Source organism: Rattus rattus, chromosome X, assembly GCF_011064425.1.
Source record: "Rattus rattus isolate New Zealand chromosome X, Rrattus_CSIRO_v1, whole genome shotgun sequence".
NCBI lineage: Eukaryota > Metazoa > Chordata > Mammalia > Rodentia > Muridae > Rattus > Rattus rattus.
The window spans coordinates 65112254-65184342 of NC_046172.1; the positions used below are offsets into that span (position 1 = coordinate 65112254).

Sequence of the window (72089 nt, forward strand, 5' to 3'; positions counted from 1 at the left end):
TTTTTAGACTATAAGCTTTCCAAGTATACCCTAATGTCCCTCTGGATTTCATAAGAGCCTTTCTTTCATAATAGCTTTCTTTTCATTTGTATTTTTAATTTGGATACTATCTATTTTTCTTTAAGATTTGCTCCACCTTTTCAAATAACTAACTTTTTGTTTGATTTCCTATGTTTTATTATCTCTACTTCTTGTCATTCATGTCCTGTGAGTTTTCCTTCTAGTTTTTTTAGAACCTTAAGGTGTATAATTAGGTTTTTTGAAGTATATATTGGGTTATTGTGGTCCCATTGATTTTTTTAATGTAAGCACTTATAATTATAATCCTTCTTATGAATGACTTTTTTGTACACCATAGCTTTGGTATGTCATACTTTTCATTTATTTATAAGATTTCAAGAACTTTCTTCCTTGATTTCCTCAATGACCCACTGTTCACTCAAAAATATATTTTATACTATTTATGTTGCTTCCTTTATTCTACTATTATCTGCTGAAATGTCATTACTTTGATTTTGCTTTGTGTCCCATAATATAAATAGCTCTAAACAAGGACCCATGTGCTGGTGGGAATAATTGCATTCCCTGTTTACTGGACGGAATATTCTGCATCTGTTAAATGGTATTTCTCTTTCATATTATTTACTTATGCTGCTGCTTTGCTAACTTTTAGTTTGAAATAAGTGCCTAAAGATGAGAGTACTGAAATCTCCTACCAATTGTACCTGATATTTGGTACATAAATGTTAACAATATTTTCCTTCCATTAGGTTATTTATTCACTTTATATCCCAACAGTAGACCCCTCCTCCTCTCAGTTCCCCCTCTCCTCCTCTCAGTTCCCCCTCATATGACCCTAGACCCCCTTCCCCTTCTTCTCTGAGAAGAGGGAGGACCCCCTGGGTACCAACCCAGGCACATCGAGTCACTACAGGACTAGAGGGAGGACCCCTGGGTACCAACCCAGGCACATCGAGTCACCGCAGGACTAGAGGGAGGACCCCTGGGTACCAACCCAGGCACATCGAGTCACTGCAGGACTATGTATAATCTCTTCCACTGAGGCCAGACAAGGCAGCCCAGTTAGGGGAGCAGGATCCACAGGCAAGCAGCAAAGTCAGGGAAAGACCCTGCTGTAGTTGTGAGGGGACCACATGAAGACCACATCTGTTAAATATGTTCAGGAGGCCCAAGTCTAACCCGTGTATGCTCTTTGGGTAGTGGTTCAGTCTCTGGAAGCCACCAAGAGTCTAAGTTAGTTGACACTGTTGGTCTTCTTGTGGAGTATCTATCCCCTCCGGATTTGTCCATCCTTCCCTCAACTCTTCCCCAAGACTTCCTGAGCTTAGTCTAATGTTTGGCTGTGGGTCTTTGCATCTGTTTCAGTCAGCCTCTCAGAGGACAGTTATGCTAGGCGTGTGTCTGTGAATTCAGGCCGACAGATTCAAACAGCCTGAGGATCCAAAGTTGCTGAAGGAGGAAGGCAGGCCTACAATGTGTCCCTATTGATCTTTCATCCTAGAACACAGCCCCATTGTGATAAGGACTGGAAGCACACCCATTTTGATCTGTCTCACAGAACCTTCCAGCATATCCAGCAGAGCAGTGTTCCCTTTATTAATATGTAGTGATCTTCAACCTCATGTTTTCCAATCACATTTCTGCTACTCACTCTAACACGTACAATGCTGCAACCTGTTCTGTGTATAGATTCTTAACCATCATCCAGTTGTATTTACACAGTCCAGAACGGCTGTCTTGGGCTCTCATGGTGTAACTTGTGAGAATACACTGCTGGCAGCTACAGATGATGCCAGTCAGCAGGAATAATACTACAACTGATTTCTTGTGGGCCTAGTTCATTGTGGAGAAATGCTGACTTTGCTTTTATTTTTTCTTTTACTTCTCTTTAGTTTCTCTTATCTATAAATAGGATTTATCATGTTTTTATCTTCACATTTTTTTATCCACTGGCCCACATGCAGCATCTAATCCACCATCTTATCTATAAATTCCAATCTACCAATCCTACATTACTTAGGGAAAAATGTAAAAATTATGTAATACACCATCATTATACTACAAATAACAGTATCAGTCTAAAATGCCATAAATACTACCTAATCATGTGTGTGCATACAAGTACCTCACCCATTCCAAAAGATCAGCCAAGAAAGTGTGTTGTTCAGAATGAATATTTTTTGTGGCTTAAATAACGAAATAGCATCAATTTAAAATATTAATGGCATTATCCCTTAACAGTTAACAATAAAAACTGTTTTCTCAGCAAGATCACTAGAAAGTCTGTGGATTTATCTCCTGATGTTTTGTTGGGTTGAGATAGGGTCACATTATGTTGTTCAGGATGGTCAACTCAGTTCTTTGATTTAAGTACTTCTCCCACCTCAGCCTCCCAAATAGTGTGGATTACAAGTACAGCTAAACTAGCATTTACAGAAATATGAGGAGGTGATTCTTTGTGTCCAGGTGATCTTGGAACTTTGGTTTGTGGTCAGTTCCTAGGTAAGTTGCTGGAATGTGGTGGCACGTTGACTGGCTGCTCCTCTTGACAGAACTACCAGGTGACAGTTCTGGTTAGAAACATCTGACAGAAACAAGACAAGTGTTAGGAGATGGCAGCTGGAAGTCATAAATAATTATTGCACTGCGACTGAGCAAATATCCTCCCACATACTAGGTAATAAACAGGACCATCTCTCTTAACCAGCAGTTCCTTCAGTAGTCAAACTTCTAGAAATACCAGTCTTTCAGATGCATGATTTACATATTCAGGGTTTTTACTAGTTCTTTGAGACTTTTTCATAACATTTACCCCTCCTCCCCCAACTCTTCCCATCCACTCCTTTTCTATCCACCTAACTTTGTATCTTTTCAAAAAGCCCCTCAAGACCAGTTTATGCTGCTCCAATGGTTTTGGATCTGAGGTCTTCCACTGTACTATGCTCAACTTACCCGTGGCTCCAATCTTAAAGAAAACTATCCTTTCTCCCAGCAGCTAATTGCCAATAGCTCCAAGTAGACTGTGGCTAACATTTCACATGTTTTAGAGTGCATACTATTTGGAGTACTAGTGAAAATGCCCATCCTTGGAACCCACTACCCATTCCCTTTTCTGAGAGCTAGAGCTAGACTGGCATTGAAAATGTTGCAGTGGGAATACGAGAAGAAGCTAATGGAGCACATGGGTTTGTTCTAGTTCTCTTTGACCTGGCAGTTAGCTTGTATTTTCACATCAAGATTAGTATTCTCCCTGATTTGTGCAGTATATCCAAGCTTTTATGGAAGGAAGTTTAGACAAAAGACATATCAGACAATTTGGTAGAAGTCACGAAAGCCACTTACCTGTAATTACAGTATGGAGGTCTACATAATGAATACCAAAAAACAAGCTTGAGGGCAATCCAGGTACAAATGTCCAAAGGTGTTCCTCAGTTGAGTTTAGGACATGATGTTGAGCCAAATGGGATTCAGAGGTCCGGGGATATTCCGAAGAAAGAACAGCAAATATAAGTAAAAGTTATATATATCAGCCATTTTTTAGACAGGTTCTTATCATGCAACCCAGGCTGCGCTGTAATCCTACTGCTTTGCTCCTTTCAGTTGTAGGATTATAGGAGTATACCACCAAGGCCAGCACTCATGGTGTTTTTATGGAAAGAATACTTCACCCACAGGTGACGTTTTCCAAGTTCTAAGCCTGAATTTTCTTGCTACGTTTAGTCTGATGAAGGGGATGAGCTGAGACAGACATACATCCCCACGTCATCTACCCCAGGCAGATATTGGCTTTTCCCATAGAAAGCCTCATTGTCCTCTAGGGAATTGTTGACATTTTAGGGAGGGTTTTCATGCTTGCTTCCGAGATCTATTCACCTTTTAGAGAAGTAGCTGCTGAATTGGCCATTGTCATAGCATGATTACAATATGTTCCCTGTGCTACACTCAGAGTCTCCTTCTTAGGTTGGATGCAGTCAGGATACAGAGTAAAAACAAAACACACAGCATGAAAATGAAACACATACATACAAATAGGCATATATAGAAATGCAAAACTGTACAAAAGAGAACAAACTGGGCTCATCTACCTGGCTGTCCTTGGCTAGAACTTTGTACTAATTAACATATCCTTTATGTTTCTCTACTGTCTAAGACATGAGTGAAGCTAGAAATGTGAGAGAATGGAATCACACTTGCTCTGCTAAAGACCATTCACTGTGATGAAGTTGAGAGAACTCTTCTAAGGGAATCTTGAAGTAGTACATGTGTAGGAGGAGAAAGTGTAGAGACTTAATGTATGGCAACATGACTACTATAGTTAATAAGACCCTATTGTATCTAGCATTTTTTAAAGAAGTAGCAAAAGGATTGATGGAGCTGAAGGGGCTTGCAACCCCATAAGAACAACAATACCAACCAACCAGAGCTCCCAGGGACTAAACCATTACCCAAAGGGTACACATGGACAGACCCATGGCTCCAGCTGCATATGTAGCAGAGGATGGCCTTGTTGGACAACAATGCTAGGAGAAGCCCTTGGTCTTCCCCCTCCCCACAGTGTAAGGGAATGTCAGGTAGGGAGGTGGGAAGGGGTGGGTGATTGGGAAGGGGGAACACCCTCATAGAAGAAGGGGGGGATGGGATAGGGAGTTTATGGACAGGAACTGGGAAAGGGATAATATTTGAAATATGAATAAAAATATCCAATTAAAAAAAGAAGTAGCTTTTATTGTTTTTGTTACAAATAATTAGGTTATGAAGTAATACATTTCTTAATAATATGTGGGTTCTTTAGAGCTAAGCTACATATATCAAAGCCCTGTTAGCTAGCACTGTAGGAAAATGTAGTAAGTTCAGGTCTTCCTGGCAGATGAGACATTCATTATCTCAATAGAAACACACAAAGAGCTGCTCTTCTCATATAAAATGCACAACCAGAAAAATCTTCAGTGCTCAGAGCAGAAATGGCCAGAGAGGAAAGAGGAAATTTCCTGTGTGCCACTAGAACAGATTTCATTCACATTGACAACAATTGGAGCAGTAGTCCTAGACTTCTTTACTCGTCCCTTTACTACTTGGATGACGAGGAAACCAAAACTAGAATGTGACAGAAATAGACATGGCTGGACAGATGTGGAGTTAGAAGAATTTATAAATCCTAAACGGCAAGGAGAAAACTGCCATGACTTGAGAAGCCATGATAATGGAAAAATAATTCTATGAGAAAGACAGCTATAGTTGGCAGAAACAGAAAGGTATTTTTCTAGAAGGAGCCCCAACATACAATGTTTAATCAAGTTAATAAGCAGAGCAGAGAGACTTTGAAAGATACAAGGTAGGAATGGTTCCTTGCGTTATCAAACCAGATGTGCCTGAAAAGCATGAAGGGGAAGAACTTCATTCTTGGCCAGTGGTGGAAACTTTTTTTCTGACCAACTTTGTTGAGCCTATGGGAGAGGAGAGGCTGGAGAATTTCCTTAAGTGGAGTGGATATAGGATGGGAAGACATGGTAATGGAAAACTTGTTGCTTTACCAAGCAACTTTAGCTCCTGAGAAAAATGGATTTGGAAGGTATTTCACAGCTATGACCCTGCACCAAGTGAGAGCACATAGAAGTTGAGCATCACTTTCTTGTCAACCACATCTATATCAGGGAAAATGCATGGTGATGGATGACTTATTCCAGTACTAAACCAGCAACAGGGAGGATATGACTGCAGAGAATTCAATTTATTGCTAAAGTAGTTGTGAGTTAAACATATATAGGCATGGAAAAATTATATCATGATTTAAAAAAACTCTTATGAGTGAATAAGTCATACTAGATATTCTTCTTGAAACCAAAGTCCCTAATGATCATACAAGACTTAGAACTGGATTATATCTCTTATGGGTATTCATTTTCAGTAATAAGTTAATATGGAAAACTCCTTCAATGCCCTGAGAAGCTGTGGTTAGGAAAAACATGAGATAGAAGGCTTATTTTCTAATAATATTATCCATGGTAGAAAATATAGCATGCAGAATATATTTCATGAAGTAAACAGGAAGATGTTATCCATTTTTATCATCACACATGTATTGCTGTGGAGGGGAGCGCTCAAAATAATTATGGCTTTGAAAGATGTGAAAATTGATAGGGTGTTTATTGATGGGAAACCAGGAAAGGGGATAACAGTTGAAATGTAAATTAAAAATATCAATAAAAAAGAGTAAAAAAGTTCCATGATAAAGAAAAAGGATGTGAAAATTGAAGATTTCAGTAACTATTAAAGTAATATATGTGGGAAGGACAAGAATATGAAGTAGATATTAGGATTTGAAGGCAGCTATAACTTGAGAGGACATAGAGATTGATGACTCCTGTGTGACCAAAACAAATCCAGCTATGGAAGGCATGCATGCAGTAAGTCCTCTCTGAATAGAATAAATAATGACAGTAAAGATACAAAAGTGGTAACCTTCCTTTGAAAGCTACATGACATGACCTTTTTGGAAATGGTTGATTTAAAAGACTTATTTCCTGGCCAGAACATAGGCAACTAGATAAACTAGATATGGAAGACTTAATGATCAAAGCAGAAAGAGCAGGAATAGTAAAATGCAGAAGCTATCTTTCATGATTCATGCTACTCTTAATTTGGAAAACATCTCATGGAAAGCTTCTTTTGATACAGGGTAAGAAGAGATGAGGGGGCCATAGAGCTCATAGCACAAGGCCAATAAAAGACAGAGAAGGAACCATAAAATACCCAAAAGATAATTGTTATGCGTAAGAAGATTTGTGATAGCAAAACCACACAGCTGAAATGTTGGACCAGACAATGCAGAAAAAAAAAACGTGTTTACACAAAAGACATCCCTTAGTCACACTTGATAGTTCAAAAACACGCAAGCTGGAACAATGAGAAAAAACCCTACTCCTAAACAGGAGTATCATGGGAAAAAGAAAACCCTGGAAACTACAAGGCAGATACAGGGAAAATAATATCAGAGAAACCAAGCAAATGGTAATCAGTGAAAAAGACTTGTGATTGACACCCCCAAAGTGACCTAACACCTTTGCCCACACACATCAAATACCAGTTTCTGCATGTATCCTGCATATCCAGGCATACTATAAGAGGATAATCCACCATATTCTTAGCCCAAGCAAGGGTTATAATTCATGTGTACCAGAACAGAGGTGACTGCCTCAGCTCCTCAGTTCCTCAGGCAATATCAAACATAGAGGTACAGTACAAACCCTGTGCCTCTGCTCTATTTGAAAAATGTCAAAAACTAGAGCAATCATCAAAGGGGAGGTTCACAGACACTCAGGTCTAGATGGATTTGGACACCGTGTACAATAGACCAGCCAGGGAGTGTTCCAGTTTCCCCAGTGGCCTAGCCCTAACTTCACAATGCCTGGCCAGGCTAGGACACAAATATTCTGTGCTAGTCCAATCTAGTTGGAACAAGACATGTATGTGCAGCCCATTGCCACAGCCTGAGGCTGGCTGAAGACCCACATATGCAGCATGCCGACCAGCTTGGAGTCCCACATGCTCTCATGCTCATGCAGACTCTATTACCCAGCATCAGATGGGGCTCCACAACGACATCCCCCATCCAAACTATGGAGGGACCCCAGTCCTCCCTCCTTGGCTCTGTCTGTTGCATCCTGGACTTACTGGTGTTGCTTGGTTTTGTGCTCCTGGTCAGTCAGTTGATTCACTTGTCTCTGCATTTCACCCATTTTTCATCATTCCAGAATCAACTGGGATCCCATTGCTCAAGGTCATCCACCCTAGGAGATGGGCTTGACTTTCATTCACTCATGTGATTCCCATATCCTATGAAGGCCTGACTAGGCTCCAGGAGACTGTGCAACTCCAAAGCATAGTGAGTGACACAGCACATACCCAACGACATTGTATCTACTCACCAAACACAGGTTTTCCTGGGACACAGAACCTTACATCTGCCAAGCTTACAGCTTGCGCCAGACCTCTCTACCCTACATTCTCCATAAGCCTAAGACAGTGATTCTCAACATTCTCAATGCCTCCACCCTGTACAATACAATTCCTGACATTTTGGTGACCTGCAACAGCAACATTATTTCTATTGCTACTGCATGACTGTAATTCTGCTACTGTTATGAATTGCCATGGAAAAGATCGTGTATTTTCAGAGCCTGTTATGACCTACAGTTTGAGAGCCATTGCCATAATCCATGGACTCTGTGGACGTTCACAGCAGTCAGCCAATTGTATGCCCTAACCCATTGTTCCCTCTACCAGGCCCATACCTACACCTAGTCAATGTAGTCTGGACAGCTCCACAGGCCAGAGAAGTATAAATAACACCATGGGGCTCATGAGACCACATACTGCTAGGCCTTGCTGGTATCTTGAAGATTGCATAATAGTCTATCAGGAAGAATCACCCCTATCCTGAATGCCCTGGTTCCCACATTTGAGGCCTTATTTGGGTATAGATGGCCATACAATGTTCCTTGCATGGCATAGCCTTCCTTAGATCACAATCCACCCAGTATCTACCTGTCCAAAGATTGCTGAGGTGATGCAGCCTACAAACTAGCAAGACCTTGTCCGTGTCCAGCACATAACACACCTACACTGTCCCACATTCTTAGACTTAGAGTAAGATACCATGTACAACATACCAGCTATAGACACAACTATAGACACAGTCCCATAATCCCAGGCAGAGGGAGGGGGTCCACAGCCTGTGCTCAAATCCTGCAATGTGAAGACCACAGACATGCCGTTACAGGATTATGTTCAGACATCCAGGTCTTGATGAATTTGCACCCCTTGTGCACAAGACCTGTGAGGGAGGCCCAGTTTGCCACATGCCTGGTCCTTTCTTCACAATGCATGACCCAGATAATGGACAGAGATTCTGTGTGCCCAGGACAAACATTTGCAACAGATCACCAAGGTCAGAGCCCTAGGGTGGGTGGTCCCTCATCTTTATCAGATCTTTATCTTTGAGTCCCACATCTGTTCCTGTTCATGTAGTCCTCACTACCCAGGATCATAGGGGGCCCAGTGACCCTGATCTACCCTCCTTGACTTTGTCTACTGCTCCCTGGACTTGCTGCTGTTGCTCGGTTTTGTGCTCCTGCCCAGCCATCTGAGGTTTTTATAACTGTATTTTACTCCATTTTAATCATCCCAGAATGAAATGGGATCCCATTGCTCATGGTCGGACCAGCCTGGGAGGTAGGCTGTGCCTTCCATTCACCCATACTGTATGAAGTATTTCCCATACTTTATGAAGACCTGCTTACGGTCCACGAGCCTGTGCAACACTAAAGCTTAGTCAGTGGCACAGGTAAATACTGACTACCATTATTAGAATACACCTAGATCACAGGGTTTGCTGGGATGTTGAACCTTACATCTGCCAAGCCAGGGACTTGACCCAGCTCTCTCTACCATGCATATTCTATCACCATAAGACAGCAGATCTCAAAATTCCCAATGCTTCAACAACCCTGAATGATACATTTCTTCACCTTGTGGTGACCTCCAATCATAATATTATCTTTTATTCATGACTCTAACTTTCCTCCTGTTGTGAGTGGTCATGTCACAGGTCTGTGTTTTCAGACAATTCATCTGGGCTGTGACCCACAGCTTGGGAACTACTGCCATAATCCATGTGCTCTGTAAACTCAATCCCTTTAATGGCCTAGTCATATTGCTACCTCAATCAGGCCCACATCAAGACCTTGTTGGCACTCTACTCTCATGTTTAGATATATTTATATCTATTGCATATTAAGCTAGCAAAGGGAGAACTCCAATTCCTTACATGCCTACCCCTAATTTCATAATTCATACTCTTGCTGAAAATCTGTGTTGTAGACCAATCTAGTGAAACCAACACACACATTTCCAAGCCTTGGGCATAGTCATGGCCCTAGGTTGTATACTATAGCTTGTGCATGAGTCCATGCAGTCTGATATTTCAAAGGGTCCTTTGTGTGCCCCGTCCCAGAATTGGCTGTGATCTCACCAGCACCCACCTTAGCAGACCCCATTAATTACCTGTAGTCTGTACACTGACTTTTCTTAGAAACCAACTCAATTTCCAGCCTGGAAGCATGGTGCCCTTATTCCACACCTATCTTGGTCTCAAAACCTGTGCAATGCAACGCCCGGCTACACCCTGTTGAGTGCTTATGATTTCCACATACCCTGTTTGTTTTAGCCTTTCTGAGTGCTGCTGCGCTTACCAGCACAACCTTATACATATCCTAGAACTTCCCACACACTCACTGTCCTAAACTTTGGCGTGCTCAGGGTCATGCAGCATATACACCAGCTCAAGGTGAATGACATAGATTCTTAAGTACTCATGTAATCACCATAGTGCCATGCCTAGGTGCAGGTCCTGCAGCCTGCTTATCCTGCTGGGTATTTTGTCATTGTTCCTCATCATTTTCATACACTTGTCATTTTCATACTCCCAGAAGTCCTATTTCTGTCCAGCAGACTGTTCTATAGCCAAGCCTAGTGAGTCAACTAGATCCTCAGTCACCTCCTCCGTCCACATCTTTGTATGCATAGGTGTGGTCAATTGCCTTGTTCCTAAATTCAGGCATGTTAGTGCTACAAAGATCCCGATGAGCTCACGTAATCCCCACACTCCCAGGCCTAGCTGGATTTCCATAGCAAATATCCCAACTCTGCCTAATGAGTAATCCAGACTCTCCCTCTCAATTTATGTCACCTCATTCGCCAGTCTAGATGTGGTCACAAAAGCTGTTGTACCAGTCTGGCTTGTTGAGTTTCCTGGGTCCCTGTATGCTTCCCAGTCCTCATATGCTTACACTCTTAGTTGCTTCCCAGTCCTATCTTTGGTTCCACAGCCAGTGCACCAGCCCAGTGGAATGAGTGATACTGACATTCCCAGTTCTAGCTGGGGTCACAAAGCTTGCACAGTGGCATAATAAGACAAGTGCCCTGGATTCCCCCAAATGCTCATGTGACCTCCATTCTTCTTAGATATCTTGGGTCCCCTATCCTCTGTTTCAACAAACTGTAGAATTTCTCCAGATCCCTGTATGCCATGCCAGCCTCATCTATCCAGTGTGCTCAGCTCAGGTTCTAGAGCCCATGAACCAGTTCAGCTTACGATTGCTCTAGAACCTAGCCTGCCTGTACTGACCCCATTCTCCCAAGCCTAGCTATGGTCTCAGTCTGTATATAAGCCCTCTTCTATGTCTTTAAGGCATGTTTCTTGTATGGACTCAAGAATTTACAACTGAGGAGGCTTTTATGCTGGGGATCAACTCCAGGCAAGTGCAGGTCTTTGCATACACTGGGTAAGTGCTCTACCACTGAGTTGTTGCTCTACCACTGAGTTGTAGCTCCAACCACTTTAAAATTACATCTTGAGGCAAAGCCTTGCTAAATTACTCTCCATTTGACTATGGATGTGATGAGACTAGCTTCCTGACTTCCTTGAAATGATGGAGTTGGAACTGTAAGGCAAGTAGACCCTCTCTCACCAAAGATGCTTTTGGTCAGGTTATTTTCACAGAATCTTGTCTGAATGTGACTGATACAATTTAATTCACTTATTCCTAGCCTGATGATTAAGAATGCTACCACTCTGGAATAAAAGGGCTCATGGTACCTATTCTGACCTTACAGATACTTTAAAGCTTCTAACTGGCTTGACAACTACTCTATAAAAATGGGTTATCTAGACTACCGATAAGAACAAGGTGTCACTGTTGTGGAAAGAAGTGTTGAAGGTTATCATTAGCTCGATTTTACTGAATAAATGAGGACCTAAGAGTTGCAGTGACTAGCCTATACCTAGTGGAGCATAGGAAAGCTGAAATAGAAACCCAGCCTTTTCTTCTAGTTGAGTTCCCTCTCTTTACCACATAGTATGTGGCATGCCATCTTTCCTCACTATTACAAGAATATATTTAGCCTCAAGAGATTTTTTTAAAAATATCCAATCTCTTTTAAAGATTTATTTATTATATATAAGTACACTGTAGCTGTCTTCAGACACACCAGAAGAGGGCATCAGATCTCATTACAGATGGTTGTGAGCCACCATGTGGTTGCTGGGAATTGAACTCAGCACCTCTGGAAGAGCAGTCAGTGCTCTTATCCACTGAGCCATCTCTCCAGCCCCCGCCTCAAGAGATTTTTAAATCTCTTATAACTGATAGAATCTCTAGTATATGAAGTTCTATAATTTATTCATCATTCATTTCAAGAAACACAAAATGAAAATGTGCTGTCATAGAACCTAGACTAGATGCAGAACTATTTTATGTATTCAAGGAAACTCACCAATAAATAATTCTTTCCTTTTCTATTTCCCCCTTTTTCTGTTCGTGTGCACGTTCGAGAATGAGTGTGTGTGTGTGTGTGTGTGTGTGTGTGTGTGTGTGTGTAAATATATGTTGGGGGTTACTGAGGGCCTTGGCCTTGTGAATACCAGGCAAGTTTTGTAGTACAGAGTTATATATACTCAGCCCTGAATAATTCTTTTAAATAAATATCTAGAAGCAATACCCAAATTTTCTATTTAAAAAAGTCATTACATTTTTACATTTTACTTATTTTTTTGGGGGAGGAGACACTTGTGTGGAGGTCAAAGGACATCATGCAGCAGTTGGTTCTTTCCTTCTACCTTATGGGTTCTAAGGATTTCACTCAGGTTATCATGCTTAGTTAGTGTCAAGCAAAGTTACCTAACCGAGCCATCTTGTCAGTCCCAACCTGAATTTTCTTTTAAAAGACCCAGAATTCTTCATTTGAAAGGGGCTGCAAGAAACCACTTTTATCAATTTTCTCTCCCCCACACCTAACAAGAACAAAACATTTAAGCATTAATTCTATTTTTATGTCTATCTATAAAGGAACAAGACATTTTAATCAACCCAATAACTCCAAAAGATAGGACTTATCTTTACAATCAAGGAGATTGGTAGCTGTAAGAAAACTAAGTAGGTTATCTATGACCACAGATCTTATAAGTATTTGAGCTAACATTTGAGCTCCCAATTGATTGTCAATATATTTCTTCTTTATTAATTAAATTTTTGTTTTGTTTTCAGCTTCAGAAATTGTTTATTTATTGGAAATATTCTTTTTATTTTATTTTTATTTTATTTATTTTGCATCCTGACCAGTTTCCCCTCTCTTCTCTCCTCCCAGTCCTTCCCTCCCATCCCACCGTCAATCTACCCCTCCTCAATTTCTCCTCAGAAAAGGGCTAGCCTCAGTGGATATGAACCAACCATGGCATATCAAGTTGCAGTAAGATTAGCCACCTTCTCTTAACCAGTAACCCAGTAGGGGGAAAGGGTTCCAAAGGCAAGGAACAGAGTCAGAGACAACCCTGCTCCCATTGTTAGAAATCCCACAAGAATATCAAACTACACCACTATAACATATGTCCCGAGCTCCTAGCTCAGCCCCATTTAGTTAAATTTTAACTTAGGATATAAAGTAATGGGCTTCATTCTGGCATTAGCTTATGTATCATTATGCTTTCTTCTTATCTGTCTCCCTGCCCCACTGCCCTAGCCTCTGTTCCCTGCCCTCTCTGGTTGGTTCTCTTCCTTTCCCCCATAGACCCCTATTATGCTTTTGTAGATCACATTAATTCAATTATGTTCTCTTCTGCCCCCCACCTAAGATTGCTTCTTTCTGTGGCATCTACATCTTTTAGGACTGTCAGCCATGTTCCCAAGATGTCACTACATAAAGTGAACAACATGAAGTTCAGAGGAAGGAAAGAAAACGGGACACTACTGAGTGTTCTCTATTTCCTTCAAGCTCACAAAACTCATCGCATCGTAGAAAGTAGAGAAAGCCTGAGTTTTCACAAGGAAGAGATTAAACTTGGACTCTTGTTAGATTCTTTCCCAAAATCATAGAACTGGAAATGTTCTGGGGGAGCTTCTTGAGGTAGTTTTACATTTTTTTCTCTTTAATTCCATCTCAGCTAGACAGAAAATGGAAAAACTGTAGGGCTTTATGTTCCAAAACTGTTACTCATCCTAGTTCCACCCCCACTCCTACTGCCACCCCCATAATCCCACAGTCCAAGAAATAATGCAATGTACCTTTTGGGAAAAGTGACTTTATAATTGTTTTGGATCGTAAGAACATACACTTTCCTTGCCTGATGATTTCTCACCTTAACTTCCAAGCAAAGTGTTTCCTAATGCAGACTTCTGCTAGGGACAGCTGCTTCCCAGTCCTTCCCAGTCCTTCCCAGTCCTTCCCAGTCCTTCCCAGTCCTTCCCAGTCCTTCCCAGTCCTTCCCAGTCCTTCCCAGTCTCCAGTGGATAGTAATACTGGAAAGCTTAGCAACTCTGCCAGAAAATGGGACAGAGGCGCCTACCTGGCCAACAGCTTCTGTTGATAAGGCTTTTTGAAAAGGATGTTATTCTGTAAACATCTAAGACCTGCTGCTACTGCCATGGGGGAGGGCATGGGTAATTGGAGAATAGATAGAAGGATTCTAACATGAACATATAGGACAGTAAACTGTTGAGAAGAGATCCATGAATGAACAGACTCTTAACTTTGTCTTGCCCCAAGTAATATCTTGAAATAATTGCAGAGAAAATCTGATTCATTGGCTATATTGTATGAGAGATGTCACAACAGATTTTAGCCATATGTTTCAAAAGCATCAGGTGATGATCTTGCTTTGTCTTACCTTCCAGTCAGAGAGCACTAGAAGAGAACAGGGCTGCCATATGTACAGTGTTAGCCTACTGGTAAAACCTTGCATAACATTTTTTTTATTAACCCTGATTCATTCCACCATAGCCAAGTTCTTCACCCGGCCAAATCCACAGCTTGCTTGGATGCCAGCAAGGGTCAGTTCCCTTCAGCTGGCCTTCCCAGCTGGCCTTTGATTAGGAGTTCAGTAATAATCACACTGCAATAATTCCTCCTGACTCATCCTCCTGAGGACCCATCAGAAGGGATAAGCCTCTGCTAGAAAGCCTGAGAGTGCTAACTATAGCATGCTTATTCTTCCTGATACTGCAAGTGATCTACCCACACCCTGGGGGTAACATTCCCATTTTTTTGGCATCATCTGGAAGAGCTACCTTTTCATTTTCAGGGAGAAGAGGAATAACAGTACATTGTTCCATGGCTTATAACAGGCTCAGAAGGGAAGAAATCTAAAGCTCATGGCAAAGAGGTATAGGGAAAACAAAGGCAGATTTCAGCCCCTGTCATTATGGCAAAAACCAGGTATATTTGAAGATTAAAATTAAGGATGGAGGTGTGGTAAGTAGGAAAAAAATGCCTAAAGATTTCAAAGAAAGTTCCCTTGTTTGCATGTCAGAGAGCCCAAGAAACAGCTTTGTATTTAGTTTTTAAATTTTTACCTCAAATATTTCTACATAATTCTGAAGTGCTTGTTCTATACATCAGACCTCACATGTGGTTCAAAGAGCACAACAACATGACTGGAAAGATTCACTTTGCAACAGCAAGGACTGTGACGACTCAGGCCCAGGTCTTTCATTCTGAGTTCAAATGAAACCACGGGAAAACCTTCAAAATGCAAAATATAAAAGCCAGATTTACTGAACAATAGCATAGTGCTCATTGGTGAGCCAATGTTTATATTCCTACTCCTAAGCTGTTAAGCCCACACTTGTACTGGGCATGGGAGCATCTCCTGTAATCCCAGCATTGGCAGAATCTGAGGAGTAAAGGCAAAAAGATCAGCAGTACACAGTCAACCTTGGATACACAGGGATGGTGAAAAATCTGTCTAATCAGACCTTTAAGAGCCTCAAGGAAGAACTTCTATATTTGTCTTTCTGACAAGTAGGCCTCCTCTTCTTCCCTTACCTGCTGCATTGTATGATACAGTCCTTCCACAATGTCTTCCACTATGGGTACTTGTGCTGCCTCTCTTCTTTCTTGTATTATTTTTATTTTCAGGGCCAATAAATTATTCCCAAGGCATGGTAACAAAGCACCTAAGCTATGCCTGCCTATACAAAACACTCCAAAAACATCCACTCCTTTGACTTGCTACTTAGTGAATATTACTGTCTGTCTTTCTTTATCTTCCTATTATCATAGTCAATGCTGACTGTTCAATGAGACACTGAAGGGAATAAACATGTGTTTTCCTGAGGACTACTGATTTCAAATAGTCTACTTAAATTTTCAGATGAAATGTTTAAATTTTTGGCTGGAAAAGTTATGGTCACATAAGTGTAAAGGCATCCTTGAAAAATACACAGTATACAGATCAGTTCAATTCAGTTTGAGAGACAAATGACCTTAAATGACTAGAGGCATTAAATGAAGATACACCAGAGAGACCAAAACAACTAGATGGACTATGACAAATTTGAGTTGGGCCTTGGGAGATGGGTCATATCTGGATATAGTAGGGATGAGATTTGGGGGTGAATGTCATCATCTAAGCAAATTGAAGGACCATTTGTATGACAAGAAAATATTGCCCAGCTGCATCTTACTACATCGACCAATGTACACCAGTACAGATGCTGGGATCAGTTGTCAAAAGACTTTGTCCATTTTTGTGATAGCTCTTGATCCCAACCCCACATAGCCAGCTTATTTCCTGGCTTCATCTGTGTGGGCTCCCAGTATGATCCATTTCCGCTAGTCAAATAGAAGTCAAGCGAATCCACTTAACTGTCAACGTGCAAAGAAACCCAACCAGTGACTTGATATGATCGTAAAACTCAAGGCCAAAACTCATTCAAAACTCATTCAGCATTTTGTTTTCATTTCTAAGTTGATTTAAGAATAGATATAACCCACAGAAATGCTAATATAAACCAGTAGTCATATCATTTCAAAATCATAAATGAAAATAGATAACTACAAATAGGAATCAAGTACATATATTAAATAATGACATTATGTGACTATCCGTCCATTAGCAGATAAGTGAACGGAAAAAAACATCATACTTGAGGAAGTAGTTGATAGAAATTATTGTTCTTTGGCATGACTTAGGAATTAGATAATAGGAAATTTGGTTGGAAGTGAGCTACAGGAGAAAGGCAAATGAAGCTTTGGCTAAAGCTTTTGTAAAGAAGCAAGAAAGTTTAGACAAGGCTTTGGCTCACCTGAAAAGTAATTGCCTTTGCTTCTAATTGTTTTTTTTAATCACCAAAGTACTGGCAAATAATGCTGAAACCCTTGGGAGCTATGAAAATCAAGTAGTACTACTATTACCAGAATTATTAACACCTAGACACATTAACATATACATAAGTAGAAATTGATTACAAAAAAAAATGTCATGATCCAGAGATGTTCTAGGAATGCACAGTTAGCTTCTTGAAGGCTTCCTATGTATTTCAGGAATCTTGCTAGCTGCATATATGTTACAGGCATTGTGAACAATTTCTAGGAATGACTTACCAACATTATACACATTGCCTAGGAATTGTTTACAATTCCTGATTTAACATTTCGCTGCAACAAAAATACAAGTTAGCTTGAATTTGATCATACACTGGCTTCAAAGCAGAAGGCAGCATTTCTGCAGGCCTGCTACGTAAAGGGAAGATTTTTATATAAAAAATCATAGACAATAGCTAAGTAACTGGGCTGTTCACTTTGAAGACTCACATGCAGAAGACTATGCAAGAACTGACTGAAAAAAGTGCCAAGAAAAACTCCTTTCATTATTTTAAAGTGAATTAATTTTATAGCAATCACACATCCAAACACATAATGCATTAAGTATTTCAAAAATGAATTAAAATATGTAGGTCTACATTTCTTTCTTTTCACTGCTTTTGAACAAATTACCTACTTACTAGTAATATTTATTTTTAAATAGATTAGGATTTGTACACTCAAGATATGTACTGCACTGTCTGAAGCAGTCCCCTTGAGAAGGTATTCTGATGTTGCCATTGTTCAGAATGGTTTTGAAATGCTGCTTTGAGAACTGCCTTCTGAGCCAGTTTATGAGTGAGACAGTAACAAAATCACATTGTTTTCTTATCACATTTTAAAACTTAGCTATACAGCATAGTAACTATACAATTTGAATCAACCAGGTTCATCATAGAAATCAAAAATGCACTTCACATTACAGAGCCACCCCTAAGAACCCACCTCCAGGCTGGACACACACAGAACGTGCCACTCTCTGCCAAAACACCCTAAAAGACATATCTTTTTTTAAAAAGTAACAACCAATATTTTAACAAAAAAAAATCTAGTCTAAACTTTGCCAGTAAACTTCCATGATACGTTTATCTTGGCCAGACTAGGCAGCTAGACTGGAAGCTTCATGACAGCAGTTCACTGCCTTATTCCTAGCACTTATAGCCATGTTTTGGATGTTGTCATTGCTCAACAAACATCTGTTGAATAGTAAATGAATGGATGTAGAGGGAGGGTGGTGATGCATGTATGAATAGATGGATAAACTTCATTAAAGAGTTATTACAGATCTATCTTGGGATGTTGCTGAGTAATAGAGTACTTGGATAGCATATACAAGTCCCTGGGGTCATACCTCCCACATAAGAAAATAGATATCATGACACAGGAAGTGTTAGTGGAACAGTGAAACACAAGGGTGATGATTATGTAGAAAATTTACCTTCTAGCAGTGAGCCCAGGATATCACTGTTTGCCAGTAGCTAAAAAAGATTCTGGTGGTGCTTATAGCATACATGTAGATTGTGAGCTGGTGAGCTGAGAAGTGTTAAAAGAAGTTAGTGCTTTGCCTGTTTTGGACCAGTTGCTCTTACACATTCCATTCACAGACTATCCTCTAATACATGTCAGCTTGCCTGGAAACAAGTGCCCCAGGGTTTTACTTTCAAGGGGAACCAGTGAAACACCATTATCTAAAGTGGTTTGAGCTAGGTTATACAGGAAACTAATGAAGGATGGTAGAGCTTTGGTCTGAGATGAGGAAAACAAACTATAAGAGCTCTACACTGCTCTCATTCTTTCCTTTTCAATCCAGAATTATAGTCCTGCAATCTTCTTTCTCGGCATGCTTACCTTCTCCGTAAGCTAGAAAAAAAAACAAAGCTGAGGCCCTCTGCGGCTCCCCATGTAACTTGGCAATAAATCCTGCTTCCTGTCCTAGTGATAACAGGGGCACCCATGCTAATAGTATCAAAGCTCTGCTGGTGACAGTGCTGATAACCATGTTGTATTGCTGAGTGCTTAATACATGGTATACACTCTCTTTAAATGCAATTTTTGAATTCACCTGACAAAACTATAGCATTAGCACTGTTGCCATTAGCTTTGTAGTTTAACAAAGTGATACTTTGATAGGTTAACACACCAAGCCAGTCAGGGGTCAAAGCCTTTGCCTGCCTTACTTTTGTGCCAGAGATTGAATCACAATAGCATGTCGCCTCTCAGTATTATGTTCTGCCTTCTGACACATCCTTCCATGGCTGACAATAAAGATGCGAAAGAAAGCTAAACATACACCCTCTTTCCACCCTTAAAGCGATTTGGTCCTGCCTTATTGTGTTGATAATAGTAGCAAAGCAGCCCAGTCCGACCTGAACATCTGTTTTTAAGACCTTGAGGGTGGAGTATGTTTTCTGGAATATCCCTTCAAAATGTTTTTGAACATTTGTTCAAACAAGCTGAGGTCTGGACACCCTCTGATGCCTTTCTCGATTGGTTATGCGCCAACTATGACATGATCTTCTGCATGTGGTTTGAGTTAGGTGGAAGTGTTGCACATGCCTGGGATACTGGGCAAGCCCACTAGAGCTGCCCCTGGACACAGACAAGCCTGACTCTAGCAGGCCCACTGAGAAGATGGCAAAGCTGTGGTGACTGGGGGAGGAACGCCAGTTAGATAGGTCACCCCATAACCCCCATTGAGCTAGGCCATTTGTACTCTAAGCATTCTTTCTCCCTTTGCCTGAATATTTAATTGTGTTTGGGATGGGTTCCAAAACACCCAGTGGACTTCGCGAGTCCTGTGACTTGAGTTTCAGGGGCTCTGAGCCTGAAGCACTAGGCTAGTTGCTATGGTCTGGCTTTCCTACTGCAAACCACATGAGCTCTACCTGCTGTGCCATGAGATCATGAGGGAATTGATCAATGCCTTTGGAAAGTGCCTCCTCGTGCACATAACTGGAAGGGACTATAATCCCAGACAGTTTTACAGCTTTGGCAGGATGGAGGTACACACTGAGGATAGATTGAATGTCACCTCTTGGCCCGGGTTTGTGGGAGATGGCTGAAGAGCCCATCCACAAAGCTGCCACGTGGCCAAGTCCATGTGAGTGATGGAAACAGCTGTGGGAAGAGGCCAAGGGCCAGTAATGAGGAAGGAGACACTCAAACCTATGGGGAATCCCTGAATCCCCAACATCTGTGAGAAAGATCAAATGAGGCTCCGGGGTAAAAAGCAACAAGAAAGCACTTAGCAATTTCAAGTGTTCACAGAAAGAAATGAAGAGTACCAGTCTGCCACGGGCATGGGAGAACTCAGGTGTCAGACCTGCTTGAACATTCAAGTTCATAGGTACAGTATTTCCTTAACTCAGTAGGGACTCCCGAAATTTCTTCCATATATTCTTGAGAAACAACCCCTTCTTCCCTTCCTTCAAAGTAAGATGCATGTGTACCGCTGAAAACTAACATCACCTCTCTATACACTTAGCCTAGCAACTGGGAGAAAAGAACGCTAGTGGTTATGTGTGATTCTGTGTTTTGATTGACTGGAGTAAATAAGGCTTGGAGAAAATTAACCAGGTAAGGGTTAATCACAACATTTGCAATGAGAAGTCAGTGAAGGCCTAATAAAAGGTGGAGTAGTGCAATATGGGTGAAGGACCGGTATCACAAGTTAGCAACCCACTAGATTTATTAGGGTAAAGGAGAAAAATGTAAGTGCTACTTTTATCATTGGTAGTGATTGATAAGAGAAAAACAGTAAAGCCATTAGCATAAGCAGTGAATTCAGAAAAAGAGCAGGTCTTGGGGAGAAGAGGAATATGTTTCGGGTGCCAGACTGAGCATGAGAATATACATTTTAAAATTGTTCTCTGACCTGGGAGAGAGGTCAGGGCTAGGTCACTGTCAATTTTTCCTGCTTCCCAGTTCCTTCTGCCCTCTATCTCCAGAATGTTACAGCAGAGCAACCTAACTGGGCTCTTCATCCATTGCAATCACAATACATGTAATACCTATCTTGAAGAATGACTTTTATATTCCCAAACACATGTCAGATGGGAATAATAAATGATCCCAACAGATTATATTAATCAGTTTCCATTTCCTTGGATATTTATTACACAGACAGAAAACTAGCCACATATGAGAAAAACCTAGAAAGGGAGATCAGGAGAGTGCTACAGAGTTATGGTGACCATATTTTCGAAAACAAAAATTTGACACTTGTTCCTCTTGAAAAACTTGGTGAAGCCCTTTCTGGTTGAATGAGCAATTTAGGAGATATAACTGAAAGAATGAAAATGGTGTTTCCCAAGACACTTCAATTGTTCCCTAGGAACAAGAGCACACAATACTTATAGTGGGCAATACACACAGTAGAATTCCAATAACATGATATACCTGGTGGTTTTGTACTTTAAATGTTTTTCTTTTATTCTTTTCATAGTCTATAACTACCAGTCTAAATTTAATGGTCTTGCCATTTGCTCCTCCCCTAGACAATTTGAGGGTCCAAAAAATACTGAAGGTCAGTGCGAGAAGGTACCTCAAAGATAAACTGAACTTTTTCTTTGTTTTTAAGACAAAGTCTCGTATATCCTAGGATGTTCCCAAACTTAAAGTGTAGCTGAACCTTGAACCTCTGATTCTCTTGCCATTACCACCTAAGAGCTGGGATTACAGACAGGCATGTACTACCATGCCTTGTTTATGTAGCATTGGGGTTAGGACCCAGAGCACTGGGCATGGTAGGTAAGCACTCTACCAATTGGGTTACATTCGCTGCCTCAAACCATTCTTTATTTTTTATTTTGAGACAAGGTCTCACTGTATATTCCTGACTGGCCTGAAACTCACTATATAGACTATCTTCAACTAACACCTGCCTCTGCCTACCAAGCGTTGTGATTATGGATGTGGACAGACACATCTGGCCTCCAGCCCATTTTTTAAGATGATATAAAGAAACTGAGATCCAAAACCTAGAAATGTCTTACCCAAGGTAATACATTAAAGTCAAGAGCAGATCTAGGACTAGAATCTAGGGATATTATCTTGACCTTACAAACATCCCACCTCCAAACACCAAACCTCCATTTGGGAAGCAGCCTTCCTTCCCCTTCATCATGTATCTCATCCTATCCTTTACTTTGGAGACCCCTGGAGACCCAGGCCCAGCTATCAATAGGGCACAGTACTAAAGAGCCAAAGTCAAAATAGCAATGGTCTCACATCCCCTTGATATGCCGAACCCCTTGGCCCACATTCTTTAACACCTTTCTCTTGTCTCTGCCAAGATATCCATATCTCTTTTACACCAAGGATCTTCCTGTCAACTGGGACATCAAGGGAAATAGGTAGAACTTGAGCAGCTATTATTCCCAGATGATGAAAGGTGAGAGAGACCTTTGCATATGTGTGTGCTGGACATCAGCATTTTCCACAGCTTTCTGGGTTTCTTTTTATGAAAGCCAAACATCTTGCTCAGGGACAAACATTCACTGCTGAGAGAAAATTCATTGCTGCTTGTATTTCAATCCTTGAGTTTGCTAAACTCTTCCCTATGGTGAAGTAGAAAAGTCATATCTGTGTAATGATCCAAAAAAGGTAATTGCACAAACCCAACGTAAGAGAGCTAGAACACAGGACTTAATACTGCATGTGGCAGAAGGTTTCTCCCTGGTCCTTATTCCTTCTATGAGGCTGTCTTAAATGGAATTCCTCATGTGGGTTTAAGCTATGAGAAACAAAGCTTCTCTAGTGCCTTTTAGTACATGACGACACTTTAAAGTTCCCCCTGAGCCCAAAAAAGAGCTTTGGCATGTGTGGAAGAAGGCCCTGTAGTAGCCCCAAGGACCTATATGTGGTCAAGAGAACTACACTGCAAAAGAAACAATACAGAAGTCAACTGGAAGTCGGCAGTGTGACAGGAGATAGAGGAGAGGGGAGGCTAGCACCATAATGTGAAGGGTTTTGCATGAAGCTTATGGAATACACATTTTGACATAGGCTATGAGTATGTATCTTTTTGTCTGTCACAGAACAAAACACTTTCAACATCAGGGTAGATCTTCATGGCAAGTGAAAACTCTGTATTTGGTGCCTTTACAAGAAGTTCTGAGTCTCTTTTTTTTAAATAGTTAAGAAACTCATGGTTCCCAGGCACTCCCGTCAATGTGTCGCAAGCAATTTCATTGACGTATTGCATATACCTTGGGCCTGAGACCAAGTGTAAGGAATTTCATCCCAGCAGAAAAATCATTGAGGCAGCTTAAGGTAATGGAAACTGGTGCTTTGGATTAAACCTGTCTCTTTCCATCTCTGTTTTTGGTGCCTAGATAATGGCTGTGAAGGGAAAAAAATACTAGAAAGCATATAGCTTGCATACTTTGAAATTAATGAGGAAAGAAAGATCAAATGGAGAGAATGAAGAGATATGATCTAGTCTGTAACTCAGTTCCAAACTGAGATCTAAAGAGTATCACAAAGAAAGCCTTCAAACTAATGATGCTTCACAGGTCAGAGTGCTCCATTGACACCATCCAAGCTTAGCATATTCTCTTTGGCTGGAAATTTGGGACTGTCTCTAACGCTCTGTAGTGTATTATCAAGAGAATGTTTGTCAGACCTTAACCATAGTGTCGGAAATCAAATACTGAAAGCTAAAGAGAAATGAGTGCCAGGAATGCAGTGTAAGTTACCTATCATTGTTTTCAACGGCTCAACGGTGGAAAAGGAAGAATGAGAATAGCAAACACCAGTAACTTTACCATTTTTGAAGATCATTTGCTTCTAAGTAATGTTCCCAATATTAAAGAATAGTTAGATTAGTCTCCTTGGTCTATCACAAGATATCATAGACCGTGCTGTAAAGAAGACATTCATTGTCTCACAGTTGTAGGGGCTGAAAACCCAAACTCAGGGTGTCAGGATTGGTTTCTGGTGAGGCTTCTTTTTCTGGCTTGTGGATAACCATCGTCTTCTCACTGTGTCCTCAAATGTCCTTTCCTCTGTATTCATGCAGAGAGAGGAGGGGAGGAGAAAAAGGGACAGAGGGAGAGGGGGGGAGGAGAGAGGGAAAGGGAAAGAGGGGGAGAGAGAGATCTGATGTCTCTTCTCTTCTTATAAAGATAGCAGTTCTAATAAATTAGCGTTCCACTAATATGATCTCATTTAACCTTAATTACCTCCCTAAAAACCTCTATTTCCAAATACAGACACATCAAGGTTAGAGCATCAAACTATGAATTTGGAGGAGGGCACAATCCAATTCATAGCATTTTCATCAAATATACTTTTTATGGAGACAAGGTATCATGTAGCCTATTGGCCTTGGAATTCTGACTTTCCTCCCTCTACCTTCTGAGTCCTTGGATCACAGATGTGTGCCTCCATGTCTAGCTTATTACCTGAACTTTACCAATAAGAACTGAAGCTGAAAGAGAGTTAGTGATTTGCATATACGGGAAAGTAGCTGAGGTCAAGACCAGAACTTGGCACTATTAAGTAATGGCCCTGCCTTCTTTCTGGCACGCCTAACACTGAATTATGAAATGAATCAAAACACATCTTTCTGCTTTTTTTTTCCTTTCTTAGATGACCTTTACAGAATTGGTATAGGTTCTTCTATGGGAAATTTGGATAAATTGACCCATCAATTCACCTTGATTTAATACTTTTGGGGAGATAATTATCAAACTAATTTTCTGAGTAGATAGAGGCCTATAAAAATAATCAATTCCCTTTGAGTTTTGATATTTTTGAATTTGATTTATTTGTCTTTTTTGAATTAAAATTTTAGTTAAACTAGGTATTAAAGGGTTTGGTAGATTGTCATTTGGGGAATGGTCCATTTCATCGAGGTTATCATATTTGTGGTTATAGTATTTCCTTACTATCCTTTTACTATCCATGAAACCCATAGCTTTGCCCCTTTCTTAATTTCATATTTCAGTCATTTGAGGATTTTCTTTCATATTTTTATCTGAACTTTCTATGAATATATATTAATTGCACAAAGTAATATTCATTATAACATCTTTGTACACGTCAATAACATACTTAAATCCTTCTTTTTCATCCCCTGTTGTCTTCTCATATCCAACCATCCCCCATCTCCTGCTATTCCTCCTCCTCTTCCCATGTAGTTCCCTTTCTACTTTCTGTCTTTGCTTTAAAATCTATACTTTGTATCTCAGAGAAAATATGATATTTGTCTTTATAAACTTGGATGACCACACTTAATATAATTGCCAGTTCTATTCATTTTCCTGAAAATGATGTGATTTCATTATTCTTTGTTGCTGGATAATATTCCATTGTATATATGTACCATTTTTTGTTATCTGATCTGGCTGCATGATTATCCATTTTATTTTATTTATTTATTTATTTTTTTTTTTGTTCTTTTTTTCAGAGCTGGGGACTGAACCCAGGGCCTTGCACTTCCTAGGCAAGCGCTCTACCACTGAGCTAAATCCCCAACCCCGATTATCAATTTTATTAATCTTTTCTAAGAAATACTATTCAATTTCATTTAATTTTGTCCATTTATTTCCAGTTTTTAAATTTCATTTATTTCTCTAATTTTTATTATCTATTTATTTTTATTTCTTTGGATATCATTTACTCTTTGAATAGTTTCCTATGGAAGAAACTTAAGCTATAGATTTTAAAACGTTTTCTAAATTATAGATTTAAAAATGTTTTTAAATACTATTTAGCATTTAGTACTATAAATGTGTCTACAAATTCAGCATTGGCTGAATCCCACAAGCCCCGATATAAGTTTACATTTTCATCTAATGCAAAGTATTTTTCTTTCTTCTGAAAACCTAATATTTGACCTACATGTTATTTAGAATTGTGTTCTTTACTGTCCAAATATTTGTGGATATTTTTCAATTATCATTTTGTTGTTCATCTCTATTTTAATCATATTACTGTCTGAAAGCATACATTGTATGGTTTCTATTCTTTAAAACTTAATATAATTCCCTTTATATCCTGAAAGTGAACCATGTGGTATTCTTTGATATCTATAAATTGAAACATACTCTGTTGTTGATGTATCATATACATGTTAGCAAGATCTAGTTGATTGGTGGTCCTTTTTAGTTCTACGATATTTTTGCACATTTTTTTTGCCTACTGAATCTATCAAGAAATAATAAACTTGAAATATAATTACAGAAGTGCTTATTTTTTAATCTTGTTTTTTGAACTACAATGACAATCTGACTTTTAAAGATTTTCTTTTATTTTTAAGTAGTATGTATTTGTGTGGATATGTGCACACAAGTACAGAAGCCTGTGTAGTCCAGAGGAGTTGAACATTCCTGGAAGTGCAGTTACAGGCAGTTATAAGCTGACTAATGTTGGTATGAGGAACTGAACATAGGTCTACTCCAAGAGCAGCACATGCATTTTAAGCACTGAGCATCTCTCCAGCCCCAGCTGACTTTTAATTGGGAGTGCTTAGACCTATTGATGTTGAAACCCCTGCTGGTAAAGTTGAATGAGTATCTACCACGCTTCTTACTATTTCTCCATTCTATGCGTTTCCTTGCTCTTGGTCTCATTTTTCTTCTACTCCATTTATGCCTACAGTATATAATATATGATTTCATTTCATTTTTTAACATGTAAGCTATACTTTTTTCTTATTGCTGGAGAGAGAACCCAGGGGTTTTCACTAACTAAATGCCAGTCTTATATTTTAGTGTTTGCCACTGATGTTATAACATACATTCCTAACTGATCAGACTCCATTTTCAATTAACACTGCACCACTTCACAAGTATTACAATCATAACAAGATTCTCAAATTATTCCTCTCATTCCTTCTAATACTGATGTCATTCTTTTTGCCTATCTATACGATAATCACCAATTATAATGTTGATGTACACCTAGTAGAAAAATGATAATTAAGAATGAACTTTTGGGAATGTTTAAGTATATGGAGGAAGAATAAATTTTAAAAAACCATATATTTGAGGAAATAAAAAATGAAAAAATTACCTCTATATACTCACCCTATAATAATCTTCCTTTCTTCACAGAGATCCATATGTTTTACTACATTATTTCATCTATTTCTGAAGAATGTTTTTCAACCCCTCTTGTAAGAAAGGTCTACCAGTGATACATAACCTCCAGGTTTCTCTAGATATTTCCCAATTGTCTCCTGTTACTCAGAATTCTTGCTGATGTAGTGAGACGTATGCTGCCGTCCTATAACATGGTCTCAATCTTTTTGTCAGCCTGTATCGCCTTCATAAGTGCTCCTCAGGTTGATTTCCCCCCACCCCCCTGTTTCAATGACACAGGAAGGATAAAAGGGGATTGGAGCTGAGTATTTATCTCTTCCAAAGTCAGCTGGGCACCCATAAAACCTCATTCAGTCATGCTCTGACGGAACAGCTTCCCTGGACTATAGGCCATAAGTACAGTAGAATGCTCTGAGTATATTTCCAAATGGTTAATCTTGCCCACTCCTTGTGGGGAAAAAAACAAGGGGATTTTTTTCCTATCTTTACTGCAGAACCTCGAACAGATCCTGTGGCTAAAACTCATACAAATAAAACTGCCTCTGTTGGAGTTTTTAATTCTCACGCTTGTCTATTCTGAGCCTCTAGCAATTTATCAACTCAAGTTTGTTTTCCTAGCCCACAACTGGCTCTAATGGTGATATTTTGCTCCTAGATTTCTGGTCTTATGAGCCAAGGTTGTCTGTATCTGCCCATCTGTCCAACTAGAGGAATGTACTTTCTCTGGGACTTCAGTTCTCTGGTACATGTAAGAAGAATTGATTTTTTAATTTTTTTCTGGCTATGTGGATGAGAATGATGACCTACAAGCTCATTCTATATGAGCACAAATACCAGACATCTCTCTTGCCTTTTTTTCTATATACAATTATTTCCCCCTGTAGAGCCTTTTCCTTGTTATTGGAATCTTTAGACTTAGGACATCATCAAGTCTCTCCAGCTTTGTTTCAAGCTCCCTTACAAATATGTCTCCCTTTCATGTCAGATCAAAATTGCCCATGCTTCTCATAAGTGTGTACCTATTGATAGAAGCCAGTGACAGATTCATGCTAATCCATTAATGTGACTTTGTTTTAAGCCCAAATAATTAGCTCTGTCCATGTATACATTTCAAGACGCCATTCAATTTTTGTGTTCCCTATAGAATTTGGCACATAGTAGGTATTCCACACATGGGAAATTTCTTTAAAAGGATTTTCATAATGAGTGGGGTAAATGTTATTATGTGTATGATCAATTCCATGTGTTTGGAAAGAGCATCATGTTTTGGAACGACCAAGAAAGGCTTCATGATGGAAGCTGAAACTGAATATTACCCTGAAGAATGGATGGGATTTACGTTGAATCAGAGGAGAATGAAATGGCATTCCAAGTTTTGGGCACAGCATGAGCAAAGCTGCAGAAACAGAATAAGATGATGCTCTTTCTACTGTTAAAAAACAGCCATAACTGGGACAGCCTCATGACTTGAGATCTTTGAAGACACTGGCACACTATAGAACTGATTAAGTATGGTTATGAAAGGAGTATACTCAGCTTGGAAGATATCAAGTCAATAACAAACAATAGCTAAGGGTTTTTGTTTTTTTTTAAACACAGTTAAATAATGCTTCTCTGCCAGTACTCAGTACTAGGTCTTAATTTTAAATCCAGGTTTTTCAGTTGAAGTATTACGTGTACTATAAAAATTAAAATATTGATTACTAGGCTCATAGCACAGTAACTATGGAAATTAAACATGGAATGATCTTGATTGCTGTTTATTAAAAGGGAACATAGTCTGGAGTGAAATATCCAGTGTACATTATTTCCCAACCTACTTTATCCTAAAGTGTAAACATGAGAAGCATTCAAGAAACATTCTCCATAAGTATAAAATAACATCTTTTTAAAAGAAGATTGTTATAATATCTTGAATCATTCTTTGAACCCATTTAAAGGCACATGTATGAAAGAATTTGCTAACTGAAGTCCAAACTAAGAGAAAGCACCTTTCATATTATCCAGTGAAGTGTGGATCCTAGACATAAATTCATGTCTATCTAATTCTAAACCATATTATTTAAACAAAACTATGCTTTCTGAAAGAAGGAAAGAAAGAAAGAAAGAGAGAAAGAGAGAAAGAGAGAAAGAAAGAAAGAAAGAAAGACTTTTGTGACCCTAGATTACTATCATGAAAGGAAGTTACAATTGTAAATCAAACATGGGGTTAAGAAAGTAAATAGCCTTGATACTTAACTATTAAAAGTTCTACCAATTCTGAATATCTGTGATCTAAAGATCTTAAGAACATGCTTTAGTATCATATAAAGTAGATATGTAAATAATTATACACTTATCTACACACTAAACAACAGGATTTTTGCTTCCTAGCAAAATTCCCCACTATATAGTCTTCCTTTGAAATTTCATCTCAGCTTTCCAATGTTCTTGGATTTTCTGAGCTGCAAATGTCAGCTATTATAGGCTTCCTATGATTAAATAAATTACTGAGTCTTATGCCCCGAAATGTTGAGTCGGCAGAAGCCTCTAGACAAAACTCAAGTTGTCATAGATTCTGCACTGCAAAATGACTGTTTGGTTAGTACTCTAAAATGTATGAAATGGTTGTGCATATCACTGTAGTAATTTTGACATACCATGAAGGAAATTGGGTAATGTACTTTCAAATCAAATTAAAAATATCAACTATTTCTCTGAGTTAGGAAATCATTCAAATCTTATAATATTACTTTTGCTTAATATCCTTAGTAGTCTCAACTTAGAACTTGAAAATGACTATTTACAACACATGACAAATACTGTGCTGTGCTTGTAAAATAACTTGGGTGATGCACCTCTGAGATCGCCCTCTCGTGCCAGCTCCCAGACATCTTGCCACTTCAGATCTACAATCAAATATAGTCCAATGAAATGAATCTTCTGCTTTTGACAGCTGGGCAGAGATGAAGACATCTTGAATCAGGCTTGAACTGCTGTCAAAAACAACTTCTTGCTTCATCTCCCTCCCCTCCTACTCTTGGAGTTTAGGGTCAGTCACCTGGAACTGGAATGACTATCAGAAGCAATTTTTTTGGTCAAACAGCAAGACAGGATTTAGGAATAGTTTGTATAATGGCAACAAGATTTTGTTGTTTGCTTACTATAACCTAATTTCAACATTCCTGCTAGACTTCAGAATTCCTTAACTTTCTATTGAGTTATAGAAAAATCTCTCATCTCTCCCTCCCTCCTTTCTCCCTTCCCTTCCCTCCTCCTCCCTCCCTTGCCCCTATCTCAACATCTATCTTTCTTCCCTCCTTCTCAAGTCACCTACTAAGTTCCCTTATGTAATTATGCATGAGAGGTGGGAACTACTTCTCCCCTAACAGAGCATACAGCAACTCAGAAAACACCAATGACAATATGAACACTAGAGGCTCCCCTGATAACAAAGGGCTATGCAATGATAATTCTTTAAGTTAAAAATATTGGTTTTCATTAAATGTACACCCCTGAGTTTTAACCATCTTTATCCTTTTGCATGGAAACTCAGGATATGATACAGCCTTTGTATTGAAAGGTTTGGAAAACTGCTTGAGGTCAACAACTACCATTTGGCTACAAATGAAAGGGAAGTTGGAGTCACAAGTTGCAGGACTGTGGTGAACGCCTTTGAACCAGGACAAAATGAAAGCAGTTGTCCATAACCAAAGGTCTTTTCCAGTACCGAGCACGAATGAAAGGTTTCCAGGGCAGATTTTGAGCAGATTTCTTTGAGGAGTCCTCCAAAGCCTTCCCAAAGGGCTATTACTAAGTCGAAGACAGTAAGTTCAGTTCTCTCTGTGTCTAGCTGAAATTCCTCTACTGAATATCAACTTGATATTGGAAAATAGATGAACTTGATTCTTACCATCCTTTAAAACTCCTAAGGATTTTCAATTTATGTAGCATGAAACCTATCTAACAAGGCTTTCAAAGCCAGAGGAATAAGGTCACAGATCTGGGCATCTGAAATCAGGTCTTACTCAATGTGTGACTGAAAATTTCCAACCACTCTCTATATTATGTTAAGAAGAAAAGAATGAGCCATAAAAATATTTTAACACAATTTCACACAGTTAATTTACCAAGAGGTCAAAAGGTTATCTGAAATAAGAACGAAGTGGGAACAGATCTAAGCTCTGAGCTGCCACTACGGGGCTTATGGTCAGTGGAAATACTAGACACTGAACTACAACAAAACCTTTCTACTGAGCTCTTACTGTCTATTTGCACTTTGTTCTAGAATATAGGCAAAAAGACACACGTGTGTGTTCTCTAGGAGGGGCTACATTCCAAAGGGTAGACTTGGCACATTAGTTTCTTTATGATTGCATATAGGACAAGAAAAACATACTTGTGGCTATATTGCTATCTAGCTATATGTTTGCAATAAATGTTTCTGCAGCTGGGCTTTGAGGTCATTGAAGGTAGTTATTTTATTTATTACATTGAGCAAAGATAATAGACATATCAATATATTTGGATAGATAAAGATACTAATAAATAAGAGAGTTGTTGGTTATGTAATAAAAACCAGGAAAAGATCAAAGTTGGAAGCATATAATCTCATTTTTCTCCAATCTGCTCGCTCTACTTAGAGTGAATTTTTCTTGCAGATTTAATAAGATTACTGCATTAGGAAAATGGTTCTGCATTGTTTTGGGGATAAACACATGAAGCTTTTATGAATAATACCCAAGACCATTTATAATGTGCTCTCTGCATGCCTCAATTCTCACTGTAGTATGGGTCATACCACTGTAACCCTAGTTTATTCTCCATGTACACTGCAAGTTTCTTGATGGTAAAAAATTCATCCCATTCATTTGTGTGGTACCAGCAAGTAAAATGGTTTTATCTCAAATCCTACTAAAGATCTAGCAGTATCTTCTAATGGCATTGGAACAATATTACTACACATTCAATTATCCTCAGATTCTCTTTCATTTAATTTTGCCTCACAGACCTTGCAAGAATTGTCAAATAATTACATGAGTCAGGAAACTTAGTATACAGTCCTATCTACCCTGCATCATGATTTATATGTGTACATGTCTCCTCATTTAGAAAAATAATATCACCTGTATTTTATGCATTACATAACTCCTAAGCTATTATACATTCTGGGCTAAGTTGATACAAATAGTCTTATGTACAAATAATGTGTGGAAAAATAATTTTGTAAATGCAGACTTGTGGTTTTAGTGGTAATTAATATGAGGTGACTGTGTGTGGAGACAGTCTGCTTTGGATTTGAATCCTGGATCAGTCATCTGATCAGGGACTATGTTTTTATCACATTCTTCATCTGTAACATGGAATTAATAATGATATTTCTTTGGGCTTTATTGAAGGTTAGTGAGAAAATTCATATGACGTAATTAAAATATTACCCTAGCACATCATAGATTCTTCGATGCCAACTAATGCTTACAGTTATCTGATACTTGATTATGGTTGTGCCTGTCAAGTTATCCATAAAGTAAAGACATAAGCTGTGCAAGCTTTATGGCTGCCCATACCCTAAGAATTGAACTATAGCATGCTCAGAGAGAGAATTGCCTCTAAACATTATTCTCAGCCTCAAACTGTAACATATATGGTCAATGCTTGAGAGCATTCCAACACTCCAGGTGTGCCATCTGGTCTTTGAGATTAAGTATATTTTCATTAATTTTGAAACTGCTTTTTTCTAGTAACCAGGTTTATGGTTCCCAATGTAAACCACACACACACACACACACACACACACACACACACACAGAGAGAGAGAGAGAGAGAGAGAGAGAGAGAGAGAGAGAGAGAGAGTGTGATACGAAGGTTTCCTCAAAAACTCTTTCCTTATCCCTACTGAGCTTTCTTGCTTGATAAGAAAACCAATTGTCAAAGCTTCCTTCACCCAGCAATAGCAGCAGAGAATGAACAAAGACTGTCCTGTGCTTTTCAGTTCATTGTCTTAGAGTTGTAGATGAGAGTAACTCACCCCCCTTATGCCAGTTCAGCCATGACTATGTACTGAGTTTCCCAAACCTCTTCAGAAGAGACCATCAAGATTTTTAACTCAGAACTGAAGAAAAAGAAAGAGTAGGGTGAGTGGCATTCAGAAAGCAAATAGATTAATAATTTTTACACATGAATTTTCAGTGTACAGGGACTCGGTGGTCCCTGTTGATCTTAAAGCCACAGACTCCGAGAGGTGGAAGATTGTTGTGTGGTCTTGAAACAAAGGGGACTGTGAAAGGCAGAGCTTTATGTAGGTTAAGAGTTAAGGGTGATTTTAACGGATAAAAAATGCCTCTTATTTTAACTTCTGGATGGACAAACCTCAAAATGGAGAGAAAGGAGTGCATTAAATAGTTTTATGTCTAAAAAACCTGACATGAAGATGAAAGGTCACTCTGTTAGCTTAACTCAGATTGCCTCACCTCTATGAGAATCACTCAACTGACAGCAGATAGAGGAACATTGTTTTGGTTTCTAACAGTCTGTTAAAATTGACTTTATGACACTTGCAGTGAATTCTAAGTGTATTTTTAGTACATGTGTTTTTTTTCTCTGCCCTCCCCTAACACATTTATTTCTGATGTTACTTTTGAAATGAGCTATTTTGGTTGCTTCTGTAGATCACACACAATTCCCAATAACTAATTTTAACTTTTTCATCTGGTTCCAGGAATGAGACAGTGCCCAACAGAAAGTTGCTGTTGTTGCCTTTGGAAAACTGAAGTCTCTCAAAAGAAAAGTAAAGCATGAGCCCTGAATTCGCCAGACCAATGGGCCTGCATATAGAGTAAGGACTAGCAGGGGCTAAGGGGCTCCTTTTAAGCTTCAAACTTCTCGGACTTTTCATTGTTATTCCTTTAAAATTCATTTATTCAAAGTAGATGTAAAATGTCCAATTTTGCAAGTGCTTTCTAATTTATTTATTTCTAATTATTAATTTAGTTATCAAATAAACCAATTTTAATTTTAGTTGTCTCTAGCAAATAGTTGTTCTACTGATAAAAGCATCTAAGTCTACTTTTTCTTGTCCAAGTATATTTTTAGGTCACTTTGGTCTAAAAACCATTCAGTGAATTAGTGCAATTGATGACTTTTATTCCAATATAATTCAGCTTAATAATGGCTGAATTCTGCCTCATGACTAATTAATTCAGTATTCTTTTACTTTAGTTTTATCAATTGATAATCAATCTATTCAGTCAGTCAAGATTTAATAGACTAAATTTATTCCATTAGACGAATAAGTAAAAAAGATGCTAAGGACAGAAAGGCACAGAGTTCTGGAAAGATTTTGACAAATGAAGTTAGAGATAAATTACTTTTCTTGTACACACACACACACACACACACACACACACACACACACACACACACACGGGTATTTTTGAGATGTAGCCCAGTTCTCTTGCCTCTGTCTCACAAGTGCTGGGATTTCATGCATGTGCCACCACACCTGGCCTTCTTGTGTTTATTAAATGTGCCAAGTTAAAGAAAATTCTTGTAAGAAAATAAAATTGCCAATAATTGCTATTCATTAACAAAAATCATGAGTTCATGATAGCCTGTGGAAATTTTTGGTTGTGTCTTTGACATTTTTGAAATATTCCAGTTTTTAAATTCCAATGCAAGAATAATTTTTCAATCAATTGATATCTTTAACAAATCACTTTATAAGTAAATCTCAACATGATCAGTGCATTGAAGATTATTTAGGAAGAAGGCTACCAAACAAGAAAATTTGACCAAAATTTCTACAGGGTAAATATAAATATTAAAAAACTACACTTAAATCTTAAATCCAGAATGCGAATAACTATTGGCCTGTCTGCTTCTAGTTCAAAAGTGAATACATGTCATTCCATGGGTGTCTCCAACTCTCTTTGAATTAATTACAGAAGACATAATGTAGGAAAGCCAGTTCAAGCAGATGTTCTTACACCTCCACTTTCTCTTCATCTGCTCACATGGACACCACATCCCCTGAAACGTTTTAAATTCTCTAGGATGCATTCTTCTCTGTTTCTCACCTTGCCTCTATCCACGATGCATTACAATTTCTAATTAAGATTGCCATGATACAATGTCACACTTAAGGCCTTAATTTCTCAACCTATATTATCACCAAAATATCACCTTTAATAATTGTGAAGAAACTACTATAATCATGAGTTCTTTTGAAGTGATTAAAATTGGAAAATGCTATGTTCTTTAGAATAAGAAAGATATGGACACTTTTCCTGCACAATTTTTTTCTATTTTAAGTCAAAATAATAGGTGAAAGCAGGAAAGTACATAACTAAATTTTCATTAGGCTCAATGAGAGAAGAAACTACATATTTTCATCAGGAGGCCCCCAACACCAGAATATCTGGAGATATACATATATATATATATACACATATATATGAAAATATTTTAAATATGATTAAAAATAAAATGTATGTTTAAAAATCAAACGTTTTAAAAATAAATGAATTAATTCCTACAAGGCACTTAAGTCACCAGCAAACATGATAAAGGCATGTCTCATGTTCTCAAAGAATTCACAAGATAAGAATCCATACAAGTAATTTAGTTGGTTATGAAATAAGTGTTGGAATAGAATACAGAAGGGGGACTATGAGAGTAGAAGGACAGCCATTCATTTTGACTGGGGGTATTTAAGAAAGCCCCCTAAAAAGGACAGCACTTTTGCATCAGTTCCAGTTTTTTTGCACCCATTTTGTGCCAGGAACTTTCTGACCTGGCTACTTTTACCCAGCCATTTTGATGTGGCTTAAGATAAATAAACCATCATGCTTTCGTCAGTTTTCTAAATTACTAAGTAATGTGTAAAACAGATGTCCTTACCCTGAGCCTTGCCCCAGTGCTAGCCTTTACCAGAAGGTGAAATGCAGGGTGCAGAGTAGAGCTGGCACATTTATACTTTCCAGTTACAAAGAATGGCGGCCTGGCCTCCTTTACTCATCTCTAAAGTTCAAAAATTTTACTCAATAAATCATAAAATCACATTCTCATTCCCTGAGAGTTTACGTAGACCTTTAAATTTTACACACACACACACACACACATATGTGTGTGTATATATATATATACATATATATATATACATATATATATATGTAAAAATGACTCAAAGAGAAATTGAGCAACATTGTGTTCTCTTGTTGTTAGTATCAGAGTTTGCAGGAATTCTTCAATCGGATCCCTCACTGCACTTTCATGCATGATGTTATAACATTCCTCTAACTGGGGCCGTTCAAACGTATGATCGACACAACCTAGAAGGCAAGTTGCAGACACATGTCCCTTGGTGGTACAGTGCTTGAATTGGCAAGACTCTAGGTTTGGTCTGCAGCAGAGGTAGAGAAAGTGAAGAAAGGGAGATGGGCAAATCAGCCTGGCTGATACTTTTTTTTCTAACTGTGAAGGTAATAATGGTTGATATTTTTAAAACCAGGAGTGGAGCTAGAGAGATGGCTCAGTAAAGAGCTTGCCATACAAGCATGAGGACCCAAGTCCACATCTCAAACATCAATTAAATGAAAAAAGAGCCAGGCATGGCAGTGCACCTGTTATCCCATTTCTGATTAAGTAGAAATAAGCAGATCACTGGAGCTTCTAGCTGGTGAGCTCTAGGTTCAGTGAGAGATATTACCTCAGAAAGTAAGGCAGAGGGCTGGGGAGATAGCTCTGTGTATGATGAGCTTGCCACACAAGCACGAGGACCTGAGTTCAAATTCTCAAAGCCTACATAATTGTGTGTGTATATATAGATGTACACGCATTATATGTTATATACATGTGGGATCATCTATAATCACAGCACTTTATCAAAAAGGAAGAGGTGGAGAATGGGAATCCTTCAATGTTCACGTACACATACACAATAAGGAATGAGAGATTCTATCTCAAAGCAGAAGGTCGATATGGCATACAAGTTATACTCTGACCTCCACATATGTGGTGAGGTTCATGCACAGCCACATTCACAAACATGTATACATGCATTCATACATACATATCATATACATCATATAACACACACACAAACAAACATACATACACACACCCTATAGTTATACACCAGAAAATATAAATGATTGAAGTTCAATGTTGAATTCTAGCTTCCTCACTCTCACATGCACATGTGTGCCCACATACATAAGCACACATGTACAAGCAACCATATATACTCCAAACAATAAAACAACAGTCAAAAAAGGTAACAAAGGAAAAAGTAAACTCCTCCTCTAACTGGTACTGCAGTTAGGTAGAGCAGTTATGCCACATAGCAATAGTTTCAAAACAATTTTAGTTCCTTGTTGGTTTTTTGATAATAATAGATCAAATGTCCAGCTTTGGATTTTTTCAGTGCTGGTCACGGAGCACAGAGTCTTGCCTATGCTAGACAACAGCTCTGTCACTGAGTCATAATTCCTGCCTCCAGTACTGAGCTGGAAATGATGAGGGTCCAGAATAAAAGAAACTGAGAGTCTTACCAGAGTAAGGAAAACTGTGTCATCAAATGAGGTGCCGTTATGACCAACAACTGCTTAAAGATGCACCAACTTTATAAAATGGAGACAAGAGGAAACATTTCAATACCTCATGGAAGTGAAAGATGAAATAATAAGAAAGAATTCAATAAAGGTAAAATTGGAAAAATATTAAACCTGTATTATGTTTTTACATTTGTCTAAACTTTATTCTGTTACATACTATGATAGGTAAGAGGAAGGAAAATGTTTCTTTTCATCTTATCTGAAGTAGTATATCTCCACATCCAGTTATCTTGAACTACATAGCATTCTAGATAGTGGATCTAAGTTTCTACCCATTCCCTTGTCTCCCAATTATTGCCTACCAGGAAAACTAAACAGGGATAAGCCTGTGAACATGAATACCTATAGAAGTAGGCTACCTCCTTAGAGAATATAATCAAAGCCAAGGACTAAAAAAAAAATGAATATGAATACACACAACTTTATGCATGTAATTCTGAAGGTCCATAGGCTTGATTTAGTTAAGGGCTCCTGTCTTTATTTCTTTTGCTTCTGAACACATTGCTTCCTTTCTTGTCTATGCATACAACATTCTTAGCAGGGCATTAGCAGTGTGACCTTCTAGAAACAGGTTCCGGACTTACTCTTGTTCTTTGCCTCAGACGTTCTGCTGATGGCGTGTGGATAGTGGTTTAACTTAACTTGACTTGGGGTCCTTGGGAAACTGGCATGTTGCCACAACTGCTAGCCCTATCTTGGAAGCTAATGTGCCATCTCGTGTATAACAATAACACAGTAAAAATAACAGAACAGAATTCCCTAATCCATTTTTAAAAAACCCAACTAGCACATTAACAGGCATGCAAAACCCAACTGGAGGTGTAGTTTTTTTCACCTTCTTTCTACATTAATTTTTCTTCCTGATTTCAATTAGCCAAACTTGAACGGAGACATTACAGACAGTTCAACTCCACCTCAGAGCTGTGCAGACAGCTCTTGTTGCCAAGCCGTCTATCACCAAGACAACTGGGCCAATGTGCTTTGCTCTGGGTAAATAGCTCATCAGGGCCAGTTGCAGAAGGAGCCATTTTACAATGACCTCCCATTGGATCAAAATCCGTATGCTTAGTGATCCAAACTATGTTTTGAAAGTCCATGGGGTTATAAATATGTAATCATTAATATTTTCACAGAATTCTTTGCACTGATGAAAAGTGCTTTAGCTCCAGAGATCGTTTGTTTGCCAGTTGATTTGAGGGATCTAACAAGTGCAGAGTTCTTGTTTGTGAGTCCTTATTATTTTTCCCTTTGTATCAACCACAAGTTTCTTCCAACACAATCTTGTCAACAACAACCCCCCCCAAAGTGGTCATCAGTAATATAGCAATCTTCCTGTATCTATTCCTCTTTTCTTAAAACATTCTGAATAAAAAGCACTGATAAAATGGGAGGTGGTTGGCATTCCTGCCTCAGATGGAGCCATCAACTAAGGTTAAGGTTTGGACACAACACCATTTAATGAAGTCATGTTTTTAATAACTTCAGTACATATAAATGAATAAGAAATTAAAAAAAAAACCTCAGCAGATTCAAAGAGAGCTGTCTTTTTCATCTTGTTTTGTTCGTTAATTTGGAATCCGAGTTCTGAGCTTGGGATTCTTTGGGGTCTAGCAGACGTGGCAGAGCACTGCTCCGCCATCCAGCCTCCGTAAGTGCTGATCCAACCTGAGCGACTTTGTGGGCAGCCCCTAGCATCTTTATTATTTTCTAGTCTCCTTGGTGGCAGGTGTCTGCTAATCAAAGGCTTAAGAAGGTGTGGGGTTTAGGAGTTAGCTCTGACTAGAAGGAAAACTTTCAATTCAGCCTTGGGCAACAATATTGGAGGTTTTTTTTTTTTTAATGTCTTGTAATCAACTCTCTGTGCCAAGGGCGGGCCCCAAGCTCCCCTCCACAGCCCCAGAATCCAAAGAAAGAAGTGTTTTCAATTCTCTTCAGAACGTCTGATCTCCCACACTGCAGACCAAATAAAAACAGTCTGGGCCAATTGTGCCTCCTCCTACCCCCATCTATTGTGGAATCCGCCTGGGAGAAACTCAGGAAACTTGGCCTCTGGCCAGCACTGGCCTTCCATGGCAGCAGAAAATTTCCCTCACCTTCCCTCTGTCAATTGCTTTTGGAGAATGAAGGACAAACCTTCACCTCAGATATTCCATAGGAAGGGACAACTAGGAGGGCCAGGGCAGAGCCTAAGATGGTCTAACTGGACTAGGATGATGTGGGAAGTGCTAACCCTGAGTTGGCACCCTCTGTGCACTTGTTGCTTTTGTGTGTTACCTTTGCTCCTAGCAAATGGACCCTGGGGGGAAGAATGTATAAAGTTCCTTGGGAGTACAACTGACCACAGACTGACATGCATCATCACTGCTTGCTTCCCAACTACAGACTAAAACATATTCTGCAGAGCAAAGCCCTTATCCCTGTTCTCCTCTGGATTGCAGTAATACTTTAGCCAAACCTGGATTGCAACATGGTCCTCCTCATGAAACATGAAGTCACTGGGACCTCCTTCAATCAGGCAGTCAAGTCACTTCTAGGGTCCCTGGGTTGTAGAAAACACATAGGTTACTGTCTGTCCCCAAACCCTAGCAACCCCTTGACAGTAACACCTTTTAGTCCCTCTGGACATGTTTCTTGGGGGCCTCCAAGTCCTGAGAAGCACAAGCAGGCCATGGAACACTAAATCCATTATAGAAATCCAGGTGGCCATGTTCAAATCAAGAATAACTCAAACACTGGGTTTTTCTGGCCAGCGATTCCATTTAAACATTAATACAGTTTGTACTAGGTTTTTCCTTAAGAATTTTACCAAGCAAACCTTCCCGGGTGAGTGAGAATACCTTGGAGAACATGGCTTAGGACTACCAGGGATTTCAACTATGAGCTAGAGGAGATGGTGAGAAAAACCCATGCAAAGCATAAAGATTGGAACAAGGGACTCTTGGAAACCAAAGCCTTCTCAAGATCTCAATAAACAAAAGGTTAAAAGGCTAATTCTACAATTGCAGGTGCATTGGGGCAGGGCAAGGAAGAGCTAGGAGACTAAAACATTGGAAAGAATCCCACATGGCCCTTTTCTTTGATCCTTAAGATAGAATGGTCCTTACCTAAAGTTGAGGGAGGGCTGTGAGAGCGAATATAGTGAAATTCAAAGCAGTATAATGCTTGGTAGAAATGCATGCTATTTCCATTTTCAAAATATTCTAGTCTGGATTTATTAAAATAAAACTAAATTAAAAAGAACAAGGCTAAACTCCAGCTTATGTTTTTGTGTTCATGACACCAAATAAACAGATTTTCGTGAATTCTCCCTTTTTAACTCATTGGTTGGTATTGTATAGATGCAGCCAGCATCTAATATGCTTTCAATTGTGTCTTCAGCCCTCAAGACCCTGGGGGTCTGAAATCTCAGCCAACTTTGCAATTTAATCCAAAACCCAAAGCAGTTCGGATTCCAAGTAACCTGTTACCCTCTGCTAGCAAAACATCACTTGGTTTGAAAAAGGCCATTTTAATAACCCTTTTCGGTTTCTGGCAGGTACCCAGCTTTACTTCAAAGTTGATTTTCCCAGTGAGAGCATAGCTGAAGAACCTAGAAGGCATTGTGCCATGTTTCCACTACTCCTGGGCTCTGAAGGCCTGGCTCTAGGCAATGAAAGAGGGCTTGAGATTGAAGGCAGGGGGCTGGGCAGGTTGCAGTTCAGGAAACTGCCTCAGTAGTCTTCCAGACAAAAACATGATCACCATAACAGTGGAATTATAAGAACTGAATCCAAATTGAATTTTGGAATTGTATCACTTTGGCTTATTTTTAAGTAAATTTGATGATGATGATGATGATGATGATGATAGATGATGATGGGATGGATGATGATGAGATATGATAATAATAATAATATTACCGAAACCATTGTGACTTGAGCTCGCCTCTTGGTGTCACAGTTGTTTAAAAAGTTTTATTATTTATTTAGTTTATTTCATTTCATTTATTTATTGTTATTGCTTTCTCCGTGGTTCATTCTTTAGATGTCCCACAATAAGATGCCAAGGGAACAATATGAAATGAGACACTGGAGGCAGGGAGCAGGCAAGGAAGCAGGACTGACAAATGAAGACAAGTGCAGACTGAGCTAGCCTCAGACTCCAAGACAGTAGCCTTCAAGTACCACATTTTCTTTTGTGTTTCTTGCCCAGGACTAGTGAGGCTGGGGTTGCCAGTAAAATGACCACTCAGCTCAAAATGTCTCATTTAAACTCCAAGTCTTCTGAGAACAGTGGAGGAGGATTAGAGCCAGAAAGTGCTTTCTAGTACAAACACTAGTGCATTTTTACAAGGCAGGTAAAGCCCTAAATTATGTTACTAATTAATTTTATATTTCCTCCAACTACCTAGAACCAACTACAGCCCAATATTCCCCAATTGGGATTTTGCCAAGAATTCAGACAATGCCATTTATGGACCATGCCAACAGTTGAGCTCATGCTTTCTGTCTCAAGAGAAAAAAAGCAATAGGGAGGAATTCATGGAAAGTACATATTGGGGAAGACAAAAGGGAGAGAGGAAAGAGACCAGAGGTAAAAATCTCTCTATAGCAACCAAGCCCAAACAGACACACAGAGCAGAGGCAGTCCAAGAGGCTTTGCAATTGTACGACTTGGGGGTGAGTGAGAAGCAAAACAGACTAAAAGCGTTCACAGGGAAAGTTCAAGAAGCAGCACTGTGGAGGCACAGAAGCAACCCCTCCCAAACTGTGAAGGACATCAAAGGGCCTGGTGCTTTGCATCATGGCTGCTGGCAAAGGCTTTCCTTCATGTATGCCAGGAATGGGACGTGCCCACTACCTGGTTCGGGGTTAGGTAATTGGAAGTGAGGTTTTGTTTCTAGCAGGAATTCAAGACTATGAGGACTAGAGAGAAGCTCTAGAATCTGGATAGCACTTTGTATTTCATTAGGTTTAATCACCCCTGTTGTAGAGATGGGCAAAACGAGGCCCCAAATGGGAAAGTAGCACAGCTGAGTGTTACTATTTGCCCTGGAGAAAAGACTGGCACCCAGCTGCCAGCTATTCGTGTTGAACATTCCACTGTTCCAAAAGAAAACGAGAGGCAGGACTGTACAGATTATTTCATAAAGTTAAAATTTCTAATCCCGATATTCTATCATCTCTACTTTTTTAATGTCAAATACCTTTTCTTTCAGCAAATGATGACCCCAGAAAGTAACCATTGTTTTAGAATGTCTTCTATGCTTTATAATATAACCAGCAGAACTAATAAATTAGAAGCTCTACATGACACATCAGTATTTGGGGGCAAATATTTGGCATGTAAAAACAATAACCTAGTCCACTCCCCTGCTGCAGATCACCAGTCTATTCAAGTTCCCCATTTGAGCTTCAAGTTTGGATCTCCCATTGAAAGTGTCACTCAGAGTGTTAGGCAAGGAACAGCATTTGAAATAGGGGTTTGTGGAGAGCCAGCTAGGAGGGAAGTTATGTTTGGAAGATCAGGAGAACCAAGCTGCCTTGGGCTCAGTCTCTCAGCCTGTTTGGTTTTGTTTTCTGTTGTTGTGTGATGACAACTTCAAATTACCATTACAACCCACTTTAATGACCAATATCTCTGCTACTGTATAGTTATGTTTTTGATTTGGAGCTGTTTTTACATTTTCCTCATGAGGGAAAAGTCATGATACTCATTTTCCATGTGGTATGTTCCTTGTCTAGAAGTTTAGAGAGGTTATGGGACTTGCCTGAAATTACATGGTTCCTCCAGGTTGGGCTTCACTTTAGATCTTAGTCCTTCCTCTAGTCTCCATGCCTATCCCACGTATGTTAACTTAGCTTTGTAGTATGATCCATCATCTGGATGGCACTGCAACATGTGCTATCAACACTCCTGCTCTCCTCTCTCCGAATGCTCAGAAGTACCGCTCTGCATACCAGAGCCAAGAAGCACCAGGCTTCAGGACACAGAAAAATTACAAACTTGCTGCAGTTGGAGGGGGGGTGGGAGGTTGTGGTGGTAGTGTAAAAGAGGTCTGCTTCCTGACCACCCACTGATGTGACCTGTGGGAAATTTGTTCCCCCGGTGTCCCATCACCACAGCTGTCCTGTTGCTTTCACTTCCAGCCAGATAAAGGCCAGAGCAGGAAACCTGCATGTCAGAATGCACATCCACTGCAATCATTGTCATCAAATTCTCCTGATCCTTGTTGGGATGACTCAACTAAAGGATATGTTAGGAATATGCTTCCTCCTAGACACCACCCTGTACTACTCAATTAAAAGTCAATGTGACCGCGGAAGGGGATTTAACTATTATTTTTAAGCAAGAAGTATTTCAAAGACAGAATGAATAATACTGACAAAGTAAACACAGTATTCCAAATCTGAAGCTGAATGCCTTTGAGATTCCTATTTGGAACTGTGACTGTCTAGAGTTGTTTCTCATTGGGATTCTGGCTGTTTATGATCACACACACACACACACACACACACACACACACACACACACATTTATGGGGAAAATCACATTTTTATGAATACAACATGGCTTGGCCCCTGCAATCTGGATGGCTGGGTGTTCAGAACCTTGACTAAAGTGCTTTGAGGGAAGACCTAGTAGTCACCCAGATGTGGTCCAGACAGAACCTGCATTATTTTCAAAATAGCTTTTGAAAAAAAAAGTTGAACTTATATCTCTCTCTGGGCAGGCAGGGGCCCAATACAGATCATAGATCTGGCCCATCAACAAATGGTATCTCTCAGACCCTGGTGAAATAAAGCAGGTCTCGGGGGCTTCTCAGACTCACATGTGAAAGTTAATATGGTGGTAATGAGCCACTTAAACGCCTGTCTGCCTATGTTACAATAACATGCCCTTTCATGCCTTCCAACAGCTCCCAAAGGGCACTGTGGACAGCCATGTTTTCTGGCTATTTACCTCCCACTCCACAAGCCTAACAAAAGCAAATCCTTCCTATCTCTCCAAAAGGTTTTTGCTGTTGTTTTGTTTTGGTTTTTTTTTAACCTGCTGAGTCTCCCTGCCTCATTCCTTTTCTATTATACATTTATCAGGAGTTTTCCTTCTCTTAATGCCTTTTACAATTTATTTCTCTTTATTCTCTCAATGTTTAGAATTTTTTATTGTCATTGCTGAGAATTTTTTCCCTTTCTCTCTTTATTAGATTTCCTTTTACTTTATGTCCTATTACTCTGGTTTTCGTGGGTTTTGCTTTGTTGTTTTATGGAGGTTGTGTTTATTTTTTTTCTTCTATCATCTTTGTAAAAAAGAAAATGGGGTTTGGTTTAATTTTTCTTTGCTGTGCCTCACCACCATCTTGGTTTTTAACTGCTCTAAGGTGTGTGTGTGTGTGTGTGTGTGTGTGTGTGTATGTGTTTTGTTGTTGTTTGTTAGTGTTTTGTTTTGTTTTTGTTTTTGCAGGCAGGTGAAGAGTTGTTTTTAGATTTTTTGGTAGATTTGTTTTTCTTTTAAAAAGTTCTTTATATTGTTTCCTTTAACTAAAAATACTTTGTCTCTTAGCCATTTGTGGGGGTGCACTTTGAAGACAGGAATTATTATCATCTACTAAACTTCACACCACTCTTGAAAGCTATATCCCCTCCCAGAATGACCAACAGGCCCTGTACTATAAGTTCTATGAGTGTCTACTTTCTTCAGTAACTCTGACCCATTTGTAGTCATAGTCATTAAAATGAAATTTGCCCGAATATTGTAAAGTGATACTTGTATTTAATACTTTTCTTTGAATATATAAGTATCCACATTAAAACACCTTTAGCCAGCTGTGAGTAAAGGAGCTGTGTCCCATATGGTTCTTTTGTAGATGTTCTTAGCTCTGCATTAAGAACATGTGAGTGTGTGCGTGCATGCGTGCGTGTGTGTGTGTGTGTGTGTGTGTGTGTGTGTCCCACACTCAGGGAGGAACCAAGGATGAGAAGTGAGTTGGAGCCTAGGAATTGGGGAAGAAGGCTTTATGAGAAATATATATGCATGTGGCCGGAAGGCCAGTAAAGCTAAGCTGCTGATTGCTTTGCTCTTTTGCACTCCAGGCTCCCTGAGTGGGAAAAAAACAACTGGACAGCTTTTCCTGACAAGCCCTGTATAGAGTTTGTTTTAGGTGTAACCCCACACAGGAGCTTGGCAGGCCTTGAGGTATGTGTGAATTAGATGACTTCTATGATCCTTTTCTGATGGTGAGCTCAGTCCTCTGAGGACTTTTGTTGTTGCTGTTAATTAAGACTGACATAAGGAGGTAAGCAGACATTGAGCGAGGGCAAAGCTAGATTACTTTTGGAGCTGAAGAAAGGCAAGAAAATCATTCTAGCTCCTACCAGAGCACTTCTTTTTCTGCTCTGTTTCATTGTGGTGCCATGTGTTTAGAAAAGAAGCCAGGGATAATTCTATAAGATGGTGTGTCCTATCCAGTTTTGGATATGTTAGTAGTGTAGATTGACTCTATGTTGTCACAGAGCAGTTCTTCCTATCTTTTGCTTGCCTTTATACATCATCCACAATCATGTACTGGCACTGGGCTAAAGACCATGTGACTTTATCTTCCTTCAATGTGGTATTAATTTTCACCAGGGGAAAAAAATGTGGTTAATGGAAATCGGGCACTTAAGGTAGTAAGAGGTACAGTTTTGCCTTAGGGCAACACATAAGGGTTTGATTTTCTTTGAATTCTCAACCTGATTCTGAGGTCAGCAGTAACTAGTATAAGGGCAGTACAAATACATGAGGTGAAGCCCTCATCCCAGAGCCAGCAGAACCCACTGCTGCACGATTTTCACCAGTTCACATATTGAAGGGCTTTTAAACAATGTGGTTCTCATCCACAGTGACCAGACTGAGCAAGTCTACTATGCAAAGTAAAGCTCAAACAGGCAACGTAATATTGAAGTGGAGGACACATAAAAAATGGTTCAGAAGAATGACAGAGTTTCTGCTTTTATGGCTCATTCCTTGTATACAGCATGGGAAGGAGGAAGAAGAGATGGTTACAAGAGCAGATGGATATGGGAGATGCCTGAAGGCTGCAAGCATCAGCCCCTTGAGACTATATAGATCACTGCCTTGCTAATTCAAACATTGGGAACCTCAGCCAACTTAGAAAAATAATCAAAGACAATAAACACTGATGAGAGAAGTAGAACTAACTGAGGAAAACTTGACCTTGGAACAAAAGTCCTTGTCAAGAGAACCAACGCCTCATGGTGGTGGAAGAGGCCATATAGAGATGTAAAGAATGTCTTCTCAGGCCACTGCACAATAGTTCCAAAGACTAGCAATTACAAAATGACTGAGAGACTTGAACGTGCAAGTGGTTTATCACAAGTAGAAAGGTTAAATATGATAGCTGAAAAAAATTAGGGGACTGTGACCTTGAAGGAGAGAGGCAGAATGGCAATGGGAAAGATAAAGGGGTACAGGAAATGTTATACCAGAACATGCAACAGTTTTGCTGAGTTCGAATATTAAAAATGAAATTCAATGAACCACAAAGGGATAAATAACTCTTTTGAATGGCCATACATATACATCATTTTCTCAGTTCATAGTAAATGAATTAATATAAATACTTATAGGATGTAATTGAAATAGGATATTTCTTTTAAAATACATACCCACCCAGCCAATCCTGGCCTGTAAGTCCAGCTACCAGTGAGACTAAGGCTGGAGGATCATCAGTTCAAGACTTTTTTAAACTACCAGTGATGGTCAAGTTAATAATGAGCTACCTGGTTTCAACAAAATGATAAACAAGCTGTTTATATTGTAATGGTGGATAGCTTATCTGGAATGCTGAAGCCCTGGTTTCATTTCAGCCCAGGGAAACATTTTATAGGCTCCTTGTCTCGTCTTCCAAAGACAATCAATTTTCCAAGTATGCTCTAGCTAATCATATGCCCTTTTGAAGGTTTCTGACCCCTGTCAGATTTCTTTCACAGCAACATGTAATTTTCACAGCATGTCATAATCACAAAAAATCCAGGCAGGCACCAGTCTATTTCGTATACACAGGAACCAAATCCCAGGAAGAATGCAGCAAGAGCTTTTTTAAAAGTATACAATCTACAGTTTATAGTCTACATAGGCCAACAATAGATATTTGACACTCTTCATACCCATATCTTCATAAAAATGGGTTACAAGGATTTGAATTCTAATACACTCTTGCTTTGTACTTAATACACTCTTTCTTAGTACTAAAGTGTTTACTTAATGCTACTAAAGATTGAGCCTATGACTTTGCACATGCTAGCTGAGCATTTTACCAGTGAGCACCAGCAATTATTGTAATACTAGTACCACAATAATTTGTATATAGTCTGAGGGTGCCTTGCAACTTTATATGTTGACATTTCTTCCCCCTGTAATGTATTAAGAAGATACAAAGTTAATTCAACGATGCTGTTTAGACACAGGGCCTATAAGAGGTGACTAAGTTTAAATAAGGCCATTATGGTGGGGCTCTCATAGTTGAATTCTGGTAGATTAAGGAATGAGGGAAGCTATAGTCTCCTACACATGCTCTTTGCCCCTTGTCATATGATTCTAATACAGCTTTGGGACCCTGGTTGCAAAGTCAAGGGGCCTTAAGCTAAAGTAGTCTTTGACTTTTAAAGTATCCTGTCTCAGGTATTTCATTACACAACAGTAAATGGATTAAATATAGATACTTAGACCTTAAAAAGCTGTTGTTAAGTACTGAAAGAATTCATGCAAATAACCATGCTTAACAGAGCCTTCCATGGGATCAGATTATGTGTATATTAGCTACTGTCATCACTATAGCTATTTGTTGTGGCTCCAGATGCTGTTACTGTGAAAGAAAACATCTTAAGTGTTTCTCGGAGCTCCTCCATGTTTTCTGCAGTTTTTCCTCACAGGTTTCGCCAAAGATCAGAATGTCTGCCACTACTCTTTGTCAAAAAATACCACCCCCACCAATTGTGAATCAAAATTGTACCTCAAAAACTCTTCTGGTCACAGAAAGTCTTTCCCTCCCTGCCTGTCATTCCTCTCACGTCATTGGCCAAACAAACTGTTTCATGTGTCATTATCACCACTATTCTTGTATAGACCAAGGAAAAACATTGAAAGATCAGCATGCACCACACTCTCTAGGAATTAACCTAGAATATACTACATCCATTCCTTTGTGTGATTCCGTTTTTCTTCATTCCTGAGCTTCTCAGTGCTTCTGCAGAGTTGCATGTTACTGACTAGCACAGTAACACAGGCCTTATCCTGACAGCTAGTCCTTTAGGCATCTAGGACTGCTGGGACAGGCTGTACTCCATAGACACTGGTTGATTCCCATTGTAGCTGGAGTGTTCTATCTCATTTCAGTAAGACTTCCATGAGGAGGGAAGCCAGGATGACAGGCGCTCACCTCCTGTTTCAGGTAATGAATAGCTAGGATATTTACATTCTCCAACAAGCAAATGTTGTCGTCACTGGTATCTGCTTACTTTCTTCCAAACATTAATCCCAAAAATTGATCTTGGACTCCTGGTACAAGCCTTTGTATGATCACATGGATTTAAACATCCATGGGAAATAATCAGAAAGCCCTAACTTCTTGGTTCAACTATCATAACCTCTTGCTATGCCTACCCCATTTATTCACATCCTTGGTCACACCCAGAATCTTTTTGTCATTCCAAACCACGACACCTGTGTCATCCTCTATTTGTATACTCTGGCTGCTTCTGCTCCAATAAGGCCTTTTCCTTGTTTCCATCATTTGCATCTTAATCACCTTCTCAAACTGCCCTAGGACCTGCAATTTATCGTTGCAATCACTGCCCTTTGCATACTCGTATCTTTCTCCATCATCTCCTGGTACCACCTGCAAGTCCACACTCCCGTGCTTCAGAAGACTTCATCTGGAGATCCTAGCCAGGTTCCACTCTCATCCCCTCTATAGCCTCAGACCTACCTGACTTTCCATTGCTCAGTGCCTTAACTCTTGAATCTTCATCCTGCCATCTCTAATGGGAACATTATGCTCAAGCCTCTCATTCTCAAGGTAAAACTTCTCAGCCTTACCTCTCCATTTGCTGTCACCTCTCCTTTCCTTCCTAAGGTTTTGGAATAAATGGTGTATATTCGCAGCTTCTTCCCACAGTGCAACTTGCTTCTGTTTCCTGGTCATATCCTCTTATCCCTCTCAGCACTGTTGTTATAACTAATCATTCTACTATAGCCACTACTAGAAATAAGGACCTCAAAAGGGAACATCTTGTCTAACTTAGCTATGTGGCCCCAGAGCCTAGCACAGTGCTTGATTGATAGGAGGTGCTCAATAAACGAATTATGTCACAAACACTTACTGAGCACCTACTAGGAACCAAGCACTATATCGGCTCTGTTAGAATCCACAACACTTGGCCCCTAATCCATCACAAAACCCTCATTCAGGAACCATTGGTTTTCGCAGAAACATTCTCTCTTTGTGAATGCCCACAACTACTGCTCTGTTCTGGACCCTCCTCACAACAGGCACTTGAATTTTGTTGAATAAGCCTGATAAAACCCAGCAGAATCCAAAAGACTAATTTGAAGATTTGCTCATATAAATGGTCATGAGTATGTTTTGATATGGGATCTGATAGCTGACAGAAGAAGGCTTTCTGAACAGCCCTATCTTAACACTTGCAAACCTATCTTAACACAGCTAGATTTCAGTAAGTTGCTGCATGACCTCTCCCTGACCATTTCTTCAGCTTCTCTCAACAAATCTTTGTTTCTTGGTTTTTATCTTCCACCTTTAAACCAGTGAAGAAGGTCTCTTGCCTGTCTACTTAACAGTCTGAAGAAATAGTAATACTAGCAGTACTGTTGACTTCAGGATCCCGCTTCACAGAGTATGCTTCCCTTTCCCACATGGAGGCTACTTTGCTAATTCCATCCTGCCAATTAGATCCTATGCCAAGTGGCCAGTAAGGATAGAATATGGTTTTAAATTGTCGGTGGGGAGGTTGTTCATGGACAAGAAAGAGGACACATTGTGATTACAGTTCTGAATAAAAATGAAGGTGTGTGTGTGTGTGTGTGTGTGTGTGTGTGTGTGTGTGTGTGTGTGTGTGTAGTTTTCTTGTTGGAAGCAGGCAGTAGTGTATAATACAAAAGCAAGAGGTACAAAATTGACTAAGTGTTCTTCTCACTTCTACCAGGTTCTCTTGTCAGAGAATGATCACTATGTTTCTTCTGTGTCCTTCAAGAGATGTTAGATACATTTATAAATATTGACACCTGTATTCTAGTCACTGACTTAGTATGGTCCAAAACACCATATGCAGAGTGAGCTGATATGTGTACAAGTGTTAACAAAGTAAGGAATAGTCTCTTTTCATCCAATATACCCTACATCAGTCTCAACAATTCCTTCAGTAGCTGATCCCATCCTCCAGGGGAGACACGTTGCAACTCCTGATCACCTCTTATTGGTACCATGGTCTTCAGTTTGTGGGGTGTGGTCATAGCCTGTTTCATATACCCTTGTACAGCTCTATGAATTAATTTCCCCTTATCTATGTTTATATTAGAGTTAGGCCAATTAATAATCTCTGTACCTTCACTGTAGCTAATTGAGAAATACTTCTACCTACAACTACTTCTAATCACTTCCATTGTCCATTTGTCACTCTAGCTCTATCTTTCCTGTCCTCATTGATTTTTAAGGGCAACACTGGAATTTGGAATGAATGCCTACATAATGGCCTCAAGCATATTAGGTAAAATTAAAATGGCCTACGTACTATTGGAGCTCACTAGTACTTAACAAATATTTGTTTCTTTCTCATCCTGTCTCTGATATCTCTTCCCCTCTCACTCATTCTTCACTTTACACATATATGTGACTCATCAGATGGTGTACAATCCATGAAATATTTCTTATGTCTTTTATCTATTAAAATTAGGGTCAGAGCGTTAGATTATGGCAACTTACCTGAACCCTAGATGAAAGTACTAGAAAATTCCAGGTATATACATCCCCAAAAGAGAACCACTTTCAATGCCTCTTAAAGTCATTGACTTCAGAGTCTAGAGTGGGATCACTGTTGAAGCTGAAAAGGTCAATACTTACCCTGTATTTCAACCCTAAGATTCTACATATCCTTTAAGACTCAGCTCCAAAGTCATAGTCATCATCATTGTTGTTGACGCCTTCTTCTTCTTCTTCTTCTTCTTCTTCTTCTTCTTCTTCTTCTTCTTCTTCTTCTTCTTCTTCTTCTTCTTCTTCTTCTTCTTCTTCTTCTTCTTCTTGCCTTCTAAGAACTGAGACAGTTCATCTAATTTCATAGAAGTTTCAATGAAATTTTTCCTTTCTGTGCATGGCCAAAGGTGAGTCCATTCTTCCTTGTCTGATCAATACAGTAAGACTCCATTGCTCATGCCAACTCATTATCCCATCTCCTAAAGCATGCCCAACTACATGAGATGGATGGCTACTGAGGAGCAGGTTAGAAGGTTCCCTCAACTTGTATGTACTGGATTACACTTAAAATGATTTTCACCCTGAAACTGATTTATTTTCAACTTGACCTACTTCAGTGTATTATGATATAAGTGTAACTTAATTTTTAACTTATATGTCATCTGCTTTATTTCAACGAAGTTAAAACGTTTTTTATGTTATCAACTGTTCTTTGAGAATAATTTAAGGATTTTGTAAGGCTCATTTATGTCCTGTTTCTATGCACAGTACATCTGTTCTCCCTCTTAAAAGACTCCCTGTAATTTTTTTCTTACAAGTAACATTATACTAAAGGTATATAGATATGTAGCTGAACATTTACTTCTCAGAAGACATACTTTGAAGTTCAATTTCAATGATGTACTAAAATTTGTACAAGTTTTTGTAGAGGCCACTAAGCCACTTCCTATGATGTCATGTTGATTTACTCCACTGGTAGTATACAAAAAAGTGATTAAGATCATTGTACTGTGGCCAGCACAGTTCTTAAATCTTTTCTAATATGATAGGCAACAACACCGACCTGTCATTGTTACTCCAACTTGAATTCTTTTATTGTTAGTAAATGGAAGAGTTTTCCAAATATGTAAATAATATAAGGACAGAATATACCTTATATTATTATTTGAGTGCCCAGTTGACCACTTATGTTTAATGTCATTCATGTTTTTATAGAGTTTTACATTTTTAAATAGGCAAACATGTAACTCTTCCCTTATTTTATATATTTAGTTCATCCAAAGCTGAAATAATGTAGTCACCTACATCTGGATATGTGTATATGTGTTGTAGTATCTAAATATTTTCTTTAATAATAGACCTGAAACTTCATTTGATGGATAGTGTGAAATCATTTGGATAGGAACCAAACTCAAGTCAGTATGACCCCAGAATGAGCACTGTGTCCTTCCAGCTCCTGGTGCAGGCTCCTTCAAACACAGGTAAGCCGGGTCTGAAATGCATAAGCAATTTCCAGAAAACAAAAAACAAGGAAGAACGGCCTTACCTTTGCTACTCTGTGAAGGTGCTGGCTCTTAGGCCACTTAGTAGCTACATAACAGGGAGCAGAGGATAACAGGGAAACCAGAGGCTGATGACTGGCAGGGACTAAAATAGTAAGGGTGCTGATCTTGCCAGGCCACCAAACAGTATCCAAATTCCCTGAAGTGCTTCTACAACTGATTCTGTGCCTCACTGTGAACCTGGTGAATCAGAACAGGGATGACTGGGTATCTGGAATCCTCATGTTTTAAATCATAGTAAACTATATAGAACATGAGGTTTACCACTCAACATTTTTAAATTATACAGTTCAGTGGCATTTACCACACTCCCACTGCCTGGAACTATTCATCCCCTGAGCTCCCTCAGCTTCCCAAACTGAAACTTTTTACCCATTACACAGAATTCTAATCCTCCCTCCTTCCTCGCCAGTGTTAACCACTATTCTACTCTGTCTCCCGAATGTCTATATTCTAGGAAACCCATCGTGTGAAGTCTTACAGTATTTGCTCTTTTGTGTAAAAACAGGATTTACTTCAATGAAAAAATGGCCCATGTGAAAGTACATCCATGTCTCATGAAGCATAACTTATTTTAGAAAACCTTGGATTGCCCAGGGACCTCTGAGGATCCCAAAGCCCTGCCAGAGAGAGAACTCATGGAGTCAAAATTCCCTAATCTTCAGAATCTATATGGAGAGATGGCTCAGAGATTAAGGCTCTGGAAAAGGACCTGAGTTCAGATCCTATCACGCACATTAGGCAGCTCACAACTGCCTGGGACTCAGGGTCCAGGGGATCCAATATCCTCTTTGGTACTCAGTTATATAAACTTATACACGATGCAGATGCATAGACACACACACACACACACACACACACACAACTTGAAAATAAATCTTATAAAAGAAAAAAATTGCAAGCTTATTCACAGTTTCTCCTTCCCAAAATGAGGTTTCTAGCAGCCATATCTATGTGATATGGCAAAATACTGAATGTGAAAGATACTAAGGACAGCTACTAAAAAAATGAAAGACCACAACTCATAGATGTTTTATTTGGAAAATGTTCCTTCCTTCAAAATAAGTTTTTGTGAACTGTTTTGAATTTATTGCAACTGTCCTTGAATTAGTAGATTATTAAATTCTGTTTTCAGGCCTAACGTGCTAAATATCAATAGGCAATGGGTATAACGTCATTTCTTCCTGGTTATGGGTATAATGTAGGAGATAAATACCCTACAGACATTGACACAGCCAAGTTACGTTTATTCCGGGGCCAACTAGGTAACTTAATGAGACCCTCTCGGTGAAGTTGTGGCTCAGTGGTAGCACTTGTACAGAAAACACAGGGCCTTTGGTTTGATACACAGTTCTGAAGAAAAAGTAGTATATGCAAAACCAAACCGAAGGCCAAGTATGATGCCACACACTTGTAATCCCAGAACCCAGGAGGCTGAGGCAGGATGATTACAAGTTAGAGGCCAGCCTGGACTACATAGCAAAACCAAGACTCATATGGGGGCGGGGGCTTTTATTTTAACCTTCTTTACGATAAAGGACACACAGATTGGCTCAGAATTGGCCTTTAAAAAGATTCCCAGGTGAAGTTCATGTGTGTCACTGCCACGGCATATCATAATGACTCAGGAAGATAGTATGGTGTGCTGCTAAAGACAGAGAATTTAGCTCTAATACACATTTATGTAAGGCAGTATTCAAAACAAACATGAACTATTGAAGCCTTAGGATACACCAATAAAATGACAGTGTCTGAAATGAAGGAGATGGTGGCTTTCCTTTTACTCTATCCCATTTCAGAAGTACTGCATTTAGCTTTAGAGTAAGTTATACCAAGAGTGACAAAAACAAAATAATTCTCAAAGGGACAAATGAGCTAATAAGGAAACTAGAATCCAAGGCAAATGCAGACTTAGCAAACATGTTAAGTCTAGAGGCTAATATCTAGAGCTATCAAGTCAGAGAACTGAAAAAAAAAGTGGATGAACAGCCATCTTGTGGAAGAGATTCTTCTGCTTAGGTGAGGACATGTGTAGGGCTCATGAGGCTTTCTGTACAGCCCCCAGGACAAGTAATTCTCACATCTGTCTATCTAGAAGGGAACACTCTCTGAGCCTTAGCTCTTCCCTGATTCCCTTCATCTAGATTTCCCCAGTTACCTCCAACTCCACAGGAATAGAATCAAATTGGTAGTCCTAATTTTACAAGTAAAGAACCTAGGGCTCAGGAAAATCTTAGTGGATTTCCATCTGTGCTTCTGAAAGGGAATTAGTCGCAATCTGACTTACTCTGAAGTATAGTATCTTTATATTTCTATGATGCTAGCTTATATAATAACCAGGAAGAAATGAAAATACTACCCTGCAGACTTATCTTAGCAAGGTTCACAGAGGAATTGGTCTTTCCTGAAAAAACAAATGTGCTTGAGGCCTACATTTTCTTGATCATATTTAAAAATTAATTTCGAGCAGAATCAGGGGCAAAATCATTAAGAAGAAAATCTTGGAGAGGTCCCTGCCCCTCTCTTGACCACACTTTTCTGATCTTTAATGGGGAGGTCTCCATATCTTCTTACAGATGTGCCCTTCCAAGTGTCTATAGAGGACGATGTTCTGGGGGAGGTACAGACATTATGAATAAGTGTTCATGCCATTTGACTGTGTAATAGCTCAGCTGTGTTCCAACCTCATCCTCCAGGACCTGCTGGGCTAAAGGCTGATCATATATCTTCACAATACTCTCATCAACTCCAGGCACCCAGCCCAATATGACGTACTTGTGCACAGTCCTGATGCGCCTCTGGCAATATCAGCATGTTACTCAACTGGAGAAATGATCAGGTAAGAGTGAAAATCCTGAGGCACATGCACCCAGTGATCTGAAGCATACCACACCCCAGGTTACTTACTAGCTGTATGGCCTTGGACAAGTCACAGAAGCTCTTGGAGCCTAAGTTTCCTCATCTGTGAAAAGAAGAAAATGGGTTAACACACAAGGCTAGAGTGTTGTTCAAATGGTAAAGTGCTTCCTTCACATGCTTCAAGTCCAGAGTTCAATCCGTAGCACCAAATAAACCAACTAGTTGGTGACACAGATCATCACGTAGGAGCAGAGACAGGAGGATCAGAAGAAGTTCAAGGTCATCCTTGGCTACAAAGCAAGTCTAAGGCCAACCTGGATAACATGTTAAAAATGATTAGTAATACATAATTTGCCGGTTATGAAAATTCACATTTGGCTATGTCAGGCCAGCCAATGCCCCGTCATGCACCAGCCAAAGACCACTTAAAGAACTAAGGCTACGTCTGATGACTCACAGCCTCGGTCACTAGAACACATCAGTGGCTTGTGCTTCCTTCTACCTGGAGCAAGTTCCTTCTGACCGAGCTTCTCCAGTCAGCTCTTTAGAAGCTCTCACCCACCACTCTCATTCTGCCTCTTGGGGTCAAATTGTACAGATGAAAACAAGATGTCAGAAGACAAGAATCATGGCCTATTCACCCTCTAGGCCCCCTTTTTTCATCTTTGTTTCATCGTATTCCCTTTTTAAAGACAATATAACCAAGCCCAGTATTTGAGGTTTGGTTCTACAAATGCTGGTCAGAATAAACCAATCGGTCGACTCCTGCAATTTTGGAGCCTACATTATCATAATATAACCTGAGTTTACATTGACTTTTCCTTCTTAAACACGGATTCATCCTTTAGAATTGTAATTTTTTTAAAGGAATTTTGTCTGCTTTATAAACCAAGCACAAAATGTCACACTTGTTCTTATCAAATTTATATTGCTTTTATTGGACTATCTTAGTGGTCTAATAAATTCTTCATAGATTCCTAGCTCTGTCTTCCCACCTCAGGAGTGTGCTATTCTATGGTTCTACCCAAAACGTGAACTAAAATGGAGAAACCAAGCCAGAGCCAGGTAGAGTGCTGCAGTCTACTGCCAAGGATCTCTCTTTATCATGGGGAAGTTCAACATTTTCCCTAGCTTGCTGTGCCTGAAACCTTGCAGCCGTGCCACCATCACAATGGCTCACACAGCATTTTATAGTCCCAGGGAGGGACAGACCTTCTGAGAAAAAGCTGAACTCGGGGAAATGCCTTTCTCCATGTGTTCCTGTTAATCCCAAAGAGAATGGGTCCTCATCTTTCATACTGGGTGAGAATTCTTACTCCAGAGAAAATGCAGACAATAACTGACACCTTTTGTCAATGGTTTCTTCATTTACATGGGTGGTTCTGGGAGAAAAATAAGTAATGTATGTAAATCATCCAGCATGTCAAGCACATAGTAAATACTCAATAAAAGATTACCTTAAAAATTAAAAGGACCTCATAGGTAGCAATGAATATCCTAGTAAGAGCACCAGTGGAAGGGGAAGCCCTGGGTCCTGCTAAGACTGAACCCCAGTGAACTAGACTGTTGGGGGGAGGCGGCAATGGGGGAGGGTGGGGGGGAACACCCATAAGAAGGAGAGGGGAGGGGATGTTTGCTGAAACCGGGAAAAAGGAATAAACTTAAAAAATGTATATAAGAAATATTCAAGTTAATAAAAAGAAAAAAAATTAAAAGGACCTATTCAGCTCTAACTAGAAGAGCAATGCTGACTCATAGGTCCTCCATCTTGTTCACAGAGCACCACGACAAAAATCTTTGCCATGCTCTTCTTGTCTTACAGCCATGTTGTAACCATCAGTTCATTAATTGATCTCATCAAAAAGGCAACATTTCCTGGCTCCCAATTCTGACTACATAACAGAGTTCCCCAATGGGAATACTGTGGATAGCACTATACAATATGGATTGTTTTTTTTCAAACTGAACCTCTGCTATTCCTCCTGACCTGCCTCTCAAGCATCAGGACAGCCACATTCTGAAAGCCCACACCATTGCCCTTCCAGATGATCCTTCATCTGATCCTGCTTTTTACAGGGCCAGTAACAGAATCCAGGCAAGGGGACCAAAGGTGGTGTTGAAAGCAGGTCATTTTCCACATTTTTATGTCTAAAGGTCAGATTGTGATACCCCATTCCACTCATACCCACATCTCTGACGTGATCCCCAGCTCCCCCAGTCCTGCCTCTCCCATTTGGGCTCCCATGGCTCATGATGCTGCATACCATATCACAAAGCCTCCAGTCACCACAGGTCCAGGGTGAAGCCAAGAAGGAAGTGAATCTGGAATCCAAGAAATCTGTGAGTGTGCAACAAATGTATCAGAAGACATTTTACACTGGGTTTCTCCAGTACTGCCTGGGTAATAATCAACAAGTTATTATAGAAACAAATATTCACATATATACTTTATAGTTTGTAAAAAAAAACTCCAGTAAATAATTTTTCCCTTTGATCTTCAAAATAGTCCAGTGGTTTCATTTGTGGAAAAACACTGCTAAAAATAATTTAGAAAGAAATTGTCTGTATCAACCTAAACTATTCACACATATACATACATACAAAATAATCTCTGCCCCACAATCCAAAGCAATAAAAACAAAAAGGTTGAATGTCAGCTACTTTGCCCCCAAAGGCATAAAACTCTAAGGTTCCTATCTTTTAAGGAAGACTATAAAATATCGTAACAAGTCTTTAGGAGGTTAATTTACTCAATGTTCACATAGCAAATAACAGGGATGACTCGCAAAGCCTGGGTTATCTGACTCTAAACCTTCTAATCTTTCCACCTCGATCCTGAGAAGGCCATTCAGCTGTCTTCAGTAAAATGGCCGCCACCCTCCCTTTGGAGAAATGGGCAGTGGCTAACTGAAGCAATCTTCCTAAACACACAGAATCCTAACAAATTCTCCAAATGTATATTTACATTAAAGATCAACTTCCCTCCCTAAAGTTTCTAGATCATTCTAGGAGAGCTTTCTTTTTCTGCTTACAAGAAGGGAGCCAGAGAACCACATGCACCTCCCCCCCTTCCCCCCCCCCGCCCGCGGCAGCTGCACCAGCCAGCTCCAACCCCACCCTCCATCTTGCAGCAGTACATCAGTCGTCATCAAATCATTGGGCCTGCCCACTGTCCCACTGCATCAGAAATGCTGCAGTCTGTGAAAATGTCATTGTTTTCATCCTCCATGTTTTTGCCCCAACCTTTCCACTGCTATCCCCACAAAGCACAGGAACAGAAATTCAGACCATACAGGCTAGTTTCTACATCAACCCACAGCACTGAGGATAACCCATGCCAGAATGGAGAAAAGAGGTACTATTATTCACAACTACCTTGCTGAAACGGAAATTAGAAAGTGAGCGCCCCAATTCAATTCTAATCAACTCATTCATGCACACCTGTCTTACCTATTGTAATTTGCTATTTCTTCAAACTTGCTCACTCCCTCCTAATTTAAATGATCAGCTTGGTTAAATGGGTGAAAAGGTGGCCATTTGTAGGCCTGAAACTATCAAATAACCCGAGGTGAGTCACATATAAAGAATGGCCCTAGGAGCAGGCCTACAGAGACAGACAGCATCACACACCACAAACCACCCAGTCTCTCTGCTCCAGCCTACCAGATGATGTCAGCATCCAGACTGCTTCCTAGACAGCTGAATTTACAGCCCCAAAGCCTACATTGCTTCCTAGAAATGACCTCTCGACCTCTAAAAAAATTGCTTCGGGTTGCACCACCCTCTTCTGAGCCTTCCCTCTACCAATCCTACTTCCTATATTCTCCTGTTTCCTTAATCAGACTTTTTTCCTTCTCTCAGATTACTTTCAACTTCTATAAATACCTGGCTCCTTGTCTGGGCTTGAGTCAGCAAAGCATTCAGCCATCTTCCTGGATTTACCGACCTCAGGCTCCAGCTCTGCCCAATGAGCGTTTACTGGCTCAGATGGATTTTAACTGGTCAGAAATTGAAGTTTTTTTCTTTATCATAAAAGATCTAAAGTGATAAAGAGCAACTTCTGGCCATTTTCAACCCATTTGGTCCAGTTCATAGCGCTCACGCAGGAGTAAAGCACTGAGGGGCTCAGGATCCATCAGGAATGAGATGAAGCTGCGTCAAGTCTGCTCAGAAGACCAGTGGGGGACAAAAAGGACCTGATGCTAAGGACCATACCATTAGTAATGGTGATGCTAGAGGGGGAATCAGAAAGAACCTAATAGTCCATGAGGTAGGATCAAACCACTGTGGACCCCGGGGGAGGGGCTAAAAGCCTGATGCTCAGTGACGCAGTATCTAATCATTCTCGTGTGAGACAGGAGGGGAAAGATGCTGATGCTTAGCAGATAGGAGCAAACCACTGCTGTGAGCAGAAATTATGAGGGGATGCTTTAGTGTAAGACACAATCAAACCACACTAGGCCATTAGCTAGATGACTACAGGGAAAAATAAAAGCAGAGAGGGCCTAATAATCCGTGAGACAGGAGCAGGCCACTCTGGAGGTTTAGTGGAAAGGATGCTGTTCTGAGAAACAGGACCAAACCACTGGGGGAAAGGAGGGGAGCAGGAACGAGCTGAAATCTCTTCAAGCAAATTGAATTTTCCCCTAGTGACATAAAGGAAGATCCGACATTCTGTGAGACACAATCAAATCCTTTTCATGATTTATCATGGGTTCGACTACATTATCTCCTTTGCTCTTTACTCCGCCCTGATGGTTGGATCAGACCATCTTTCCACAAAAGCTTCAGCAGAAATTCTGAGCTGTCCCTCAGGGTTGCTAGGCAACAGTGCAGCAGCTGCCCAGCGAACCTTGCCCTTTTGACATTAACCCCTTAGTTTCTGAAAAGAAAAGAAAATGCCTGAAAAACGAGGAACAAGATGAGGCAATTATCAACACATGCTAGTCAAGGAGGAATGGATTGTGTACAAAGACCTAGCAAATATAAACATAGAAGTGTGTGGGTGAGAAATGATGGATACGTAGAGGAAACACTTTGTCACAGTGGCAATCCTGTAGATTTTTAAAGACGAAAAACCAATCCCTGGTCAGGCCTTAGAGTCTATGACATCCCTAACAGGTGCCTCTTGAATATCTTTTCTATCGTTTTTTAGGGTAGTGGTTGTAACTTTCTGGGAAACAAATCTCATTTTCCTAAAACTCTAGTTATCCCTTTTCCATTGGAGCCAAAGATTCCTCTTTTGGCCGGTAGCTCCGTTCTGTCCTCTAGAGCAGTGGTTAATAAAAGCAAACTAGAACTCTCAGGCCATATCTAACCTACTGACTATTTTTGTGCAGAACAAAAGGCAAGAATGGTTTTGACATTTTAAGTAACCCCCTTTTAAAGCAAAGGAAGGATTGCATGCTTCTTTGGTTATATACACATTGGGTTGCTTTCCTGTCACAAAAGCTGAGCTAAATAGACATATAGAAACCAGGAGTGTTCTCAAAATCATTAACTTGCTGAATCTCATGAGGCCTGGTTTTTTTAGCTGGGAAAGACAACTAGCCCTATAGCTTGATGACCTTAAACTTAGAAGATCTCAGACACTTTCGAGACTCTCTGTCAGCTCTTGCTCCACATCCACCTTAAGAGACCAGACAGCTGGGGAAGAGGGACCATGCAAACAAGCTAGTTCTTTCTGGTACTGATGTTGCAAGGTCCATAGCTCCCCGTTGTGCCTGTGTTTCATGGGCTCGGGGCTAACTAACCTGGTCAGGAAGACAAAGCCCATAGTGATGTCTGCCAGGCATCCAATCCCATTTTCCATGGCCTCTGTTGATCCTGGAGCCAACCTTCAGGCTGGACTCAACAGATTCAGGACCAAAATAGGCACTTGGCCGGGAAGGCTGGCTTTCCACAAAGTGCTCTTTCCCCCAATGGCCAAAGCAAACGCTGCAGGCTGGGGCTAACAGCCAGCCAGCCGCTCCCCGACCTCTGCCGGCCAGCACCAAGGAGGCCCAGAGTCAACAGTGCACGCACCAGGTCTGCTATTTCATTCCTCCCAATTGCTCCGACATCAGATTTCCCTTCAGTGAATCTGAAAATCCAAATAGAGCTGAAGGCAGCTCTTGCCTCTAGGAAAAAGTCAGAGATCATCCAAGAGCCTCAACTTCAAAGATTCAGTCTCAACAACCTCTCAGGTCACCTTCTGAAGTCTCAGTTTAACGTGGTTGCTCCTGTTTCCTTAAGGGAAGGAAGGATACATGCAAGAACGAGCTAACAGCACCCTGGATTCTGGCTGGCTTACGGGCCTAATGGAGAATCAAAACAGTCAGACAAATCATTCTTCCTGAATTAAGTAGCCGATCTCCCCTCACAGTGAGGAGAGCTTGGGTAAGAACAAGGATTCAGATACTGGGTGAGAAGGGCATGGATAAAGGACGAGAGGGGAAGCAAAGGGAAAGGAGAGAAAGGCCAGAAGGAGGCTAAAGAAAACCTTATGTGCTTGGTTTAACTCTACAGTGCGGAGGTTTGGACTCAGAACCTCACAGACACTAGGCATGTAGTCTACCACTAAGTACATTTCTAGACGTACGTTTACTTTCTGTTTTGAAAAAGGGTCTAAGTTGCCCAAGATGGCTCGGAACTCAGCCTGTAGTTCAGTCAAGCCTTGAATAATAATATATAATACTGAATAATATATGGATTGAATATAATATATAATGAATATAAATGTGATCCTCCAGCCTCAGCCTCCAAAGTAACCGGGATTAGAGGACCAGCAAAGGAAAGTATGTCCGACTAGTACATGAAATCTTTTTTTTAAAGCAGTGACTTGTGATCAATGGCTGACAGGGGGCAGAAGGAGCAAACCTAGAAAAGGGCACTGCATTAGTTAGGAAATTTTCTTGACTGTTCGTATAGAAACTCATCTTCTAAAGAACCTCTTTCTCTAGTGATAATAATAGACACCTCCCAGTAACAAACAGTCTGTAATTAATGAGAAACGTGTTCCCAGGAATGTTTTATTTTTAAACTGGTCACCAACACACCCCAGGGTGACAGACAACTCACAAGGTTATTGTAAGATATTTTAAATTTTTGAGGGAAACATACAGCTCATAAACTAGCCCCATTACCATTTTTTACACCTAATTGCTCAATAAACACACATGTGACACAGTTCTTTTCACTTAGGGGTGCCATAAAGAAAATTACTGAGGCAATGAGAGTACAATGAACCCAAAAGTACTGGGCACTTTAGTATATGCACAGTGTGCTTTATTTCATATAATCTCTAGCCATCATGAGGTAAATTCTAATAGCGTTTCCATTTCTTAGATAAAGAAACTAAGGCTGTGAAAGATTAAATCATTTCCCCAGGAATGTCAGGGGGGAGAGGTGAGAGGGAGTGGGTGGGTAGGTAAGGGAGCACCCTCATAGAAGCAGGGGAGTGGAGGATGGGATAGCGGGTTTCTGGAAGGAAAACCAGGAAAGGGGATAATGTTTAAAATGTAAGTTTAAAAATATCCAATAAAAGAAAAAAATGCATTGGAAACAAATCATTTTCCCAGGGTATCCAGGCAAGTGAGAATGTGAGAGCCCAGTTGTACGAGACTCCAGAGATGGTTTTCTTAACCTATCAACAAGATTACTTCCGTATAATTAGCTCCAGGCATGTTGAACGAATGCCTTCAAAGGACAAAATGTTCTATGGGCTATAGAAATACTAGTACTATTCTAGAATACGGTTACCTTATTTGTAGGCCAACATGCATACTATAAAAGGCATAAGGAAAGAAGTGCCTTTGAACAATCTCCATGCATTCTATAACCTTACCTTAATGTTTTGCTTTATTAGCAGATATTTGTTGTACATAGCATCATGATGGATTTAGTAAGGACAATTTCAAGAATATAAAGTACTCTGTATCCATTCCTCTGTTGAAGGGCATCTGGGTTCTTTCCAGCTTCTGGCTATTATAAATAAGGCTGCTATGAACATAGTGGAGCACGTTTCTTTTTTTTATATGTTGGGGCATCTTTTTTTTTGGGTATATGCCCAGGAGTGGTATAGCTGGGTCCTCAGGTAGTTCAATGTCCAATTTTCTGAGGAACCTCCAGACTGATTTCAGAATGGTTGTACCAGTCTGCAATCCCACCAACAATGGAGGAGTGTTCCTCTTTCTCCACATCCTCCCCAGCATCTGCTGTCACCTGCGTTTTTGATCTTAGCCATTCTCACTGGTGTGAGGTGAAATCTTAGGGTTGTTTTGATTTATGACTAAAGATGTTGAACAAGTGGAAGGGGAAGCCCTTGGTCCTGCCAAGACTGAACCCCCAGTGAACGTGATTGTTGGGGAGAGGGTGGTAATGGGGGGAGGATGTGGAAGGGAACACCCATGGAGAAGGGGAGGGGAAGGGGTTAGGGGGATGTTGACCCAGAAACCGGGAAAGGGAATAATAATCAAAATGTAAATAAGAAATACCCAAGTTAATAAGGATGAAAAGAAAATAAATAAAGTACTCTGATTATACCCATTTTCCCATATCCTCTATTTTCTCCTCCTTCTTCTCTTCCTCCTGCCAGCAGTCTCCTTTATGCTTTTATATTATAGAAAGCGGCTTATGTGTCTATATAAGCTATAGGATCCATGAATTAAAGGAAACATGCAATATTTGTCTGGCTCATTTCACATAACATGATGATCTCAAATGTAGTTCATTTCTAGCAAAGAAAATGTGTTTATTATTCCTGGGTATATAAAACTCTATCATTCGTATGTAACATATTCTCTTTATGCATCCATCTGTGAACAGACCCCAAGGCTGATCCTGTAACTTAGCTATTGTGACTAGTGCCCCATAAACGTAGATGGCAAGTATCTCTGTGATATGTTGACTTACAATCTTCTGAGTCTATAGGCAGTGGTGGTAGAGATGTTACTTTAAATTTTAATTATCTTGGAGCATTTAAAATTAATTTTGTAGTATAGTGAAAGAACAATATATTTAATGGGTTGGAATACAAAATAGTTCTAGTTGTCATTGCTCTCTCCCAAAGTGGAGACAAAAACCAAAACTAACCAAACAAACAAAGCACAGAAGAGTCAAGAGAACCATGAAGGAGAGAGCCAGCATCATAGCTAAACCAGTGTGGCCTGTCCAAACTCTGGGCTTTCCTGTCATGTAAGGAAAAATCCTCAGCATTATTTTTTGTCCATTTAAGTTGAGTTTGACATAATTGGCAGTCAAAACATCCTTTGTGGGAGTTACTTTCCTAAACCACTGAGCACAATGTTTGCTACTCCCATGCATACACAAGAACCTAGTTTCAGTGTCAACAATCCACAGTAGATTGATATGAACTAAAAACCACTATGTATTGCTCCATTCATTGTGTATACATAGGCCATTATACACAATTTTACCATATATGGTGAGTTATTTATTTATAGTTGCTTCTGTCACTGCTATTTCCCAATGTAGAGTGAATCTGTATTGCCTTGCAAAGTGTCAGAAAACCCTCTAAAAACTGAAGTCAAATGTTAATCATTAAGTTCCCCTGCCACTGGTGAGCAGAATGAAGCCCAACAAACCCCATTCTTACTGCAATTCCTGGTGGCTCAAAGACTTGAGCTTTCAGCTCTAGGTACATGTAGAATACCTATGGATGGTAAAGTCCAGCCAGCTAGACCACAACCAATACTCCACATCAAACATGACAGAAGTCAGTGAAGAAATTGTTGGCAGAAGTCATGGTCTCAGTGAAACACAGATGGTAAAGGAGCCATGATGACTACCACAAATGTGGTCACCTAATAACAATCAAAGTACTGCAAAGACATTTCCAGGAAAGCCCCCAAAATGTACCTAACCAATCCTGTCTTCTGTCCTAGCTCCACGAATGTAATAGAAATAGAGCTGTTTTGATAACTGAAAGCTCTGGCTATTTTTACACTCTGATGCCTCTCTGGGCAGTAGCTCCTTTTTTCTAAATGCTCACATGGCTATACATACTCGCCTGCTACCACCTATTTTATTGACTTGTGACTATCTATAGATATCTGTTGTAGATTTTGAATTTTTTAAGGACAAGAACTGTGTCTTCTCATCTTCTGCATTTCACTCATCTAGCATAAAACTTCAAATAGAACAGCTGCCAATAGGTATGTATTTTTACTTTCATTTCTCAGGTGTTGGAAAGTATTTTTAGTTTATTAAGAACTTCAGAAAAAAGTTTAAGTGTATAATAATACAATGTTCAAATACAGATCCAAGGTAAAATTATAGTTATCAAATTATGGAATATAGAATTCTCTTTAGGTGAAAATTTGTTTATTAATATTGTGAAACAATCTTATTAACACAATGTTTTTGCTTTTGTTAATGCAAATTTATAAATGTTGCAGTTTTCTCATTGACCAGTTCCCAAATAATTGAGACAAGACTATTTTATTTATTTAACAGCTTTAAGGTATAACAACTGAGCAATAGTAATCTATTTTAATCTTCTATGGCTAATCTGGCTACCTCCCAGCCCAAATCCCCAAGATACTTGGCATTTCATGGCTTTCCCTGCTCCAGACATTATTTATGATGCCTCCTAGACCCTCTCCTTATGGCTGAATCCCCACTTTCTTTTCCTCCCTCCCCTTCCCCTGGTTGGGAGTAGTCCAGCCCTATTCTCTCCCCTGCTCAGTCATTAGCTGGCCAATTTACAGAATATTCACTCAAGAGATTCTTAGAATAAGGATTGCAACAGGAGCCCTGAAATCAGCATTTGAATAATACAAGGATAATCTTGACACAGTGCACAATAACGTTGTGCCTACAGCTTTTGTGTGCAAGTCTGTCCATGTCTGTGTATAACTATGTATGCATAGGTATGTAGAGACCAGAGGTCAAGGTTAGGTATCTTCCTCAATTACTCCTCACCTTACATTTTGGACAGGGTCTCTCACTGAAATGGGAACTCATTGACTCATCTGTCTGCCTAGGGAATCCACCTTCCTGCCTCTGCCTCCCCAGCTGGGGTCACAGATATGCCAGCTGCACCCTACCTTTTACATGGGTGCTGGGGATCCTAATTCTAGTCCCCATGCTTGTGTATAGGTACTTTAGTGACTGAGCCATCTCCTCAGCCCTCAATGCATTTTCCAAAAGCCACCTCAGCAGCTGTTAATGCTTTTACTTCAAAGAACAGATTGCTTACACTTTTGTGAAAACTAAATGCCTAATCGTGGACACTGAAGAAAAAACATTTCAAGGTCCATAGTTTTAATTTTAAAAGAATTTAGCAGATACAGTTGTTCGATAGAGTGCGGCATCTACCTCTTTAAATCTGACTGAGAGAATGTTGTTTGTGGTTGAATATTTGCTGAATAATATCAATGTTGATTGTGCAATTGCAAAATTAAAAACAATCTTCAGAACTAGCGGTTCTCAAAATGTAACCCTGGGGTCACTGATGAAATTGTTTTAAAAAATTTACAAGTTCACCATATTTTCATAAGAATGCTGCAATGTTGTGGGTTTTTTTTTTTACTAAGATGGGCATACACTGATGCTGCAGAGGCAGTGGGGGTAAAACCATGGGGTCATACCTTGAGTCCAGGTGGAGAACCAAATGCATTTAACAAGCACCTAGGGAATTTCTCATCTTGTAGAAAGGTTGAGCTAATTTACAACTTTTAAAAAAATCACATTTTTTTTTGCCTGGACCTGCATGGGTTTCTTCAGAGTGCTTCAGAATGCCACTGTACATACAGATGTCCACCCCCACCCCCATCCATCCACCTGCGTGGATTGCTGCTCTTGTTGCTATGGGACCATTCGCTTTTCTCCATTAGACAGTCCACAGACTTTATCCTTCAGTGCTCCTCCTTCAGCAGTGCTCAAGGTGGGCAAATAGTCCCAGAACATGCACTACAACAGCATTCTCTCAGACAAGAGGCTTTCTCATTCAGCCACTCTTCAGATGATATTAACACCAATGTATGTCTCCAGGGCACCTGCAGGCTGGATAATGAGAGACGTTATATAGGGACATAGGTGATGAGGGGAAGAAAGTCACCTATGAATGCCAAGCTAAAACCTGCCAAATTCTACTAGTCATTGTCACTTCTCCACAGTCACATCCTTGCTCTTCCATGTCTAAACATCATGAATGGCTTCTATCTATTACTTCTCCAAGTCAAGAGCTAATTGTCCTTCAAACACAGCACCACAGATCAAATTCCATTCATACAGCAGCTTCCCCACCGAAACTAGTTGTTTTCTTTTCGTTCATGTTCCTTCAAAAAACCTAGGTCCTGGGTCTTCCTGATTTTCATCATCTACCTCAGTTTCTAATGTACCCTTTCCTCCTCCTGCACATGCGTCTCTTGCCTCTAATACCACAGATGCATATAAAGTAGCTTCCCTGGGAGCCGTCTTTCTTTCTGTCCTACATGTTTCATTACGCTATTGCCAAAGACAGCTTTCTACAATGCAGAGTACTACTCTGATTAAAAGCTTCTTCGTAGAGGACTGCACACTTAGTAACACAATCAACCACAACTCTGTGAACTCAACAGATCAGAGTCACGGGCCAGGAAGGGATGGAAGAGAAGTATGTTTAGAAACGTAGATTCCCAACAAGATTTGGTTTCCTGAAAATCTGTAATTTGAAAAGCTTCACAGATCAGCCAAGGATGGCAAGTATGTTTCACCTCATGAATCAATTCAACTTGGCTGCAAGTAGCTGTTTGGCGTGCTGTGTTCAGGATTTTAAGTCCTATCCAGGCTAAGTGGGAAAGAACATCATGTCTAATTAACAATTGCTGCCAAGGGCAGGGTAGTAACTAAGAGTAGTGATCATCCTAGGAATTTACCATACCTACCCTAGAGAACGAACAACACCTTCGTGCTCGGTTCCATTTGTCATCTGGAAGAACACCCCCAACTCACTCCCAGCCTTGGAGTCCCTAGAAAACTCTGAGTCATCCTCCAAGTTCAATCCAGTGTCTTCTAGTCTGGGAAGCTTTGGCTGACTTTCTACATCATTCCTTCTCCTCTGGCCTCTCATAACAATTTGTTCATAAGCAGAACGTACTATGTTTGCCATTTCAAACCTCTTTTTAATAAGGGTAATAGGAATAAATAAAAATTTTTGAGACAGGGTGTCTCTCTGTAATCCAGACTAGATTTCGGCTCATAATTCTGTCTCAGCCTTGTAGGTACTCAAGTTACAGGTGTGTCCCACCATGCCTGGCCAATAAACACATTAAAAAAATAGTAACTTATATTACAAACCTTTGTGCATTACTGTCATATGTAAGGCTGGTGTAGCACAGTCAAATGTATTCTGTTCTTCTTTTATACTAAGCCCTCAGCTCAGTGCCTGGCATCGTCAGTGTGCTCAGCAAGCAGAGACTACACTGACAGCAGACCCCATGTAAGGGTAGCAGTGGAGGAGGACCCAGGGAGACTCTCATTATGTCAAAAACATCCTGGAAAACTATGGTCCATGGGTGCCAGTGACCACTTGTGAATGAAGAAACACACAGCATCAGCAAAAATATTGCCTGACATCGATGCAAAGGCCTATTCTTTCCTCTGTAACACATTATGCTTTAGCTTCAGTGTCTACCCTCTATTCTTAACCACCACTTGATGTCTGTACTTCATAATTTGGCACCAGTTTCCTCGAGATTGTGAGTCTTGCCTCCACTACTAGACTACTCTTTTTTAAAAAAAAAAAAGAATATGTATTTCTGTGTGTTTATGTGCATGCACATGGCTTCGTACAAATGCTGTAGCATTCTTGTAGAAGTCAGAGAAAAACTTTGTAGGGATAGGTTCTCTTCATCCACTGTGTGGGTTCCAGGGATTGAATGTAAGTCATCATTCTTGGTGGAAGGTATCTTTACCCTCTGAGACAGTTTGTCGGCCTCTAGAGCATCCTTAAAGAATAAAATCTTAAAGTATCCCAAGCATGTAGCACAGGTCTAGACCCCCAAAATATACTAATTTTACACAATGAAAAACAGGCCATGAATTTGAAGGAGCGCAAGAAAGGGGTATAAGGGAGAAAGAGAGAGAGGAATCTTAAAAAATAAAAGAAATAATTTTAACTGGTGTTATTTATAGTAGAACAGACCAAGTGGTTATGAAATACTTGCTTAGGAAGACATAAGCAAGAATGCTTTAATCTCAGAAGGGGTAATAAAATAGTCATAAGAGGCAGTTGGAAGCAGGGAATTGGGAGGGAGAGTGGATGGGGAGGGAAAGGGGGGAGTTCGGGATCAGGTATGGGGAGGGACAGTAGGGATGACCCAATGGCCATGAGAATCAATGAACATCTGCACTGACAGGGATGAGGAGGTGGGGGGGGGCATCTCCAGGAAGACACTGAGACCTGGGATAAGGGAGGTGCTCAAGAACCAATGGGAGTGACCTTAGCCATGACTCACAGCATTGGGATATGAAATCTGAAGAGGCCATCTTCTGTAGCCAGACAAGAACACCAATGGAGTGATTGGGACACCAACCCACCCACAAAATTTTCTACCCAAAATGTATCCTGTCTACAAGAAATGCAGGGATGGGGGATAGAACAGAGACTGAGGGAATGACCAACCAATAACCAGCCTACCTTGAGACTCATCCCATGGCAAGCACCAATCCCTGACATTATTAATAATTCTCTGTTGTGCTTGCAGACAGGAGCATGTTGTGCTCTGAGAGACTCCACCCAGCAGCTGAATCAAAAGGATGCAAACACCCACAGCCAATGAATAGAGCTTGGGGACTCTTATGGAAGGATAGGAGGGAAGATTGTGGCCCCAAAGGGAATAGCAATTCCACAAGAAGCTCAATAGACTCAACTAACCTGAATCCTGGGGGCCCTCAGAGACTGAACCATCAACCAAAGAACATACATGGACTGGACCTAGGCCTCCCTGCACATATGTATTTTGTCAACTGTGCAGCAAAAACTCTTCTAGAATCTGAGATTATAGCACTAAATAAAACAAGACCTCAACTCTCTAACTCCTGACGTTCCAATTGGGGGGGGGGTGAACTATAATCAAAGTTACACTATGTCAGTGAGTGCAATGGAGAAGAACATATGCAATCAAGAAGGAAGGGTAGTCATGGGATAGCACTGAAGTTATGTATGGCAACCAAGAAAGGCCATCTTATAAAGTAATACACGATTAAAGACATAAAAGAAGTAAGAGAGCCAGCAGTGAAATGTCTGAGGGACAATAATTCCAGGACAATAAACAAAAAGTAAAAAGTCCTGTGAAAGGGTATGCTAGAAATGGTCAGAGGCTGCTGTGACTGGAGCAGAGTAGAACAATAAAACAGGAGGCAGAGGCAGCAGGGAGACAGAGCATAGAAGACCACAGAAGAACATCCTAAGATTGGATTTTATTCAGAGTGAATCTGAAGACCACTGCAAGGCTGCTCATACAAAGTAATATGGCATAATTTGTATACTGAATGCAATACTATGCCCTGTCTTGAGACTATCATGTAAAAAGGGCAAGCAGGAATTAGAACAAGAAAACCAGTTAGAAGGCTATGTTAAAAGTGTGCTAGCTGCCTGGGTGTGGTGCCACATGTCTTTAATCCCACCACTTGGGAGGCAGAAGCAGATAGATCTTTTCGAGTTTCAAAGCCAGCCTGATATACAGAGTGAGTTCCACTATGTGAGACTGTATGTAGACCTTGTCTCAAAAAAAAAAAAAAGAAAAAAAAAAAGAAACCCAAACTAAAAAAAAGGGGGGGGGAGAGTTGATTGAAAAAACAGACATCTATCTATGAATCAATGAGAGACTCAAACAATGATGATGTGACTACAGGT

General features: G+C 39.9%; 2 long non-coding RNA genes across 4 annotated transcripts; both read right to left on the reverse strand.

The window, feature by feature from the left end:
* Positions 1–2177: 2177 nt before the first annotated feature.
* On the reverse strand, positions 2178–4322 carry LOC116888574. Its single transcript, XR_004386322.1, has 2 exons — positions 3364–4322; positions 2178–2605 (listed from the first exon to the last, which is right to left on the reverse strand). It is a non-coding gene; the product is annotated as an uncharacterized LOC116888574 (long non-coding RNA).
* An 18957-nt stretch (positions 4323–23279) lies between these two features.
* LOC116888575 lies at positions 23280–60520 on the reverse strand. Of its 3 annotated transcripts, none has more exons than XR_004386325.1 (4): positions 60134–60520; positions 58513–58586; positions 53374–56351; positions 23280–24224 (listed from the first exon to the last, which is right to left on the reverse strand). It is a non-coding gene; the product is annotated as an uncharacterized LOC116888575 (long non-coding RNA). The 3 variants fall into 3 exon arrangements; XR_004386324.1 differs by lacking the exon at positions 23280–24224 and having other exon boundaries at positions 52948–53569; positions 56297–56351; positions 60134–60517; XR_004386323.1 differs by lacking the exon at positions 23280–24224 and having other exon boundaries at positions 52948–56351; positions 60134–60514.
* Positions 60521–72089: the final 11569 nt, after the last annotated feature.